Source organism: Salvelinus fontinalis, chromosome 13 (assembly GCF_029448725.1).
Source record: "Salvelinus fontinalis isolate EN_2023a chromosome 13, ASM2944872v1, whole genome shotgun sequence".
Lineage (NCBI taxonomy): Eukaryota > Metazoa > Chordata > Actinopteri > Salmoniformes > Salmonidae > Salvelinus > Salvelinus fontinalis.
The window spans coordinates 11777639-11839429 of NC_074677.1; the positions used below are offsets into that span (position 1 = coordinate 11777639).

At 43.4% G+C, this 61791-nt stretch overlaps 5 protein-coding genes across 9 annotated transcripts in view; 1 reads left to right on the plus strand and 4 right to left on the minus strand.

Moving 5' to 3' along the window:
- Window positions 1-3667, minus strand: part of LOC129868079 (protein phosphatase 1 regulatory subunit 14A-like) — a 5884-nt gene extending 2217 nt beyond the window's left edge. The window contains exons 1-3 of the mRNA XM_055941695.1: window positions 3334-3667; window positions 862-942; window positions 705-737 (exon numbers count right to left, since the gene is read on the minus strand). Coding sequence (XP_055797670.1) covers window positions 705-737; window positions 862-942; window positions 3334-3531 — 312 coding nt within the window. The 5' untranslated portion in view covers window positions 3532-3667. The remainder of the gene's footprint in view (window positions 1-704; window positions 738-861; window positions 943-3333) is intronic.
- Window positions 3668-6699: 3032 nt separating this feature from the next.
- On the minus strand, window positions 6700-13287 carry dlb (deltaB). Its single transcript, XM_055941696.1, has 7 exons — window positions 13018-13287; window positions 12690-12929; window positions 12529-12586; window positions 12159-12416; window positions 10611-10972; window positions 10044-10260; window positions 6700-8491 (listed from the first exon to the last, which is right to left on the minus strand). Exons 1-7 carry the CDS (start codon window positions 13066-13068, stop codon window positions 7770-7772), a joined length of 1908 nt encoding a protein of 635 aa, XP_055797671.1. The 5' UTR covers window positions 13069-13287; the 3' UTR covers window positions 6700-7769.
- Window positions 13288-26221: 12934 nt separating this feature from the next.
- adad2 (adenosine deaminase domain containing 2) lies at window positions 26222-33876 on the plus strand. 4 transcript variants are annotated; one of them, XM_055941697.1, is made up of 9 exons: window positions 26222-26320; window positions 26762-27241; window positions 27722-27862; window positions 28045-28195; window positions 28442-28609; window positions 32361-32575; window positions 32676-32913; window positions 33153-33287; window positions 33494-33876. In XM_055941697.1, exons 2-9 carry the CDS (start codon window positions 26782-26784, stop codon window positions 33639-33641), a joined length of 1656 nt encoding a protein of 551 aa, XP_055797672.1. In that variant the 5' UTR covers window positions 26222-26320; window positions 26762-26781; the 3' UTR covers window positions 33642-33876. The 4 variants fall into 4 exon arrangements, with proteins under 4 accessions (XP_055797672.1, XP_055797674.1, XP_055797675.1 ...); XM_055941699.1 differs by having other exon boundaries at window positions 33186-33287; XM_055941700.1 differs by having other exon boundaries at window positions 33189-33287.
- Window positions 33877-50903: 17027 nt separating this feature from the next.
- Window positions 50904-56171, minus strand: zgc:153990 (uncharacterized protein LOC768125 homolog). The gene is made up of 5 exons (XM_055941722.1): window positions 55347-56171; window positions 54261-54473; window positions 53458-53985; window positions 53285-53338; window positions 50904-51972 (listed from the first exon to the last, which is right to left on the minus strand). Exons 2-5 carry the CDS (start codon window positions 54385-54387, stop codon window positions 51530-51532), a joined length of 1152 nt encoding a protein of 383 aa, XP_055797697.1. The 5' UTR covers window positions 54388-54473; window positions 55347-56171; the 3' UTR covers window positions 50904-51529.
- A 93-nt stretch (window positions 56172-56264) lies between these two features.
- On the minus strand, window positions 56265-60516 carry LOC129868096 (calpain small subunit 1-like). 2 transcript variants are annotated; one of them, XM_055941732.1, is made up of 11 exons: window positions 60365-60513; window positions 59608-59683; window positions 59113-59149; window positions 58913-59005; window positions 58596-58653; window positions 58306-58370; window positions 58094-58162; window positions 57839-57917; window positions 57482-57598; window positions 57002-57060; window positions 56265-56822 (listed from the first exon to the last, which is right to left on the minus strand). In XM_055941732.1, exons 2-11 carry the CDS (start codon window positions 59652-59654, stop codon window positions 56796-56798), a joined length of 651 nt encoding a protein of 216 aa, XP_055797707.1. In that variant the 5' UTR covers window positions 59655-59683; window positions 60365-60513; the 3' UTR covers window positions 56265-56795. The 2 variants fall into 2 exon arrangements, with proteins under 2 accessions (XP_055797707.1, XP_055797706.1); XM_055941731.1 differs by having other exon boundaries at window positions 56265-57060; window positions 60365-60516.
- Between the last annotated feature and the right edge of the window lie 1275 nt (window positions 60517-61791).

Here is a 61791-nt window from a genome sequence, read left to right on the forward strand (position 1 = left end):
GACTCTGAAGCCTCAACCCCAGTCGCTCTAGGTTTGGTCTCTAGAACACCTGGATTTAAGCCCAGTCGTAGACTAAAAAGCATGTTCATTGGGACATTTCGGCTTAATCCGTGTCCAGGAAACCAGCACTTAGTGTTCTTCAATCTTTTGTGATATTGATTTGAAACCAACATGTGTCCAACATGTGTGTGTATGTGTGTCTCAGTGGAGGCTGGTGGGAGGAGTTATAGGAGGATAGGTTCATTGTAATGGCATAAAGGAACAGAGTCAATCATGTGGTTTCCATATGTGTGTTGTGTTTAATAGCATTCCCTCAATTCCATTCCAGGCATTACAATGAGCCCGTCCTCCTATAGCTCCTCCCACTAGCCTCCTCGTTCGTTCTTTCGTTCGTTCGTTCGTTCGTTCCTGTGTGTGTGTGTGTGTGTGTGTCTAAGCAAGCCACTGTGGGCCCTGTCCTTTGTCAAAAGAGGTCCTGCAGCAGGGAACAGAAGGAAAGAGAAGAGAAAGAAGAGGGAGGAGAGAAGAGCGAGAGAAGGCCAGGACAGACGGCCATTGTAGGGCATGTGGCGTGACAATGGAAGGTGTCAGACACCGCTGCCTCCTATTGGAGGCCAATACAGTGTGTGTGTGTGTGTGTGTACAGCGACTAAATAAAAATGTATAACTTAATATGCATCATTATAAATTATGGTAAAACATACCTCAGTGTTGTTGCTGCATGTCTGAAGGATCTCCTGATGATGAACAGAGTTTAGAGAAGAGAAATCATTGTATCAAAATTCCAGTAGTTAAATTCTCTGGCAAAGTCAGGTTGGTCTGAGTACATGATCAGAACAACTTTGGGTGGGCGAGGCCTACCTGTAACTTTTTCACTCGCTCCCCATTGCTAGGGAGATCTATCAGGTCATCAATGTTTACCTCCTCTGGCACGTCTTCCTCCTGAAAAACACAAACACATTAAAAACACACACGTATACTGTATATTATTAGAGTGGAAAAGCTTGTGCAAATCTCAATACATGACTTATGCAAAAGTTTGAGTTATGTCTGTACATATTAAGTTGAGCTTTGAGTCCTAATACATGTCATTTCCAAATGGAACAGTTGACAGGATTCATTCAGAGGGCTTATGGTTGGATAATAACAACACTGGCCATGTATTCAACTGGATCAGTTGCCTGGCAAGTCAGAACCGAGCTCCAGACCAGTAGAAGATCAGCCTCCTCCTCTCTCTGTCGTCTGAAGAAACACACTGCCTGCCTGGCACACATTCAACTTCTGGTGGGTTGGATTTTGAAGACAGTTCCTAAAATGATCGGACTGGTTCCCCTGTCGTTGGTGACGGTTATTGATCTTCTGATCAAATGCTCAGCTGAGATCCGGCACAGGTGGCACAGGCCACCATGGTGCATTTGTCGCCCTATAGGGTTGAGTCTCCTGCTTTACACTGGTACTTTACTACAGTATATCAATGCAGTATTGTTACAAAGGTGTATCCAAAATGGCACTCTTTTCCCTACATAGTGCACTACTTTTGACCACAGGGCTCTGGTCAAAAGTAGTGCACTACATACAGACTAGGGTGTCATTTCAGATGCAGACAAGAATTGGAAGCAGTATGTGTTCCCAAAGATCCCGGGAGAGCAGAACATCTAGCTAGTGATGTCACATGGACAGCTGCAGTATGTTTACCCCCCTCAGGGAGTATTAACCCCATCACCCATTAGCCCCACCCTTGGCCCTGGAGTACTCTCCCTTCTCTGCACACGTCACCCATTAGCCCCACCCTTGGCCCTGGAGTACTCTCCCTTCTCTGCACATCTTCCTTCTTGTTTCTCATCCTTCATTCTTGTTCCATTCCCTTTTTCCAAGTGGCCATGTAAGGCAGTGAGTTAGCATTCCCCAGCCACCATGTCTCTGTCAGGAGGTTGCTGCAGTGGCTAAAGACTTAGGCTACATCCGGAATGGCACGTTATTCCCTAGTGCACTACCCATAGAGCCCTGGTCAAAAGTAGTGCACTATATAGGGAATAGGGTGTCATTTCGGATGGAGCCTAAGTCCACAGTGTACCTCACACCTTCTCCAGTCCTTTAACGGACACTGTGCACTCTCATAACATCCATATTGTATACACCTTTTATATAAATCTCATCACACACTGTCTGTTTAGTCCTGTTAAGGAGGACTACGCAGAAGAGTTGGTTTAGAAATCCCTCTGTAATTTCGACAGAGTGCAAGTTATTGTGTTAATGTAGAATAAATACTGTAGTGTATATCGTTTGTGTCTCACAGGTGTTCGTCTGTAATGTTAAGATCCATGTACAGTGTCTTAACAGGCCTTTTCTACATGAATATCCAACTCAAAGCTTAAGCCTCTTTTTTTATTTTTTACATAGAGTTAAGCCTTTCCCCAATTCTATTGATTCAGGCAAAGGTTAAAGAGCAAAGTTCTCATTCTTAAAGGAAGGGAAACTTTCAGATAGTATTGCCTGATTAAAAAGTTAAGAACTTGCCATATACCTAAAATCTCTTTACTATCTGAAGCCTATTGCCTGAGCACATGCACAACACTTTAGCCTTGTTTACACTTTGCGCTAACATGCGAGTTTCATGATCTGATCGATATGATCCAATCAGTATCTGATCAAGGTATGTCACGTCTACACATTGTATTAAAAAGTCTCTTTTACCCATCCACATTGTGTCCAGATTAGCTAGTGTCTCCCTGTATGCAATTTATTTAACAGATACTCCTTCAAAATAATATGAATTAATTTATTTTAGTACAATTACTGATGCCATAATTTAATGGTGCTACCTGGGGCCGTTATGAGTGTGATTAAATGGTTTGACCATCCAGATCTGTTTGATATCCAGACAATGTGTGCCTGACTACCTCGGGATGTGTTCAGGAAGATCTAATAATACTAATAATTAATTATTAAAAACGTTTATAGCGCATTTCATTAGACATAATCTCAAAGCACTTGTTAAGCAAAATAAAAATGAATTTAAAGATAAATTGAGCCTACAACAATAGATAGATCAGATAGATCAAGTATGTTTGAGTGCTTCATGAGTGTATTCTTCAGTGTATTTTAATTGTCTAGACCGGTTTAATAAAAATGTGGGCACAATCGGAATACGGAAAAGTACAGGACACAGGTATAAACGGGGCTTTTGTGTGGCCCTCGTTATGGTCCAAGAGGATACGACGGCACTTACCTTGCCCAAGTACAGCTCGTTCAAACAGTCATCTATCCATTTCTCCACGTCTAGTCGTCTCTGCAGCTCTTTTCTGTTGTATTTCTCAGTAAGACGGCACTTACCTTGCCCAAGTACAGCTCGTTCAAACAGTCATCTATCCATTTCTCCACGTCTAGTCGTCTCTGCAGCTCTTTTCTGTTGTATTTCACAGTAACTTGAGCTTGTCTCTTCTGAAGGTTGCCTCCGTGTTCCGGAGACGTTCCCAAATCTGACGAGTGGACTTCATCTGTGTGCGTCCTTCCGACCCTGTTGGCAGCCATGTCTGGTCTGACTGGTTCACAAGCTAAATGGAGTCCGACTCACTATGTAAATCCCAGCTCGCTCAGAGCGCCCTCCGTTGTCACGTGTTGCTGACTAAACTCGGAGGGTGACTTCCAGAGATCGACTTCCCACCCAACACATGACAATATGTGATTGTCTGTAAACAATCCAATGAGGTGCAGACGTTTGTATGCGATGGGACAAGACTGTAACAACCAATTGGATATCACGAAATTGGGGTGAAAAGGGGGGTAAAAAGTACCCCAAAAATTATTTGTTAAATGAACGTTGGTATGATGTATTAATTGGGTCGGGGGCCTTCTTTCAGGAAGCAGAGCAACTTGAGCACATGATAAGAGCATGGTGTGAGTTTAGGGTGAGATACATGTCATTATTTTGCATGTTTAAATATATAACTTTTTATATATACTACATGACCAAAAGTATGTTGGATGCCTGCTCATTGAACATCTCATTCCAAAATCATGGGCATTAATATGGAGTTGGTCCCCCCTTTTGCTGCCATCACAGCCCCCACTCTTCTGGGAAGGCTTTCCACTTATGGAACGCAGGCTTTCCACTTATGGAACGCAGGCTTTCCACTTATGGAACGCCGTTTGGGTCTTTGCGTGTCAAAAGATACACGTCAAATAACACTATTTGACACGTCAAATAAGCTTCTTTACGATCAGGACCTGAATATGACTCCACGTCACACAATAATTTAACACGTTCATTAATTTTGTACGTAGTTATTACACATTGATTACACTCTGACTCGTATTTCATATGTCACAACGATTCACCGATACGTATGCTAGTGGAGGAATTTGATGGTCGTGGTGTCCTCAAACCCAAGGGGTGGCACCATCGTTGCCCCAGTAGCAAACTCCAACACCATCGCCACTGTTAGAGGACATTCTCTGTCTGAGGAGTACACAGTAAAACATTTAAAATACATATTTAAATCACAAAATGGAATAATATGCAGTTACTGATAAACTTGAACATTTACTATTTTACCTTGCACCTCAGCCAGCCAGTTGAACCAGTTAATGGTTCAGTTATAAAAAAAAGTATTTTAATACTAAAATCAGTTCTTTAAAATCCATTTTCAAATGTTCCGAGCTAGCCCTTCTGATGTCGTTTGACCCCAAATGGACTACGACAGTGTCAGCTCCCGGCATCTGTGGTAGAACACTCGGAAGCAGCCTTGTTATGTCCTGAACTCTTACTCCTGGGTAGCACAGGGTTTTTGCCTTGGGGACCGAGATGTTTCTCACCATAGAGCTGCCTATAATGACAGCTGGTGATGTTGAATGGGCCGGTCTCTCAGGCAGCCTCACGGTCTGGTGAGGCTGGGAGCTCCGAGGATCTGAACCCGAGGTAGAAGCCACTGGAGAGGGAGACAGAGCCAAGGACGAAGACGCAGGTACCTCCGGATCCGATCTTGATTGGGAAGCCACAAAGGACGAAGGCGCCGGAACCTCTGGATCCAGGGCGGCAAAGCTGTTTCTGGTCTGTGTCAGTTCCGGGCTCAACATCTCCATGGAGACCCCTGTTGCCAGAGGACGACTGCTTTGACTTCCACGGCAGGTGACGTACCTCCATGGCTGGTTGGTTGGGTCGAGATCAGCTCTGTTCTCCAGGGAAGTGGGAGACCCTGTCGGGGTAGGAACCCTGCCTAGCACTGGCCAGTCACACGGCGGTTCAACTTCCACCAGACCAGAGCGGCATCCGGCTACTGGAGTGGAAGAAAAAGGAAAAGTAGGTGGGCGTGGGTTCCCCAGTAGCTTATGTAGGTTTTCTTCTTGCTTGCTAAGAGTAGCTACTTCGCTCCTGTAGTCCTCCGCCTAGCAAGCAGTTGCTACATTGAAAGTCAACATGGTCCACATTGTCCCAGAACAAAGCAAAGTAAACACAGCTCCTGCAACGCTGGAAACATTCAATAGCGGCCTCCATTTGAGTCTAGGCTAGCTGGGCTTTCGCATCTCTTCCCCTATACGGAATCTGGCAGGATCCCAGGACAGATAGCAGCGCTCACAGTAATTTAGCCCAACAGAGCCGCAGGATTCAAAATAAAATAAAAAGTATATTAAAACACTCAGCTTTTAAACCGAGGTCTTTAGTTCAGGTTTCAGCTTTCGACAGGTTTCAGTTTCGGCATTCAACAGCTTTCAACAACAAACATACGTCGCGCTCTGATTCATCACTCCAGAGAGAGCGTTTCCACTGCTCCAGAGTCCAATGGCAGCGAGCTTTACACCACTGTGTGTGGCTGCTTGGCCATGGAAACCATTTCATAAAGCTCCCGAACAGTTCTTGTGCTGATGTTGCCTCCAGAGGCAGTTTGGAACACGATTTTTACGCGCTTCAGCACTGGGTGGTCCCGTTCTGTGAGGTTGTGTGGCCTACCCCTTCGCGACTGAGCTGTTGTTGCTCCTAGATGTTTCCACTTCACAATAACAGCACTTACAGTTGACCAGGGCAGCTCTAGCAAGGCAGAAATTTAACAAACTGACTTGTTGGAAAGGTGGCATCCTATGATGGTGCCACGTTGAAAGTCACTGAGCTCTTCAGTAAGGCAATTATACTGCCAATGTTTTTTCATGGAGATTGCATGGCTGTGTGTTTGATTTTATACACTTGTCAGCAACGGGTGTGACTGAAATAGCCAAATCCACTAATTTGAAGGGGTGTCCACATACTTTTGTATATGGTAGTGTATACAAAAAAAATGATATATTTTTGTTGCCTCAGGGCAACGTTGTGCAGTTAGGTTACTTTACAGGGCAATATCATGCTAAATGGAAGACATGTAAAATGATGGCCATGATCAATGTTTTTGCCAACATATCCACTAACATTCTCAGGCAAATGGACACAGGGACATTCTATGGTTGAAAGTAGCCTAATGTGGCAGTTAGGATCATACCCTCTGATAGTGAGGACAGCAAGGAAGAATGGGGCCACAGATTCAGGTTTGAGAGGCGGTGAAATACTAGTTCATGCCCAATTTGTATTTTCTTATGAAAATAGTGCTCGTTTCTACTATATTGTCTTACGTAAACCCCTATGAAAACAACCATTTTAACTGAATAACATTTAATCCTATATCATATGGCCAACGTACTGTATGTATATAATCGATAGGCTAGAAAAGCTGATGATTTTATAGTCTTTATTCAACACATTACAAACACAACATTTTTATGAGAGCAAATGCCAGACTAAACACAAACTTTGGCATGAACATAAAATTACACTGGCTGTTCTTCAGAAACAGCAATACTTATGTCATGATCTATGTATCAAAGTTACATGTTCATTGATTTCAGGTCATAAATCAATTTTGTGTTTCTTCCTGGAGTATTCATGGGCTATTTAGAATACACAGAAACACACAAAGATGCAGAACATCCATTACAGGTTGTTCATTTAGGATCACATAAATATATCTCTGGATTTGTGGCAAAAAAGGTGAAGATTTGACAAACATTTTACACATAATAAATAAATAACAAATAAAATGATGGTATACCGACTGATGTATGTACTACTGTATGTTAGAAGAAATCCCAGTACATTTTTCAATGAAAAAAATATATGTTTTATCTTTTGGAATTGCTAAAATTTGAGTTCTGGTGAAATGTGCAAACAAACAAAAACACAGTGAAGTCAATCCAGAAAATATATCCTCTCCTTGAAGGTCATTGATAAGTCTTTATTGTGCGCTGGTCTTCCAAAAACATACAGGTCAGAGAATTAGGTCTTCCTGTATTTGGTTTAAATGGTTCTTCGAGTCATTTGGTGAATATGACTTTGTTGAAGCAAGGGCAATGATAGATCAGTGTCAGTGTCAGTGTCCAACGCAAGTGGTCATGTGGTATTGGTAGTCGTCTCTTTGGGTTATTTGACGTTGAAGACCTTTCTCTGAGGAGATTTCCTAAAGTTCCTGAACTTCATGAGGTCACTTACTGTTGTTCTTCATGATGAGAGGTTGTTTTCCAACATGGTTTTTTCTTTGTTTGTTTAAATTTGCAACATAAAAATGATGACAGGAATCCAACCATTCATAGCATTTGTCCTTTTCTTCATTCACTTATCATTTCATAAAAAGAGAAAAAAGAAGTGTTAACGATCCCCTGTTCTTCCTCCCCATTTCTGTCCCGCCCTCCCTTCTCAGGTGCGTGGCTGTCCTGTATCCTCTTTCTGTCCTTGAGTCCAGACCAGTGGCTCATCTTAGCCCAGCCCCACTCTCCCCCCTCCAGAGGTAGTCCTGTCCAGGGGAGAGAGAATGGTGCTCCCCCCCAAGTCCCCGGCCTGTCCTGTCATCTGGGGGCCTCAACGATACAAGCGATGCCAAGCTGAGGCGCGGGTCGCTATTGCTGATCTTGAACAGGCCACTGGGCCCCAGGAAAGCCTCTCTCTCGCTGGGGAAATGGTTGATCACCGTCTCCAGGTCGTTAAACACCGCTGTGTCGCTCAGTTGCTTCCTACTACACAGCCGGTGCCGCCGCAGCACCACGATGCCCGCCGCTAGGCCAAGGGCAAGTAACGCCAGGATGCAAGAGGCGGTGAGGGTGGCGGAGGAAGGCTTATTTGTCAGTCGGGATGCAGGCTGGAAGCTGAGCTGCAGCGTGAACTCACAGCTAGGTCCCATGAAACCTGTCGGACACTGACACACAGGACCCGTGAAGTGGGTGAAGCAGGTGCCGCCATTCTGGCAGGGCTGGGCGCTGGCACCGCGGCCACAGGCGTCCGAACGCACACTGCAGTTCTTGCCGGCGTAGCCCAATGTGCACGAGCATGTGTAGTCGTCCACGCTGTCCTGGCAGGTGCCAGCATTCTGGCAGGGTACTGAGGCACAGTCGTCGATGTTGATCTGGCAGTTGGCACCGGTAAACCCGGAGCGGCAGCGGCATAGCACGCTCTGACCCAGGTCTAGACACTCACCACCTATAAGACAACATATGACATGGCTCCACTTAGTACAGTGCAGCCTACCACATTCTGAAGTAGTACAAGATGGGGTACATGGGATATCGCGCTGTTGCCACTTCTTAAGTCTTCATGACTTCTGTCTTTATCAAAATAACATGATTCTGTCAACAGATTGGGATGCGATGACTAACGAGGAACTTTTGTTCCCATGTCACTAATAATTTGGACAAATCACAATTTCGCAGGTGCTCGCATCTTTCAAATTTCAGAAGGGGAGAGAACATTTGGCCTATAGACTTTCCCCGAACATGTAGAGAGCGAGTGGAGCTTACGCTCCTCGCTCTAGTAACACATCTCCCCCCAGAACTTAATCAACCATCTGATGCAATTACACAAGATTTTAGTTCTGTGTTTCCGAGAATAACATTTTATTGACTTTCTCTAGGAAGATGTGCTTAGGTTGTGTGCATTGATATACTTTGAAAACATGTATTCATTCATTGTTCAACCAGCCAAGTCCAGTACTTCATTAGCAAGTACTACCAGCAGGTGCATACTTGAACCAATAGAGGTCATCAGAACCAAGACAAGCTCCTCTCCATCCACTTTCACCTGCTTCCACATTTTTTTGGAGCAGGTGAACTGTTTTAAGTTCCTGAGCCTAATCATCTCGTCCGATCTGACATAGTCAGCCAACACAAATGCCTCTCTTTCCTGAGGCGCCTGAGGAAGTTTGGCATGAGCACACGCACTCTAGTTAACTTCTACAGAGTCACGGTAGAGAGCATCCTGGCTGGATCCATCACCGTGTGGTATGGTAAAACCAACACACAAGACCACAAAAGGCTTCAGAGGGTAGTGTTCAATGCAGAGACTCATTGGCACTACCCTCCCCTCCATCGAGGCCATCTATGCTGACAGATTCCGCACTAGAGCCCAAAAGACAGTATGGTACCCCAGCCACCCAGCCAAGTGCACTGTTCTCCCAGCTACCATCTATTCTAGGCGGAGATATGAGCATCAAGACCTCCACTACCAGGTTCAAGAATAGATTTTATCCCGGTGCAATCCGCCTGTTAAAACAAGGAACCTGCCTGCTGTTTTTATCCTACTTTTGGCACTTGAGCACATATGACTGGACTGTTTATGATCTTACCACGTTTAAAAAATGTGTGACGTTTTGTTTTATGTAAACAAAGTCAGATCCGCTGCGTTGATAGGCAGGTCTGTCTCACCGTCTGTGTTCTGCTGTAGAATTGAATAGAGCGCAATCACCGCTGCTTTGTATCCTTTGTTAGTGGTCAAGAGAGCATTGTCGAAATCAAAACCCAACCCTCAAGTGAGTCATGACGAACTCACTTACAAAACTCTGTTTTAGACAAGACTGACTTTATGAACAAAATTATACTATTTACACTTTGTAGTCAATTTAGACACTGGAATAAATGTTTCTGAATAACATCGATGCCACAGGCTTTTTTTCAGATAAGTTGTTTATTGCCTTCAGTTGCACTTTAATACTTGCAAATGTAAAAAAATACTTGAACTTGATACACTACAGACTCACCATTCAGACATGGGCTGTTGCTGCAGCGGTCCAGTTTCTTCTCGCAGTTGGAGCCGGTGTATGTGGGAGGGCAACGGCAGGTATAGCCCCCCGTTAGCGTCTCAATGCAGGTACCCCCGTTGAAGCAAGGCCCGTCGGCACACGTCATGGCAATGATCTCACAGTTCTTCCCATAGAAGCCCTGGGGGCAGGTGCACGAGTAGTCGTTCTCCAGGTCCTAAAGAGAGAGAGTATTGTCATTAGAGTATTTTCGAGTACTGTCGAGAGTATTGTTGTTAGAGAGACACCTAGACTGGGCGTTTGGCTTTTTACAATCCATAGATGATCCATGATTACTGATCATGTTTCTGACATTGTCTTATTTTAACATATTTATTACTAGAATGTGTTTGTTACACTGTGTTTGTGTCAAGGATACATTTCCATTTTACCCTCAAATGGACAATTAAGTTAAGTAAAAAAATTAAACATGGCATTCCAAGTTAATTAAAATAAAAGTTTGTTTAACACACAATTAAACATTCAATTGAACAACCCCTATTTCCTGCAAGCAGAAATATTACTCACATTGCAGCTGCCTCCGTTCTTGCAGGGGTTGCTGTCACACTCATTGGTCTCCAGCTCACAGTTGGTGCCGCTGTAGCCCGAGCGGCAGGTACAGGTGTAGCTGCCCTGGCCTGTGTTGGTGCAGGTGGCATCGTTGGCACATGGCCGGTGGTTGGTGCAGTAGTTGAGGTCCTGGTCACAGAAGAGGCCGCCCCAACCCTCCTTGCAGTCACACTGCCATGGCTGGCCGCAGGTGCCATGGAGGCAGCCTGGGTAACGCACACACTCATTGCATGAGGGCCCCTGCCAGCCCATCCTGCACTTGCAGTCCCCAGGGGCCTCGCAGTAGCCGTGCCTCTCGCTGCAGTCCACCGAGCAGATGGCTGGAGGGAGGAGGGGAGAGATGGGAGGGTGATTACAATGAATGGGCAGATTGGGCACCCCCCCTGCGCTTTACATCACAGAACATACACACACACAACCCTGTCTGCCCCCCCCCCCCCCCCCCAGCCCCGTCTCAGACTTCAACTGTTTAAGTATTAAACCAAGCAGCTGGTGAGCACACAACCGCAGGAACAGAAGCCAGTTCTTTATTTTCTCCCTCTGACTCACGCACACCCGCAACACACAGACACACAGCATCTCCAACATGTGTCCCTGGCAGTCACGGTTCTTTCTCCCTTTGTTAAAGGGGAACAAAAGGCAGATTGAACTCCACAAGCAGTCAGCAGTTAAAACAATAACAAAGCCACTCCCTGCCACTGTTTCACCAAAATGGAGCACTCTCAAATCCATAGACAGAGCTATAAATGCAAGGACTGACCATCCATGGTATTAAAATTATAGGTTACATTTTTTTAGGCTATACAGTGTTTGTTTACATTTACTTTGTTTGCAAACATTGGAGTAAAACAAAGGTGATATTTTGGTTTCTGATGGGACACAATAGTTGATCTAAGCTCATGGGGCATTTATAAGTTATATTCTTCAAGAATCAATGGGTACAAAATGGATGTAGTTACTGCAGATTGCCCCTTTAAGACTCCTGCAATTATGCCTGTCTAAAATAATAGAATGGCTGGTTAAAGGATTAAAGTGAAATTCTTTAGGGAGACGTAATCTTAATTTAGAAATAACTTGACACAAACATTTTCATAAAACAAGGGTGAATTAATGTGTTGCATATGCTTCATTGTTGGTGTGATTGTGTAGGCCTGTATGTAATAATTATTGTGATTAGGCCTGTATGTAATCATTATTGTGATTAGGTCTGTATGTAATCATTATTGTGATTAGGTCTGTATGTAATAATTATTGTCACCAATCATTCAGGTCTAAATGCTGCCTAAATGCTGTCCTTGTGATACCTTTAAAAAGTATTAATTGTGTTTTCACCAAGGAGAATGCCAATTATAACATCAACCTCATTGATCAATTAATAATTGCGTGCACTGTGCAGTCTATCCACAATAGGCCTATACAGTGCAGTCCGTCCAAACTGGTTGACAACATCTGAGTCTGGACAGTAACGTAGCCTAAAGTCATTGACGTTAACTCGATTGTACTTACGATCAGAACAGTAGTTGCCCTTCCAGCCCTCCAGACAGTGTTTGTTCCCCTCCTCGTCACAGGTGTAGTGGCCCAAAGTGTCGTCGCGGGGTCTGCAGTACTCCGCGCAGCTATCGCCAAAGTAGTACTCGTCACAGAATACGTGGTAGGAGTAGCGCAGCTCGCTCTGCTCTCCGAAGTGGACGTCTTGAGACCAGTCCTCGCCGATGGCCAGTCTTCTTCTGGTTGCCAAGCGGCTGACAAGGTTGTTTTGGTTGTCTGAAATATACAATAACATGTGTATTTTAGTAGCCCATTGACATACTGAATGTTTGAACTTAGGTAGGCTGTTAAGAAAGGCTATACTATGTCTACTGCAACAACACCTTACCTGTGTATTCTGTAGGGGTTTCTGCGTTCCATGCTTCAAGTATCAGCGAAAATGTTCCCTGGAATAGAGGTAAATCCTGGGTTAAAGTTTACGCAATAATGATATACAGTAACATAATTTATATTTCCATGTGTAACATTTATGTATAAACGGTTATTTACCGGCCACTTGAAATGGAACGGTATTCTAATTGGAGCGCTGCTGGAAATCGAGGTCTGATCTGCGCGGATGACGTTGGTGTGTCCGGTTCCAAACGTGCATGGTGGCTCCGCATGGATAACGTCCTCCGAGTGTTTTAGACAAATTCGGAAAAATATGTGGCAGTCTCTATGCCTTCTGCATATGCGGTGGGCAGTGTTGAACGAATGGACTTTCAGCTCGAACACACCAGAGGACGATACCTACCAAGAGAAGAACGAAATCATATTTAAGCTGTGTGTAAAGCAAGGCAATATTGAATGGTTCCTTATTGTTACGTTTCGTACTTACCACTTGCATTACAACCAAAGCCAAGACACATCTAAAAGGTAGTGAGGCCATTTATGGCAGTTGTTTGGTTGGTAGCTATACAACAATCCGCAGGTGTATGCATTCGTTGTGTCCAATAGAAGTGACACGCGCTTATTCCCAAAAAATCAAATAGCTAAAGCTGTAGAAACATATCCTTGCAGTCACACCATAAAATAAGTGTGAAAAGGCATTAAAAAGTCCTCACTCGTTCCTTTTCCCTGGTCTTCACTTGTTTTGTTTCTGGTGCTTAATGAGATTGATTGGGTTTTATACCCCCGATGCGCCCCCTTCACGCGTTAGGAGGCGGGACAGGGAAAACCCAAGGGACAACCAGTAGATGTGGGATGCGTGTGGATTTGGTGCTAATTAAATGTCAGCGAAATTTTTTAAATTGTATGAAACCTGCATCTAAAACGGCATGTTTAAACCTACATATTTAATTATTCAACTCCTATCAGACATAAAAAATAAATACAAAATTGGAAACATGTAAAGAGAAAGTTGTTAATTTAAGAACTTTAGCCTACCGGTATTAAATTGTTTATTAATTGATAGACAGTATCACCTGACGGACTAGGCTACATTTGTGGTTATAGGTGGTTATAACCTATTATTTGATACAGCCTATATACTTAGGCTTATAATTTATATTCCAAATTATTTTTTTTCACAAAACGTTGGCATAATAATTAATTGCCCTTATTGTTTTTTTGGGAGGCTAAATATCGATCTGAAGGCAGTAGGGAAGAATTGCATGGTCTGTCCTTTCTTCAGTCCAAAAATAATTGCTCAGACGCGTGCTAGCCGACAAAAGCAGACAGGTTACGGATAAGACCTTTCATTGTGCGCCTCGGGGATATTCGGGGGTCTATTGTTAAGTGGTTGAATTGGAGTTTTGGATATCATGGCAGTTGCCTTTGTGTGAACTCCATTCGAACAGCTGTATGGTAATCAATGGCACATGGTCTACGGTGCGGTGTCCCCACACACTATTGTTTCCTCGAACCATCCTTCCCAACTGCGCGCTACTTTCTTAATGCATATTGATTTAGGGGGCACCAACAGTGGTATTTCCAGCATCTGTCGTGCATGGGCCTTTTGCCAGTATAGCCTATAGGCCTACATCATTATTTCATAAACTGTATTAGGGGGGTGAATGAATCAAATGCATACCACAGGCTATCAATAATGATCATCTGCCCAATAGCGTCTATTAACATTGGACATTTGCAAAGTATTGAGTGGCAGTAGCCTGCCACTGGGCAAAAACAGTAAACCTAAAACCTAAATCCAATGACAGGGTGACATTTTTGGTTGATTTCACGTTGTTTGACAACTCAACCAAATAAAAAAAAACTGTGCCCAGTGGGCTAGTTAAGCTATACGATACTTTAGACCATGCACTTCAATAACCTTAATATTCAAACAGTTACTATGGGATGTTGTACTATATAGTCCATGTAACTGTTAGCCTACTATATAATCTCCTACCAATAATATGGGTAGCCGAGTGCGTTTTATACAGAGAATAGATTCATTATTTGTTCTTATAAATTGCGCAGAGATGTTGAAGTAACCAGTTTATTGAGAACAAACCCTTCTTTCAAGCAGTCATAAAAATTGCTTCACTCCAAAGTGTGTGATTTAGAGGGGGAAGGGCCACTGCTGTTCGCTCGTACATTCATATTCTAACGAGCGAGAGGCGCGTGGCATCAATGAACCACACATTAGCCCTGGCACACTTCTATGCTACAACACTAATTCACGTCAATCCGTGAAGTTGGGCATAGATCAGTCAACAGATGTAGCATAATGAAAGGAGTTCTCACCGCATAGAAATATAAAGAAATGTTCAACAGAAATAAATATGAAAAGCTTAAAAAGGCCCTTTGTCGCTCAGTTGGTAGAGCATGGCATTTGCAACGCCAGGATAGTGGGTTCGATTCCCGGGCCGTAAAATGTATGCACGCATGACTAAGTCGCTTTGAATAAAAGCGTCTGCTAAATGGTATACACTGAGTGTACAAAACTTTAGGAAGACACATTTCAGTTGAAGGCGTTCAGTTGTACAACTTACTAGGTATCCTCCTTTCAAATCAATCAAATAAAATGTTATTGATCACATACACATGGTTAGCAGATAATATTGCGAGTGTAGCGAAATGCTTATGCTTCTAGATCTGACAGTGCAGCAGTATCTAACAGGTAATATCTAACAATTCCACAACAAAACCTAATATCTAACAAATTCCACAACAAAACTTAATAGCCACAATCTAGTAAAGGAATGCAGCAAAGCACCCCCACAATATGATTCTGCCACCCCCGTGCTTCACGGTTGGGATGGTGTTCTTCGGCGTGTTCTTCGGCTTGCAAGCCTCCCCCTTTTTCCTCCAAACATAACGATGGTCATTATGGCCAAACAGTTCTATTTTTGTTTCATCAGACCAGAGGACATTTCTCCAAAAAGTACGATCTTTGTCCCCATGTGCAGTTGCAAACCGTAGTCTGGCTTTTTTATGGCGGTTTTGGAGCAGTGGCTTCTTCATTGCTGTGCAGCCTATCAGGTTATGTCGATATAGGACTTGTTTTACTGTGGATATACAGTGGGGCAAAAAAAGTATTTAGGCAGCCACCAATTGTGCAAGTTCTCCCACTTAAAAAGATGAGAGAGGCCTGTAATTTTCATCATAGGTACACTTCAACTATGACAGACAAAATGAGAAAAAAAATCCAGAAAATCATATTGTAGGATTTTTAATGAATTTATTTGCAAATTATGGTGGAAAATAAGTATTTGGTCAATAACAAAAGTTTATCTCAATACTTTGTTATATACCCTTTGTTGGCAATAACAGAGGTCAAACGTTTTCAGTAAGTCTTCACAAGGTTTTCACACACTGTCACACACTGTTTCACACACTTTTTTCTGAGGTCTTGGCTGATTTCTTTTGACTTTCCCATGATGTCAAGCAAAGAGGCACTGAGTTTGAAGGTAGGCCTTGAAATACATCCACAGGTGCACCTCCAATTGACTCAAATGATGTCAATTAGCCTATCAGAAGCTTCTCAAGCCATGACATCATTTTCTGGAATTTTCCAAGCTGTTTAAAGTCAATTTAGTGTATGTAAACTTCTGACCCACTGGAATTGTGATACAGTGAATTATAAGTGAAATAATCTGTCTGTAAACAATTGTTGGAAAAATTACTTGTGTCATGCACAAAGTAGATGTCCTAACCGACTTGCCAAAACTATAGTTTGTGAACAAGAAATTTGTGGAGTGGTTGAAAAACTAGTTTTAATGACTCCAACCTAAGTGTATGTAAAACTTCCAACTTCAACTGTACATACCCCAACCAGAAGCCATGGATTACGGGCAACATCCGCTAAAGGGTAGAGCTGCCACTTTCAAGAAGTGGGACTCTAACCCGGAAGCTTATAAGAAACCCGCTATGCCCTCCAACGAACCATCAAACAGTCAAAGCATCAATACAGGACTAAGATCGAATCGTACTACAACAGCACCAACGCTCGTTGGATGTGGCAGGGCTTGCAAACTATTACAGACTGCTAAGGGAAGCACAGCCAAGAGCTGCCCAGTGACACAAGCCTACCAGACGACCTAAATTACTTCTATGCTCGCTTTGAGGCAAGTAACACTGAAATATGCATGAGAGCATCAGCTGTTCCGGACAACTGTGTGATCACTCTCTCTGCAGCCAATGTTTTTTTATTTTACCGTTATTTAACTAGGCAAGTCGGTTAAGAACAAATTCTTATTTTCAATGATGGCCTAGGAACTGCCTTGTTCAGGGGCAGAATGACAGAGTTTTACCTTGTCAGCTTTAAACAGGTCAACATTCACAAGGCCGCAGGGCCAGACGGATTACCAGGACGTATACTCCGAGCATGCGCTGATCAACTGGCAAGTGTCTTCACTAACATTTTCAACCTTTCCCTATCGGAGTGTAATACCAACATGTTTCAAGCAGACCACCATAGTCCCTGTGCCCAAGAACACTAAGGTAACCTGCCTAAATGACTATCGACCCATAACACTCACGTCTGTAGCCATGAAGTGCTTTGAAAGGCTGCTCATGGCTCACATCAACACCATTATCCCAGAAACCCTAGACCCACTCCAATTTGCATACCGCCCCAACAGATCCACAGATGATGCAATCTCTATTGCACTCCATACTGCCCTTTCCCACCTGGACAAAAGGAACACTTATGTGAGAATGCTATTCATTGACTACAGCTCAAGCTCAACACCATAGTGCCCTCAAAGCTCATCACTAAGCTAAGGACCATGGGACTAAACACCTCCCTCTGCAACTGGATCCTGGACTTCCTGACGGGCCACCCCCCAGGTGGTAAGGGTAGGTAACAACACATCCTCCATGCTGATCCTCGCCCTTCAGGGCTGCATGCTCAAACCTCTCCTGTACTCCCTGTTCACTCCTGACTGCATGGCCAGGCACGACTCCAACACCATCATTAAGTTTGCCAATGACACAACAGTGGTAGGCCTGATCCCCGACAATGACGAGACAGCCTATAGGAAGCAGGTCACAGACCTGACCGTGTGGTGCAAGAAAAAAAACCTCTCCCTCAAATGATGAAGACAAAGGAGATAATTGTGGACTACAGGAAAAGGAGTACCGAGCACACCCCCATTCTTGGCATCCACATAACCAACAAACTAGTGTAGCAGTGTGATGTTGTTCCCCTAGATTATGCACCAAGTTGCACACAAGGACCAATTCAAATAGGCCAGGTCAAGAGGGGATGTTAATAATTTGATAATAAAAATAATAATAATTCAGTGTATTTTTTTATTTAATTACAGCTGCATAGCTAATGTTTTTATTTGGTGTACAAACACTTTTTCATATCAATATTGTACATACATGTGATTGTAAAAGTTTTGTATATTTTGGTTTGGCCCATCGCGGGTTATCTGTATTTCCGTACCCCCTTATTGTTTTCTTTTGCCTGACCTTCGGCTAGCAAGGTATGTTGTCCTTGGCTCCGAAATTGTTTAATATAAAACCGTCATAATGTTACACAATGTACTGTTATGCAACCATAAGTTGGTTACAATGTGGATAATATAAAGATTTATGTTAACAAGTTTCACAAAGCTCGCTAACTAGGGTATCTATTGTAACTTGTCAGTACTTGGGACAGTGTTTGAGTGAGTGTCCATGTGCTTGCGCAGGTGCCTGAGAGCTAGGACTGCACCAAGGGTTAACATAATGTGTGTTGTCTCTTCGTGTGCAGGTATGTTTTTTATTTTGTCCAAATTATGTTCTGTGTCATTTTACTTGTATTGAATGGTGTGCTGTTGTGCATTGAATGTGTGCACGCAGCACCTGTTATTTCCTTTTGGTTCTCTTTTGCCTGACCTTCGGCTAGAAAGGTGCCTGAGAGATGTGACTGCGCCAAGGGTTAACATAATGTGTGTTGTCTCTTCGTGTGCAGGGCAAATAAAAAGATTTCAACTAGCAGACCGTCAGTTGTGGCAGCGTCCTAATTAAAAGTACACAACGCAGAATGAACCACGCTATACTAGCATGGTCCAAGCACACTAAGACAGTCGTGAAGAGGGTACGACAAAACCTATTCCCCCTCAGGAGACTGAAAATATTTGGCATGGATCCTCAGATCCTCAAAAGGTTGTACAACTGCACCATCGAGAGCATCCTGACGGGTTGCATCACTGCCTGGTATGGCAACTACTCGCCCTCCGACCGCAAGTTGCGTACGGCCCAGTACATCACTGGGGCCAAGCTTCCTGCCATCCAGGATCTCTATACCAGGTGGTGTCAGAGGAAGGCCCTAAATTGTCAAAAAGACTCCAGCCACCCTATTACATAGTCCTATTCTCTTCACATACAGTAATGATGGTTCTATTTTACTCTTTCTCATACCATGTTTTATAGCTACCTTTTCATCATATACAGTAGTAGTAGGTCAAAGCATCTTATCTCAATATCGCACTCTGTTCCTCAGTAAGTTAGCATACCTGTTGTCTTTGTATGCGGACCAATGCTGTGCATATCTATAGGTATATCTGAGAGGTCTTTGTGTCAAGGAGCAGATGGACTGTGTGCCTGGTCTCGCTCCCTCTCTGGTGCCGTTTCATTTGTATCCCCTCGAGGGATGTGACACAAGCCTGCCATGGGGCATGGGAACCTGGGAAGAGGATTCACAGAGTTACCCCTGCCCTCCCATCAAAAGGACAAGCATCTGCCTGGTTCACAATACAGCTGCCCAGAGACCCTTTCCCTAAAGGGAGAGTTGGGGGAGAATCAGGCCAAGTTCCCCAGACCCTCAGGGGAAAAGCCAGGCTGTTCTGGCCACTACTCCTACCTCCCTACCCCAGACTGCAGTCTGACTGTGGGACGGGACAGAAGGAGGGTTGGGGGTTGTGCTGGAGCATGTGGCTGGGTGTGGTAGGTTGTGTTCATTGATATGCTGCTCATGTGCAAGCATGTGGGATAAGTGTATGTAGGGTAAGTATGTGTGTGTCTATGTGATGTTATAGCTATTTTTCATGTGTGTGTAATACAAGGTCCCTTGCGGGCCACAAACTCTTATTGCTTGGCCCAAAGACGAACACCCCAACCACAAACCAAATAAGAATATCTCTATTGTCAGATATTGTAAGGTGTGTATCAACAAGGGTAATTTGTGTGTTTGAGGCAGGGATGTGCAAGTCTCTCGTCTTTTCATTTTGCATCTGCCATGTCCAAGAAAACAATGGCTAAATACATTGATATCCCTCCCCGTCTTTAAATATTTTTATCCTAAACTATCCGTTTCCAAAAAGTCTAAACTTCCACAAACAAATCACTTCCTGGATATAATTGTTATCATAAACAAATGAGGTGAAATACATAACATTAAATGGTTTATCAGCTTGAGGAAGAGACGTAAATTTTACAATGTGACTCACAATTCTCTTTGCCTCATGTGGTAGCATGATGATAATTCAATACAGGATAAGCCTATAGCAAGATCTGCCTGTCTTCACTCCTACCTCTCCTCCTGTCCCTCGCTCCCCATATCCCTCACTCTCTCCTCCTGTCCCTCGCTCTCCCCATATCCCTCCCTCTCTCCTCCTGTCCCTCGCTCCCCATATCCCTCCCTCGCTCCCTATATCCCTGCCTCTATCCTCCTGTCCATCACTCTTCCCATATCCCTCCCTCTCTCCTCCTGTCCCTCGCTCCCCATATCCCTCCCTCTCTCCTCCTGTCCCTCGCTCCCCATATCCCTCCCTCGCCCCTCCTGTCCCTCGCTCCCCATATCCCTGCATCTATCCTCCTGTCCCTCGCTCCCCATATCCCTGCCGCTATCCTCCTGTCTCTCGCTCCCCATATCCCTGCCTCTATCCTCCTGTCCCTCGCTACGCATATCCCTCCCTCTATCCACCTGTCCCTCGCTCCCTATATCCCTGACTCTATCCTCCTGTCCCTCCCTCCCTCCTCCTGTCCTTCGCTCCCCATATCCCTCCCTCCTCCTGTCCCTCGCTCCCCATATCCCTCCCTCGCTCCCCATATCCCTGCCTCTATCCTCCTGTCCCTCGCTCCCCATATCCCTGCCTCTATCCTCCTTTCTCTCGCTCCCTATATCCCTGCCTCTATCCTCCTGTCCCTCGCTCCCATATCCCTCCCTCTCCTCCTGTCCCTCACTCCCCATATCCCTCCTTCGCTCCTCATATCCCTCGCTTTCCCCATATCCATTCCTCTATCCTCCTGTCCCTCGCTCCCCATATCCCTGCCTCTATCCTCCTGTCTCTCGCTCCCTATATCCCTGCCTCTATCCTCTTGTCCCTCGCTCCCATATCCCTCCCTCTCCTCCTGTCCCTCACTCCTCAAATCTCTCCCTCTCGCCTCATATCCTTCCCTCTCCTGTCCCTCGCTCCTCATATCCCTGCCTCTATCCTCCTGTCCCTCACTCCCCATATCCCTCCTTCGCTCCTCATATCCCTCTCTTTCCCCATATCCCTCCCTCTCTCCTCCTGTCCCTCGCTCCCCATATCTCTCCCTCGCTCCTCCTGTCCCTCGCTCTCCCCATATCCCTCCCTCTCTCCATATCCCTCCCCTCACTCCCCATATCCCTCCCTCGCTCTTCCTGCCCCTCGCTCCCCATATCCCTGCCTCTATCCTCCTGTCCCTCACTCCCCATATCCCTCCCTCTCTCCTCCTGTCCCTCCCTCTCTCCTCCTGTCCCTCGCTCCTCATATCCCTCCCTCTCCTCCTGTTCCTCACTCCTCATATCCCTCCCTCTCTCCTCATATCCTTCCCTCTCCTCCTGTCCCTCGCTCCTCATATCCCTCTCTCTCTCCTCATATCCTTCCCTCTCCTCCTGTCCCTCGCTCCTCATATCCTTCCCTCCCCATATCCCTCGCTCTCCTCCTGGAGCTACTCTGGCAGATGGGAGATGAAAGGCAGGGCAGGAGGGACGAGGGAACAGGAACAGGTGGGGGTGAAATGAGAAGAGAGAAAAGGGCAGAGGTCAACAGGGGCTAAAAGAAACGGGGGAGGGTACTTGCGGAGGAGGAGAGATCGATCAATTTTACTTTTCTTTTGGCCTCTCTAAATCCACAACTCTTTTCACCAGATGTCAGTTAAGTCTATAGCCCAGTGGCGACCTTCTTTTGAGAGGTCAACTGGAAATCTACGAGCACACACACAACGTTGTCTTGGAATGGTAAAGTTATTGTAACATATCTTAGGTTCAGGTTGCAATGGCCCTCACCAATGTTTTTTGATTCTTCCTGTGACTATAAAGGTTGTACATTTGTTATGCCAGTGCAGACATTACCTCCTGCTGCATGTTTGACTTGGCTGAATAGGGACATCATTTAATCCCTTCATTTGAATGAGGTTCGGCCCCATAATGCTATCAGCAAGACCAGAGTAGTGATCTTTTTCAGGGAAATTGGAAGGAATTTAACATTTAGTATAATTTCTTGGCAGGAAGGAAGCATCCATTTGGAACCCATAAAATGTTCAAAGTAAATAAGTATTGAACATATTTTCTCAATCCAGTTTAGGAGAACAAGTCATGAATCTCCGTTTCACTACTCTGATCGGATGTCTAAACAAATAGCCAGGAGGAGAGATGTAAAAAGGCTAGAATACCGATGCCAAGGTTGACAAGCTGTATTTCATCAGTGTATTGCTTTATAAACATGCCATCCAGGGACAGACATGTTTACCACTCTGGCTTGAGTTATCTTACTAAAATTAAAGGAGAAGGGATCCAACAACAGTGATGAATACAGCTGCACATTCAGAGGCCCCTGTCAGCCCCCCAGCAGACTCCCCCTCCCCTCAGCTATTAGAAATAGAAACCCCCACCACCACATCCTCCAGACCGGACCATCCATACTATACTACTCCTCCCTACCCCCCATAAGCCAGCCCCAGCAGCTGTTTACTAGCCCACTGAGACAGACAAGAGCTGTAGAACAAGGCAATGCTGTGTTAACTGCCGCTGTGTGTGTGTGTGGGGGGGGCTCCTATTTCTAATAGTTAAAACTAATTGACTGACTTGAAGTTGATAACTTAAAGAACAAATTACAAAAATGATTTCCAGGAATTTAGCATGAGGCCTGGTTGTTCGACACAAAGGCAAGCTGTGAGCTAGAGTTGGATATAACAGTGAACCTGTTTATGTAGGTTGCATTTTTTTGGGGGGGGGGGGGGGGGGGGGCAGGCAATGTGTGTTAAAATGCTCGTGTACAGGCTGCAACATTCAGCACCATTTTCTAATTGTTTATATAGTTTCTTAATCTTTTGATGGGGTGATTGCTGAAATGAAAACCTACACTCTTGCAGAAGAGCCTACACTGCAGCTCAGGCCGCTAATTTACGTAGTATCTTTGCTGCCCTCTAGTGTGCAGACGGTGTTATGTCATCTTCACCCCTGCCTTGACAGCAGTATGGCAGTGGGCCACAAAATCACATGCTCCCTCTAAACAAACAATGTATCTACTGCTTAAATACAAATCTTAAGACACATTCACAACGTAGAATAAGAGGTTAACTGTCTGGGTGATTAAAATATTGACTGGCCTACATCAGTCGGCCCACTCAAGATAAAGCTTCAAACTAACTAGTGCCTGCAACCTGGTTCAGGTTATCAATCAACCTACCAGGATAGTTACAAACAGTAGAGGAATGGAATCATCAACATGTATTTATCATATATTTCTAATGCTGCAGAGATTTGTTTGAAAGCAGTATCCAAATCCATCAGATGTAGTGATCACAATATAGTAGCCATATCTAGGAAAACCAAAGTTCCAAAGGCTGGGCCTAATATAGTTTATAAGAGGTCATACAATAAGTTTTGTAGTGATTTCTATGTTGTTTATGTAAAGAATATTTGTTGGTCCGTGGTGTGTAAAGAGGAGCAAACAGACACTGCACTTGACCCATTTATCAAATTGCTTATTCCAGTTACTAATAAGCATGTACCCATTAAGAAAATGACTTTAAAAACTTAAATCCCCATGGATTTATGAGGAATTAAAAAAAAAAGTATGGTTGAGAGGGATGAGGCAAAAGGAATGGCAAATAAGTCTTGCTGCACAACCGATTGGCAAACGTACTACAAATTGAGAAATCATGTGACTAAACTGAATAAAAAGAAGAAAATACACTATGAAACAAAGGTAAATTACAAAGAATGATAGTAAAAAGCTTGAGCACCTTAAATGAAATTTTGGGAAAAAAGGCAAACTCATTGAATCAGATGGCTCATTCATCACAAAACCCACTGATATTGCAAACTACTTTCATGATTTTTTCATTGGCAAGATTAGCAAACTGAGCCATGCCATGCCAGCAACAAATGCTGACACTACACATCCATGTATATCTGACCGAATTATGAAAGACAAGCATTGTAATTTTGCATTCCGTAAACTGAGTGTGGAAGAGGTGAGAAAATTATTAGTGTCTATCAACAATGACAAGCAACCGAGGTCTAACAACTTGGATGGAAAATTACTGAGGATAATTGCGGATGATATTGCCACTCCTATTTGCCATATTTTAAATTTAAGCCTACTAGAATGTGTGAGCCCTCAGGCTTGGAGGGAAGCAAAAGTAATTCCGCTACCCGAGAATAGTAAAGCCTACTTTACTGGCTCATATAGCCGACCAATCAGCCTGTTACCAACTCTTAGTACACTTCTGGGAAAAAATGGTGTTTGACCAGATACAATGCTATTTCAAGAAAATAAATTGACAACAGAATTTCAGCATGCTTATAGGGAAGGACACTCAACAAGCACAGCACTTACACAAATGACTGACATTTGGCTTAGAGAAGTTGATGATAAAAAGATTGTGGGGGCTGTTTTGCTCGAATTTAGTGCAGCTTTTGACATTATCGATCATAGTCTGCTGCTGGAAAAACTTGTGTGTTATGGCTTTAAACTCCTGCTATATTGTGAATAAAGAGTTACCGGTCTAACAGAACACAGAGGGTGTTCTTTAATGGAAGCCTTTCCAACATAATCCAGGTAGAATCAGGAATTTCCCAGGGCAGCTGTCTAGGCCCATTAATTTTTCAATCTTTACTAATGACATGCCACACTGGTTGAGTAAAGCCAGAGATTCTTTATATGTGTATGACTCAACTCTATACATGTCAGCTACTACAGCGACTGAAATGACTGCAACACCTAACAAAGAGTTGCACTTAGTTTCAGAGTGGGTGGCAAGGAATAAGTTAGTACTAAATATTTATACAACTAAAAGCATTGTATTTTGGACAAATCATTGACTAAACCCTAAACCTCAACTAAATCCTGTAATAAATAATGTGGAAATTGAGCAAGTTGAGATGACTAAACTGCTTGGAGTAACCCTGGATTTTAAACTGTCATGGTCAAAACATATTGATACAACAGTAGCTAAGATGGGGGGAAGTATATCAATAATAAAATGCTGCTCTACCTTCTTAACAGCACTATCAACAAGGCAGGTCCTACAGACCCTAGTTTCGTTGCACCTGGACTACTGTTCAGTCGTGTGGTCAGGTGCCACAAAAAAGGACTTAGGAAAGTTGCAATTGGCTCAGAACAGGGCAGCACGGCTGGCCCTTGGATGTACACAGAGAGCTAATATTAATCATATGCATTTCAATCTCTCCTGGCTCAAAGTGGAGGAGATATTGACTTCATCACTACTTGTATTTATGAGAGGTATTGACATGTTGAATGCACCGAGCTGTCTGTTTGAACTGCTGGCGCACAGCTCGGACACCCATGCATACCCCACAAGAGGTCTACACAGTCCCCAAGTCCAGAACAGACTATGGAGCCATGACTACATGGAACTCCATTCATATCAAGTAACTGATGCAAGCAGTAAAATTAGATTTAAAAAAACATAAAAATACACCTTATGAAACAGCAGGGACTATGAAGCAACACAAACATAGGCACAGACACATGCATACACACACAATAACATGCCCACTATACACACACATACATACACATGGATTTAGTACTGTAGATATGTGGTAGTGATGGAGTAGGGGCCTGAAGGCACACAGTGTGTTGTGAAATCTGTGAATGTATTGTGATGTGCCTTCATTTTGCTGGACCCCAGGAAAAGTAGTTGCTGAATGGGGATCCATAATAAATACAAATATAACCATAATCAATAAATGAACTAATCAATGTATTTGCATCGGCATGCATTTAGATTTTGTACACCACTTGCCTGCAAATTCAAACACATGCCAGAGATGCCACTCCCTGCAGGCCAGCCTCAATGATGGGCATGGGATACATCTTATGTCAGAATTCACAACTCGTAGCAGGTTAGGAGAATTAACGTAATAGGTGAGGGGAATTAGGTTAATGTTAGGAAAATAGTTGAGGTTAGCTAAAATGCAAAACAATTCAACTTGACAAGATGTACGCCATCTAGCAATAGCCCAGCTCCAACGCATGCAGGAGCCTACATTTCTAGACAAACACAAAACGAGAAAAAATAAAAGTTATTGTATTGAACATAGAAACGCGCAATTTTCATATGTTGATGGGGTGGAGATTATGAATATGAAATAGAACATTTCTGACATTGCCCTTTCAACGACGACTCACCATCAAGATTGTAGATGTGTGTAACGTTAGCTAAACAGCAACACTATTGGTTTATCCCAAACACGTCATAAGCTTCTGCTCGTGTCCAAATCCATTGAGGGAACGTCAACCTTCAATTGACATTTCGGGGTGACGGTAACAATTAAATTTTTATGTTCACAGCTAGAACCTTTAATGTGAAAGTAACGCTATGTGACTAAATAATTGAAATATTCACGATTGCTATGTATTAGGAAGCCAAACGAGGCTTGTTACAACTTGTCATTGCAAAACTCTTGTGCATATAACGAAAGTGAGTTTATCCTGCTGGATAAGGACAGGTAAATGGTTTAGCTTGCAAATTCAGTATAGAGAACATTTCGACCTATCTTGCTTCACAAACTTAACTGAGTTACTAGTTAGTTTTTTTGCTGTGGTTCCTGTAATGTCCAAGGACGATTAATAACAGTTCCGAGCTAGCTCACTTTCGTTATATGGGCATTCATCATGCATTGATCATACATGGTAGGGCTGTAGTCAGAGAAATCCTACCCTAACTTGGCTGATGTGTTAAGTATTTTTGGCGTTACCTTTCAGTCTACAGCAGGTCTCATACAATGGTGGACCATAACGTTGTGAACAAGCGGCTGCCGAGAATGGCGGCATCTCTGCTGAAGCGTTTTCCCTCAGAGAGCGAGCCCGGGATGGAGATGCACCACCGGATCAGCAGCAGTGGTGGGGCCATGGGGCGACATTTCGACTGTGATGTCGGTGACCCTCTGGGCTTCGACAAAACCCTATGTATTGATGGTGGTGGTTCCAGGACCCCAAACCTGCTGGGGCCGTTGCTGACAGAAGACTGCATGCATGTCCAGAGGTCATCTTCCCCCAGGCTCCCTCTGCAGAGCCACATGCTGATGCCAGCTGACCTGGAGGATTTTAGCGATGACTGTGACGGGTACTCTCTACCAGGCACACCGCCCCGGTCTGAGGGGGACATCAGCTTCCTCAAACAAGGGGTCCTGGACCAGTTGGACAACCTGGAGAGCAGCCCCAAGAGAGGCAAGCGGGTTGGAGGTGGGTGAGGGGCCAGGTGTCCCTTGTAAAAAAGGTCTTCTGACCTCAATGGGACTTGATAAATAAAATTGAGGGAACAGGCTACTTTCCCTGTAAAGGCACACATAATTAAAGAGATACTTCAGGATTTTGGAAATGAGGCCCTTTATCTACTTCCCCATAGTCAGATGAAATTGTGGATACCGTTTTTATGTATCTGTGTCCAGTATGAAGGATGTTAGAGGTAGTTGCGCTAACACTGGAAGTCTATGGGTATCTGTATATCAGATACCCATAGACTTCCAGCGATTGTGCTAACGCTAGTTAGCATTGGCTCGCGAAATCTCTAACTTCCTTCATACTGGACACAGAGACATAAAAATGGTATCCACGAGTTCATCTAACTCTAGGTAAGTAGCAAGATAAAGGGCCTCATTGCCAAAATCCAGAAGTATTCCTTTAAGCACACTTTAGAAAGATCTTAATGAACATCTCCTCTAGCTGTGTTTCCAGTGGGTTACACAGACTGGCATAAACATCGAATGGCAGCAGTATGCAGCGAGAGGTTTGAGCGCCTCCTGAGGGAGTGTCCAGAGTTCCATAACTGCAAAAGCCACCTGGCTGCCTTTGTCTTAGAGAGAGGTTAGTTCTCCCATACTGCTCACTATAGGTCTCATTCCAGACCCAACATAAGAATTCACCCCAAAATAGGACCCACTGCATTTTTCACATTGGGTAAACGTATGCTCAGTGTGAAACACTGTTCAGCCTAATCTTACATTGACAGTGTGTGTCTATGGGGTGTATTGTTGGTGTATCCTCAGAGGTGATTGACACCGGGGGCCAGTCCTGTGAGCGCTATGAGGTGGTGGCATTGGGCACAGGCCAGTCGAGCTACAGCGGCTGGCTTTGCTTCAGTGGCACCGTGGTGCATGACTGTCATGCCATCGTCATCGCCAGACGGGCTCTCCAAAGGTAGACTACATCCTGGTCGTGTTCATTAGGCACCAAATGGAATAAACAAACTGAAACAGGGAGGGATTACCTGGACTTGTCCAATTCGAAATGCTAATTTTTATTTTCTGTTTTCCATTGTGCCCTAATGAACACAACCCTAATAGGATCCCTCTGATAATCCATTGTCTTCTCTTTTTGAGTTCAGCGTTGCCATTATTACTGGATATCAGAAAATAATGTGTAATATTCCTTTTTTATGTACAGGTATTTGTTCAAGCAGCTGCTGCTGTTCTTCAGCCACGACCCCAAGCACAAGGAACGCTCCATCTACCAGAGCACCTCCGACAGCCACCTGCTCCAGCTCAAGCCCCAGATTTACCTGCACCTCTACACCAACCAGACCCCGAAAGGCGCCGCTCAGTGCATCCTCATGTAAGTGTGTTGTTCACGTCAAAGTGCGTGTATACATTTTTGGGTACTGTATGTGGGTCTTTTTATAAGCTAGGGTACCAGTGACAATTTCCTACACAGTACAACTTTACAGCTGCTGATAAGTCATTGATAATAATCTGCCAATTTTTTCATGTCATTACATTAAGATATAAAGGGGATCATAGCTATATTCAATCAAATTCACAAGTTTAACCTGTTATCATGGTTGGTGTCTTGAAGGATTTGTTCAAAATTGTGACATAAAACAAAATTTCTGTCCTTGCGTTTAATCATTAATCAGCTAAATTAGACATTGAACTTGAACCTTGTAAGAATCCTGGATCTAGCTGTCAGACAGTTTTTTTTGTATGGAGATCTCAGAAATGCAGTGTAACTACCTAACACAGGGGTAGGCAACCCTGGCCCTGATGTTTTTGGTTTAACAGACCTGGAAGACCAGGTGTGTTGAATTTAAGGCAATCACTGAACTGATCAATTATCTCAGTTGGTCGGGTTTGGTACCTAGTTGGAACAAAATCCTGCGGCTATCCAGGAACAGGGTTTCCTTCCCACTGACCTAACATTTTGTGTCTCCTTATGTTACGGGGTGAAAACAGTTTTCATGGGCACACAAATACAAAATTATAAATGTGATTACAAAATCGAATGCTTCTAACCGAAAGAGTCACCGTACCTTGATACTTAAATTGATACTGTCATTATTAACGTGGCTCTTAAATAATTATGCATAATACTTGTTGGATGTGCAGGCACTTGATTCCAGCTGGTTAGTTACGCCTTGATATTTTCACACATCATCTGCTCCAGGAAGGAATTTTCTTAATGACAGTCAAGTGACGAACAGCTGTTGTGATAGCGCATGCGATGCAACAACAGCCAATGTGCTGGAAAAAAGGTATTCACCAGGAATGTCCAGAATATTTGTGTATCATTCGTTACTCCGGTGAAGACAGTTGTGATTGGATCCACGTTGATCTATATACCTAGCGAATTGATGTTGATCATCTGTAGTCTGCTTGATTTACAGCAGGATCTCATTAGATTTAACAGGAAAGCATTAAGGTAACAAATTCATATTTTCATATGTATTTGTGCCTCGGATTGGACAGTCTGCATTGCTTAATTTTGTAGGATAGGCTATCGCGCAACACCCAATGCTATTCCTATACATTATTCAGGATATAATGACAAATTACATGGCCTAGTGGGCTTATTCACAATATGAATAAGCCCACTAGGCCATGTAATTTGTTGTCATTATATATGATCAATATGATCTTATTCACAATACAAGGGCCTTAAAGTAGCCTACTTGAATTTGGAGCTCAGAAAATCAAGTACTGGAATAGGCTGACCTTGAAAATCAGACATTTCCTCAATTTGGTGCTTGAAAAGTCCTTGTAGTTATTGTAGCCAATTTATAAGTTCTCCTGCTCCCTTCATTTTTTTAAATCAGATTTTGTGAGAGATGTGGCCCCTTCACATCAGTTGAAGGGCGGTGTGGTTATTTTGAGGACGACAACTTCTAATGTTGGCGTCAACTTGGCTTTCCAATACAAATCCTTCTATTAAAAAATTTACCTGGGTTTTGGTCACTTTCCCATTATAAAAACAACGATGGTGAGATTAATGCTACCGCTATTCTTGGCTTTATTACTTGTGCCTGCGTTGGCCACATAGGCTAGAGAAAAATCTATTTAGTCAGGCAATGTCCACATTATTCTCATATTTTAGAATGTAATAATAAGTTGAATATCAATGTTTTGGCAAAAAAAAGTGGTAATGGCCTACTTTTTTTTTACACTTTGGGGGCGGGTTCTATATTAGGCCCTATATGTACAATTATATAAATGACACAATTGTATAATCTTGAGGTCTTTGAAAATTACAATTTAAGTTCTTGAAAAAGTACCCATTGACATATTCCCCATGTTGTTACAGCCTGAACTCAATGTATTAAATGTTTTTTTCTCACCCTTCTACACACAATACTCCATAATGACAAAGTGAACATGTTTTTAGACATTTTTGCAAATGTATTGAAGTGAAATACAGAAATATATAATTTGCATAAGTATTCCCACCCCTGATTCAATACATGTTACAATCACCTTTGGCAGCGATTACAGCTGTGAGTCTTTCTGGGTAAGTGTCACGTTCGTTATAGCGATGAGACCAAAGCGCAGCGTGATTTGAATGCATCTTCTTTTAATAAAGAAAGAACACGGAATGAACTATACAAAAACAACAAAACGAACGTGAAGCTATATAATCATAGTGCTGACACAAGCAACTAAACATAGACATAGATAATCACCCACAAAATACTCAAGGAATATGGCTGCCTAAATATGGTTCCCAATCAGAGACAACGATAAACAGCTGCCTCTAATTGAGAACCAATCTAGGCAACCATAAACATACAAAAACCCTAGACAGGACATAAACATATTATCACCCATGTCACACCCTGACCGAACCAAAATAATAAAGAAAACAAAGAATACTAAGGTCAGGGCGTGACAGTAAGTCTCTTAGAGCTTTGTACACCTGGATTTTACAATATTCACACATTATTCTTAAAAAAAATATTCAAGCTCTGTCAAGTTTGTTGATCATTGCTAGACAGCCATTTTCAAGACTTGCCATTGATTTTTCAATCTGATTTAAATCAAAACTGTAACTAGGCCACTCAAAAACATTCAATGTTGGTAAGCAACTCCAGTGTATATTTGGCCTGGTGTCAATGTCTGCTTTTTATTTTTACCCATCTACCAATAGGTGACCTTTGCGTGGGATTGGGAAGCCTCTGGTTGAATCTGTGTTTGAAATTCACTGCTTGACGAAGGAACCGTACAAATAATTGTATATGCGGGGTACAGAGATGAGATAGTCATTCAAAAATCATGTTAAACACTATTATTGCACACAGAGTGAGTCCATGCAACTTATGTTACTTGTTAAGCAAATTTTTACTCCTGAATTTATTTAGGCTTACCATAACAAAGGGTTTGAATAATTATTGACTCAAGACATTTCAGCTTTTCATTTTTAATTAATTTGTAAACATTTCTAAAAACATATTTCCGCTATGACATTAGGGATATTGTTTGTAAGCAAGTGACACACAATCTACATTTAATCCATTTTAAATTCAAGCGGTAGCACAACAAAATGTGGAAAAAGTCAAGGGGTGTGAATACTTTCTGAAGGATCTGTATAGTCCTAGGCCTATATTGTTGTATAGGTGGAGTCCTGGGTCAATTTGCATACGGTATTCACTTTTATTTCTCCAAGTATACATGTGGAACTGCATGAAAATATTTTTTTGTTTCAAACCATTTAGAATTTTTAATCCAAATGTCACATGTCGGCCCCATTATTTATAGGAAGACATAAGATGATCGTTACATGGAGTAATATTATTTGACTATATCAATACTCTCTTGATACTCTAATGCAGGGGTGTCAAACTCATTCCACGGAGGTTCTAGTGTCTGCAGGTTTTTGGTTTTTCCTTTCAATAAAGCCCTAGACAACCAGGTGTGGGGAGTTCCTAACTAATTAGTGATGTTAATTCATCAATCAAGTACAAGGGAGGAGCGAAAACCCGCAGACACTCGGCCCCCCGTGGAATGAGTTTGACACCTGTGCTCTAATGTATCGATTCCCCCCCACCCCGATCTCTATTAACTATGTCCTGTACATACTCCTATCTGTCTCTCCACAGGAAGTCTCTGAGCAGCAGCTACTCCTCTCTGAAGCTACAGTGCCACGCCAAGGGCTCCCTGATTCCTGTGGCCTTCCTCCACCCCAGTGTGTGGGGCGCCCGCGTGTGCTGCATGTCCGACAGCGACAAGCTGTGCCGCTGGACTGTCACTGGGATTCAGGGCGCGCTGCTTAGCCACTTCGTCCAGCCACTGTACATCACCAGTGTGGTGCTGGGTAAACATTTTGCTACTGAACAAAGCCAATGGCTTTAAAATTGAAAAAAGAAAGACCCACAGAAATGAAAAACTTAGATATACTGGTCTCTATTATTCAGGTGACTCCAGCCAGTACTCTGAGAAGGTGTCGGAGACCATCAACAAGCGCCTGGGCGAGGGGGGCTGGGAGGAGCTGCTGGCCCCGCCATTCAGCAAGAAGAGTATTTTCTTCCTCAGCAGTGAGGGGGTGGGGCCTCCACTCAGCACTGCCCACTGCACAGACCTCAGCATCAACTGGTGCCTCGGGGACGCCAGCATCGAGGTCCTAGACAGCACCAAAGGCTTCACTGTGGACGGGTAAGTAAGAGCAGAGCAGGTCCTGTGGCCTAGGATGTTGGTTATATCAGGGCAAAGGACACAGAACTGGGGCCTGTTCAGTAGGGTGCAATCTTACATAATACATCCCCTTGGCTTGTATATTTACATTCTACTACTTACTAGATATAGATTAGTACTTTAGACATCGGCATTGTGGTGAGAGTTTTCTTTGGTGCCTCAGGGATGGTAATGTTTTTAGACTTCTCTCTGTCCCTCAGTTCCCCATTTGTGAGTGGCTCTGGCTTCTCCAGCAGGCTGTGCAAGAGGGCCCTCTACAGCAACTTCCGCAAAATTGCAACTCTGGGAGGATACCGCTGCCTACAGGATCTCCCCACGTACCACAGTGCCAAAGTGTGTGTGTGTTAATTGCTAATCATTGAAAATGTAACCTGAATTGTGTAAGCTACTCTGTCAGTTTGAATGAACAGATTTATAATTGGCAGGGATGTGTCATTTATCATGTAATGCTGGATTATTTGAGTTTTTCTTTTGAAGGTATGAATGTGAGCCATTGATATGTAGTCTGTGGTGAATGATTTGTGTAACCTTGTTGTTGCAGGTGGAGGCTCACTCCTACCAGAATGCCAAGACCGTGGTCAACCAGCAGTTCCTGTCCAACAACGCAGGTCCATGGAACTCTAAACACCTCGTGGACAGCTTCAGTCCCTGAGCCGCTCAGAGTGGAGGGTGGCACAGTGGTTCATTAGTAAGGGTTTCTTTTGAAGGACAGAAGCGGTTGGAGTCTGTTACTTTCTGCATTAAAGGTATTCCCCCTGAGTTTTCCTGTGTTCAAATAAGCAGTATTGCACGCTCTGTGTGCCAAGTTTGACAGGTATGTCTACCCGTTCTGTTTTCATCAAGTATTCAATAATGTGCAAAATAAAGAGAACTCTGAAGTTAATCAGATTTAAATCTTGAATTAAAGGTGAGCATGAACTAAAACTAGGCCCTGTGATTGACTAAAGTCCTGTCCAGGGTGTGTACTTGTGCATTAAGCTGCTTCATGCTACAGAATCAGGGAAATCGCAACTGCTCTATGAGCCGTTCTGGCTCGGACAAGACTTACTTGCAGGTCCCATGAATTTAAGACCTTTTTAATGCCTCTTTGAGTGCAATTGAATACCAATTTTGGGTCTCCGCGCACCACACACCTGCTAATATTCCTCTCCAAGAATGAGCCCGTGTTGGCAAAAAGTTGGATTTTTAGGGCTATAGCCTAGATGGCTCATATTATCAGGCAGGTGTGCTATTTTAGCAATGAGCATAATCCTGTAGCTTTACGGATGTTGTAGCATAGTGGCTAGGCTATAGATGGCTGAAGCATGGGGTTGCTCATCTTCATTTGTTTAGGTTACCCCAATGGGCTGATCAATAGCTAGATCAAACTCAAGTGTGCAGAATTTTGGCTTCGATACCAATACCAGCTTAGTGTAATGATACTCCATACCATATCAGTACCACTGTCGGAAAAATGCCTTAGTAAAATATACAGCAGTGTTCCTGTATAAAACATGTGGTCAACTCTTTGGAGAGCTAGGCCACTGGGTATGCAGCCTTTTGATCCAGCACTACTCAAACACATCGGAGTCCGCTTAACAAAGTCCTGTTGAGTTGTAGAATCTGGTGTGTTGGCGTAGGGCTAGAACAAAAGTCTGCACACCCAGTAGCTCTCCTGGAGTTATTATGCTGTAACATTTGAACATTAGCATACAACAAACAAGTCTAATAAAATAATTCCCTCATTCAATGAATCAGGTATAAAATGGCTATACTTCAAAGCAAGGTAGTGAAACTGGAGGGCTCGACTGACTTTATCCAGTCCAAAGTAAGACATTAAAATACACAAAACAAAAATATAAACACTATGTAAAGTGTTGGTTTCATGAGCTGAAATAAAATGTTCCATATGCACAAAAGGCTTATTTGTCAAATTCTGTGCACAAATTTGTTTACATCCCTGTTGGTGAGCATTTCTCATTTGCTAAAATAATCCATCCACCTAACAGGTGTGGCATATCAAGAAGCTGATTAAATAGCATGATCATTACACTGGTGCGCGTTGTGCTGGGTAAAATAAAAGGCCACTTTGACATGTTGTCACACAATGCCACAAAATTACTTCGGTAAGAGGATGGCAAAGTCACTGTCGGGAATTTTCTGTTTATCGACCCAGCTCTAGTTAGTGTTGTCGTCAATCAAAATGTATAGGCAGGGTTGGGTAGGTTTCTTTCTAAATGTAATCCGTTAGTTACCTGTCCAAAATTGTAATCAGTAATGTAACTTTTGGATTACCCAAACTCATTAACGTAATCAGATTACATTCCATTACTTTTAGATTACTTTCCCCTTAAGAGGCATTAGAAAAAGACAAAACTGTATGCTATCAATTGAATGACATCTATTGCAGGATAAATCAATGTTAAAGTGTACATAGCTGGCCATACACTACCGTTCAAAAGTTTGGGGTCACTTAGAAATGTCCATGTTTTTGAAATGAAGCACATTTTTTGTCCATTTTAAAATAACATCAAATTGATCAGAAATACAGTGTAGACATTGTTAATGTTGTAAATGACTATTGTAGCTGGAAATGGCTTTTTTAATGTAATATCTACATAGGAGTACAGAGGCCCATTATCAGCAACCATCACTACTGTGGCACGCTGTGGCAAGTCTATCCAATGGCACGTTGTGGTAGCTAATCCAAGTTTATCGTTTTAAAAAGCTAATTGATCATTAGAAAACCCTTTTGCAATTATGTTAACACAGCTGAAAACTGTTGTCCTGATTAAAGAAGCAATAAAACTGGCCTTCAGACTAGTTGAGTATCTGGAGCATCAGCATTTGTGGGTTTGATTACAGGCTCAAAATGGCTCTTCGTTTCTGGCAAAATAGCCAGAAGCTAAGTGACCCCAAACTTTTGAACAGTAGTGTTTATGGATGTAAAATTTTACGTCATGGGGTGGTTTTTATTTATTTAACCTTTATTTAACTAGGCAAGTCAGTTAATAACAAATTCTTATTTACAATGACAGCCTACCAAAAGGCAAAAGACCTCCTGCGGGGATGGGATACATTTTTTTTATTTTTATAAAACGCATTACAACAAGAGAGACCTAAGACAACAACACAGCATGGCAGCAACACATGACAACACAGCATGGTAGCAACACATGGCAGCAACACAAAACATGGTACAAACATTATTGGGCACAGACAACAGCAAAAAGGTAGACAACAATGCATCATGCAAAGCAGCCACCGGTCAGTAAGAGTGTCAATGATTGAGTCTTTGAATGAAGAGATTGAGATAACTGTTCAGTTTGAGTGTTTGTTGCAGATCGTTCCAGTCGCTAGCTGCAGCGAACTGAAAAGAGGAGCGACCCAGGGATGTGTGTGATTTGGGGACCTTTAACTGAATGTGACTTGCAGAACGGGTGTTATATGTGGAGGATGAAGGCTGCAGTTGATATCTCAGGTAGGGGGGAGTGAGGTCTTGCGACAGGTATACAGAGATGGCCAGTTTATAGAGGAGTATAGCGTGCAGTGATGTGTCCTATAAGGAGTATTGGTGGCAAATCTGATGGCCAAATGGTAGAGAACATCTAGCTTCTCGAGAGCATACCTGCCAATCTATAAATTATGTCTCCGTAATCTAGCATGGGTAGGATGGTTATTTGAATCAGCTTTGATATGTGCTTAGAGAAGGACAGTGTACCGTCTAGCCATACTCCCATGTACTTGTATGAGGTGACTACCTCAAGCTCTAAACCCTCAGAGGTAGTAATCACACCTGTAGGGAGAGTGAGTAATGTTTGGTCTAATGCTGTTTTGAAAGTCAAGAAGCAGAAAAATAAAGTACATTACAATGATATATTTTACTTTATGGGAACTGAATGCTAAATTAAGGCTGCCAAGCTTCTTCTAACCCATCGCTTTCTACATATAATAATACGATTAAATTATACCTTTACATTAAAAACCGAAGTCTATCAGAATTCCAGTCATTCCAATACACGTTATACCCCTTTATTTTCAAGAATAGGACTTGGAAATATGGAAGTATAGATTAGCAAAATTGTTTTACCTGAGCATGACTGCAAAACTAAGGACTTATTAGCCACTGTTGTTTATGATTTTGGAGGACTGATTGGGCTCATTGATTCGAGTTGAAAAATAAATGATGCGCTCATGGAATGGCATGCTTTGAGCACTACTGAAAAGTGCTATTTACATGTGAAAAATGAATGTCATATGCTGCATTTGCTATAGGCCTATTATTTACTTTTTTGTTGGTGATACTTTATCTTGATGATATGCAGCTGTTTAAAGGGCACATTTTACAGATGAAACAATAAAACGGTCGCCCCGCCTCTGTTTTGGTAAAAAGCTGAGGGATGTAACCACTCTCAGATTAATAGACAGAGCAATGGATGCAAGGACTGACCATCCATGATATTGACATTATTGTTTTAACCATGTTATGAGGCTATAAAGTGTTTGTTTACATTTACAATGTTTATAAACATTGAAGAAAAACAAGCTTATATTTTGGGTTCTCATGGTGTGTGACTGACAGTTGAACTAAACTCATGAGGCATTTAAGTTATATTCTTCAAGAATCAATGGAGATAAGTCCAATGGATGTAGCAACTACAGATTGCCCCTTTAACTCTATCAAAAGTGTGCAAGTTTGAGCATGTATCCATTAGGCCTATGGAATAAAAAAAATTATCAGCATGAATTAAATTGAGCAATAAAAGCCCCACTTTTATTCCATAGGCTTGGATCCGCAATATGCAGCTGTTGCAAGAGCACGTTTTTCACTGGCTGTCCACTGGTTTCAAAAACAATGATTGATAGGCAGCTTAAATTTATTGAATTCAACCATTATTGGTTTGAAATGCATATTTAGATTTGTGAACAGCCATCCACAACAACCACAATCCGTAAAGAGAAAATAGCTAAATGAGAGAGTAGCAGTGTGATTCACATCAATGCGCAATGTAGAAAACAATTATAAGTGATATCCGTATCGCCGTAGACTACACGACTACTGTCATTTTTACCAAGCGTTTATTCAAATTGGATAATCTTTGGATGCCGACAGCAATAGCACAATTGGAAGACATAGCTTGGACTGTAGCCTAAAAAAGTATATTCCTGCTCTTTTCCTGCTGTCCATCAAACACATGTGGTGTATCATCATAGTGGTCCCTGTATATAGTCTATTTTGCGCTCTCCTCTCCCAGTGTAGCTAATTTCTCAGTAAGGAAAGTAGCTATTGGCTGTCCTAAAAGTCGCTAGAATCGCTAAATGACGTCATCGCCTAATTTGCATAATTGGCCATGTGCAGGTAATTGTGATGGACACTGTAGGAGAGAGGAATAAGTAGTGGGAGAGACAAAAAGTGAGTAAAAAAAACACCCTAAATATGTTTAGAACTACAAATGAACTTTCTTCTGTCGATTCTTGTTTTTTTTTTTATGTCACAATTCCAACCCTCCTCCTTTATCCGGGCTTGGAACTGGCAAAAGTGACCCAAAAGAGACACTGGCGGAGTTACTTCGTTTTTATTGTAATTATTATTATTTTTATTAGTTTCGTTTTCTTAATTTGGTTTGGTTTTTAACCAAATGTATCCATCTATTGGCCCTTTGAGTACATCAACATTTGCTAGTGGATTCAGCACCTTGCTGCTCACAGACTTGATCAGGCTAGCCAAGCTGTCAAGTAGCTTAAGAGGATCTACTTGCTCTCCCTCAAAAGCCTTGATGGCCAACTGTACCTCACCCAGCACTGACTTCAAAAAAGTCAGATACAATATGTTTTGAGGATTACATTTTACATTTAACATTTAAGTCATTTAGCAGACGCTCTTATCCAGAGCGACTTACAAATTGGTGCATTCACCTTATGACATCCAGTGGAACAACCACTTTACAATAGTGCATCAGATCTTTTAAGGGGGGGGGGGGGGGGGGGGGGGGGGGGGCGCAGAAGGATTGCTTTATCCTAGGTATTCCTTGAAGAGGTGGGGTTTCAGGTGTCTCCGGAAGGTGGTGATTGACTCCGCTGTCCTGGCGTCGTGAGGGAGTTTGTTCCACCATTGGGGGGCCAGAGCAGCGAACAGTTTTGACTGGGCTGAGCGGGAACTGTACTTCCTCAGTGGTAGGGAGGCGAGCAGGCCAGAGGTGGATGAACGCAGTGCCCTTGTTTGGGTGTAGGGCCTGATCAGAGCCTGAAGGTACTGAGGTGCCGTTCCCCTCACAGCTCCGTAGGCAAGCACCATGGTCTTGTAGCGGATGCGAGCTTCAACTGGAAGCCAGTGGAGAGAGCGGAGGAGCGGGGTGACGTGAGAGAACTTGGGAAGGTTGAACACCAGACGGGCTGCGGCGTTCTGGATGAGTTGTAGGGGTTTGATGGCACAGGCAGGGAGCCCAGCCAGCAGCGAGTTGCAGTAATCCAGACGGGAGATGACAAGTGCCTGGATTAGGACCTGCGCCGCTTCCTGTGTGAGGCAGGGTCGTACTCTGCGGATGTTGTAGAGCATGAACCTACAGGAACGGGCCACCGCCTTGATGTTGGTGGAGAACGACAGGGTGTTGTCCAGGATCACGCCAAGGTTCTTAGCGCTCTGGGAGGAGGACACAATGGAGTTGTCAACCGTGATGGCGAGATCATGGAACGGACAGTCCTTCCCCGGGAGGAAGAGCAGCTCCGTCTTGCCGAGGTTCAGCTTGAGGTGGTGATCCGTCATCCACACTGATATGTCTGCCAGACATGCAGAGATGCGATTCGCCACCTGGTCATCAGAAGGGGGAAAGGAGAAGATTAATTGTGTGTCGTCTGCATAGCAATGATAGGAGAGACCATGTGAGGTTATGACAGAGCCAAGTGACTTGGTGTATAGCGAGAATAGGAGAGGGCCTAGAACAGAGCCCTGGGGGACACCAGTGGTGAGGAGACAGATTCTCGCCACGCCACCTGGTAGGAGCGACCTGTCAGGTAGGACGCAATCCAAGCGTGGGCCGCGCCGGAGATGCCCAACTCGGAGAGGGTGGAGAGGAGGATCTGATGGTTCACAGTATCGAAGGCAGCCGATAGGTCTAGAAGGATGAGAGCAGAGGAGAGAGAGTTAGCTTTAGCAGTGCGGAGCGCCTCCGTGATACAGAGAAGAGCAGTCTCAGTTGAGTGACTAGTCTTGAAACCTGACTGATTTGGATCAAGAAGGTCATTCTGAGAGAGATAGCAGGAGAGCTGGCCAAGGACGGCACGTTCAAGAGTTTTGGAGAGAAAAGAAAGAAGGGATACTGGTCTGTAGTTGTTGACATCGGAGGGATCGAGTGTAGGTTTTTTCAGAAGGGGTGCAACTCTCGCTCTCTTGAAGACGGAAGGGACGTAGCCAGCGGTCAAGGATGAGTTGATGAGCGAGGTGAGGTAAGGTAGAAGGTCTCCGGAAATGGTCTGGAGAAGAGAGGAGGGGATAGGGTCAAGCGGGCAGGTTGTTGGGCGGCCGGCCGTCACAAGACGCGAGATTTCATCTGGAGAGAGAGGGGAGAAAGAGGTCAAAGCACAGGGTTGGGCAGTGTGAGCAGAACCAGCGGTGTCGTTTGACTTAGCGAACGAGGATCGGATGTCGTCGACCTTCTTTTCAAAATGGTTGACGAAGTCGTCTGCAGAGAGGGAGGAGGGGGGGGGAGGGGGAGGAGGATTCAGGAGGGAGGAGAAGGTGGCAAAGAGCTTCCTAGGGTTAGAGGCAGATGCTTGGAATTTAGAGTGGTAGAAAGTGGCTTTAGCAGCAGAGACAGAAGAGGAAAATGTAGAGAGGAGGGAGTGAAAGGATGCCAGGTCCGCAGGGAGGCGAGTTTTCCTCCATTTCCGCTCGGCTGCCCGGAGCCCTGTTCTGTGAGCTCGCAATGAGTCGTCGAGCCACGGAGCGGGAGGGGAGGACCGAGCCGGCCTGGAGGATAGGGGACATAGAGAGTCAAAGGATGCAGAAAGGGAGGAGAGGAGGGTTGAGGAGGCAGAATCAGGAGATAGGTTGGAGAAGGTTTGGGCAGAGGGAAGAGATGATAGGATGGAAGAGGAGAGAGTAGCGGGGGAGAGAGAGCGGAGGTTGGGACGGCGCGATACCATCCGAGTAGGGGCAGTGTGGGAAGTGTTGGATGAGAGCGAGAGGGAGAAGGATACAAGGTAGTGGTCGGAGACTTGGAGGGGAGTTGCAATGAGGTTAGTGGAAGAACAGCATCTAGTAAAGATGAGGTCAAGCGTATTGCCTGCCTTGTGAGTAGGGGGGGAAGGTGAGAGGGTGAGGTCAAAAGAGGAGAGGAGTGGAAAGAAGGAGGCAGAGAGGAATGAGTCAAAGGTAGACATGGGGAGGTTAAAGTCACCCAGAACTGTGAGAGGTGAGCCGTCCTCAGGAAAGGAGCTTATCAAGGCATCAAGCTCATTGATGAACTCTCCAAGGGAACCTGGAGGGCGATAAATGATAAGGATGTTAAGCTTGAAAGGGCTGGTAACTGTGACAGCATGGAATTCAAAGGAGGCGATAGACAGATGGGTAAGGGGAGAAAGAGAGAATGACCACTTGGGAGAGATGAGGATCCCGGTGCCACCACCCCGCTGACCAGAAGGTCTCGGGGTGTGCGAGAACACGTGGGCAGACGAAGAGAGAGCAGTAGGAGTAGCAGTGTTATCTGTGGTGAGCCATGTTTCCGTCAGTGCCAGGAAGTCGAGGGACTGGAGGGACGCATAGGCTGAGATGAGCTCTGCCTTGTTGGCCGCAGATCGGCAGTTCCAGAGGCTACCGGAGACCTGGAACTCCACGTGGGTCGTGCGGGCTGGGACCACCAGGTTAGGGTGGGCGCGGCCACGCGGTGTGAAGCGTTTGTATGGTCTGTGCAGAGAGGAGAGAACAGGGATAGACAGACACATGGTTGACAGGCTACAGAAGAGGCTACGCTAATGCAAAGGAGATTAGAATGACAAGTGGGCTACACGTCTCGAATGTTCAGAAAGTTAAGCTTACGTTGCAAAAAATAAGAATAAAATACAAGATCTTATTGACTAAAATGATATAGTACTGCTGGCTGGTGAAGTAGCCTGGCTAGCAGTGGCTACGTTGTTGAAAGTGAAGCTGGCTAGGTAACCTCGACAATTTCACTAAATTTCTCTAAACTACACAATTATCATGGATACAAGGACAGGAAAGACAACTAGCTAACACTACGCTAATCAAGTCGTTCCGTTGTAATGTAAGTTTCTACAGTGCTGCTATTCGGTAGAGGTTGGCTAGCTAGCAGTGTTGGCTAGGTAGGAGGACGGCAGCGCGGCAGGCGAAAAATAGCTGGCTAGCTAACCGATAATTACTCAAAGCTACGCAATTATCTTAGATAAAAAGATAGCAAAGAAAACGATGTAGCTAGCTAACACTACACAAGTCAAGTCGTTCCGTTGTAATGTAATCGTTTCTACAGTGCTGCTAATCGGTGGCTAGCTGGCTAGCTAGCAGGGTTGACTACGTTACGTTAGGGCGAGAATACCTGGCTAGCGAACCTCAGCGAACCTTGATAACTACACAATTATCACCGATACAAAGACGGCTATGTAGCCAGCTAAGTAGCTAGCTAAGATCGAACAAATACAAATCAAAGATAGCAAAGACAACTGTGTAGTCAGCCAACACTACACTGATCAAGTCGTTCCGTTGTAATGCACTCGTTTCTACAATGCTGCTATTCGGTGGCAAGCTGGCTAGCTAGCAGTGTTTGGCTACGTTGCGTTACGTTAGGGCGAAAATAGCTGGCTGGCGAACCTCAATAACTACACAATTATGTTTGATGCAAAGACGGCTATGTAGCTAGCTAAGATCAAACAAATCAAACCGTTGTACTGTAGTGAAAATGAAAATCAGACCGTTGTACTATAATGAAATGTAATGAAAAGTTTATACTACTATTCGGTAGACGGTGGACGTTTGCTAGCTGCTGGGCAGATAGCAGTGTGGACTACGATAGACGACGGAATACGATAATTACGCAATTATCTTTTATACACAGACGGCTAAGTAGCTAGCTAAGAAGAAATTGCTAAGGTTAGACAAATTAAACCGTTGTACTATAATGAAATGTAATGAAAATGAAATGAAAATTTATACTACCTGCAGAGCGAATGCAGAGCGAATGCAAATGCGACCGCTCGCTCCAAACCGGATGTCATGACGATCACTGTACATGGAGTATAAAACCTCAGCCATGTAGCAGTGTTCACTGGACTTGGTGACTTCGAAATGCAGCCTCCCACTGGTCCAAAATGCATGAACCACTGGTTCAATGGAGAGCCAACGTGCGGCACACATCTTGGTTATCTGTAAAGGTTTCTCCCCACAGTTGATGGTCTCATATATGGCCTTGTAGGCCCCCCTGCGCTTTGGAGACACTGAAAACCAGTTATAAGTCTCTCGTACCAAGTACTCCACACTACGGGGGATGGTGTCATTGGAAGCATGACTTATTGCAAGCTGCAGAGAGTGGCACACACAGCGAATAAGAACCAGATATTTGAGGCCATACTCCTCCTTCAGCACTTTATGGACCCCATTGTTAATCCCCGTCATAACAGAGGCATTGTCAGTCCCTATCCCCAGGAGTTTCTCTTTTTTCAAGACAACATTTCTCGACGAAAGCCACAATAGCACGGGCTATAGATTTGGCATCTCCTCCCTCCAACTCAACAAGCCCCAGAAATGTTGATACAATTGTCTGCTTGGTGTCACTAAAGTACCTTATCACAACCCCCAGGTACTTAACACTTACATCCATGGACTCATTGAGGAGGGGGCTGAAACGCTGGTCACCCACATCTGCGACCAACTTTTTCAGAAAGTATGGTGCTAGAACACCATTAATCATTCTCTCCAAGGTGGCTTAGCAGTTCAGACGTCTTTTCCGTATTGTCTTGTCGTGTCCTGTATATATATATATATATTTACACCTTTTCTTCACATATCTTTTATTTATTTTATTATCCAAGAACTCAACTACAAAAGCTTTCCTGCAAAAGCTTTCCTGCAACCAACTTCACCAATTACAATAAGTAATATTTACCTCAATCTGAAAATCCATCGTGGAAGATAGCCAGGGGCTAATTCAGAAGCTAGCCTGATAGCTAACCAGAAGCTACTCCGATAGCTAGCCAGAAGCTAATCTGTAGCTGCCCCGAAATTAGCCGGTTTGCTAGCTAGCGTTGGTGTTTCAGCTGCCCACGTTTTGCGGTCATCAGCTATTCCTTTAGCTCGATAATCTACCGGCACTTTTGTGCAACGCGACTCGGACCGGAGCATTCCGGGACTTTTTTTCTCCCAGTTTCCCCGGATTCCAACCGCAGGCTCTGGACACTTGCACCTTGATTTCGCAGCTAGCTAGCTGCATACCGTGTGACTATTGGCTTACGTCGACCCCGGAGCAAACTCAAATCATGCTGGAGCTAGCCAGCTGAGGAGTTCCATCACCATCCGGACCCGTTTCTTTTGTTGCTGCTGCAGATACGGAACCCCACCGGGCCTTCACGACTGACTGCCGACGTTATCTGCCCGAGGGATTTATCCAACCGGCAAATCCGTCCCGACGTTACCTGAACGCTCACCTGAGGCCCGCTAATCGTTAGCTGTCCTATCGGCTGCTATCTGAACAAAACCCCACTACACGGAACCTACCGACGGAAACGCACGAGGTATCTACAAACAGACCTCCATCCTATGCTGCTACCGATAGCCATATACCCGGCCAGCTGTCTGGATCGCCACGACCCCAACCAACCTCTACTCACTGGACCCTTACTGATCACTCGATTAAGCATGCCTCTCCTTAATGTAAATATGCCTTGTCCATTGCTGTTCTGGTTAGTGTTTATTGGCTTATTTCACTGTAGAGATTCTAGCCCTGCTCTCTATACCATATCCAACCTATCAGTTCCACCACCCACATATGCGATGACATCACCTGGTTTCAATGATGTTTCTAGAGACAAGATCTCTCTCATCATCACTCAATACCTAGGTTTACCTCCACTGTATTCACATCCTACCATACCTTTGTCTGTACATTATTCCTTTAAACTATTTTATCGCCCCCAGAAACTTCCTTTTACTCTCTGCTCTAGTAGCTCTAGGCGACCAATTCTCATAGCTTTTAGCCGTACCATTATCCTACTTCTCCTCTGTTCCTCTGGTGATGTAGAGGTGAATCCAGGCCCTGCAGTACCTGGCTCCACTCCTATTCCCCAGGCGCTCTCTTTTGATGACTTCTGTAACCGTAATAGCCTTGGCTTCATGCATGTTAACATTAGAAGCCTCCTCCCTAAGTTTGTTTTGTTCACTGCTTTAGCACACTCTACCAACCCGGATGTTTTAGCCGTGTCTGAATCCTGGCTTAGAAAGACCACCAAAAATTCAGACATTTTTATCCCCAATTACAATATTTTCAGACAAGATAGAACGGCCAAAGGGGGCGGTGTTGCAATCTACTGCAAAGACTGCCTGCAGAGTTCTGTTATACTATCCAGGTCTGTTCCCAAACAATTTGAACTTCTACTTTTAAAAATCCACCTCTCTAAAAACAAGTCTCTCACCGTTGCCGCCTGCTATAGACCACCCTCTGCCCCCAGCTGTGCTCTGGACACTATATGTGAACTGATTGCCCGCCATCTATCTTCAGAGCTCGTGCTGCTAGGCGACCTAAATTTGAACATGCTCAACACCCCAGCCACCCTACAATCTAAGCTTGATGCCCTCAATCTCACACAAATTATCAATGAACCTACCAGGTACCACCCCAATTCCGTAAACACGGGTACCCTCATAGATATCATCCTAACAAACTTGCCCTCCAAATACACCTCTGCTGTTTTCAACCAAGATCTCAGCGATCACTGCCTCATTGCCTGCATCCGTAATGGGTCAGCGGTCAAACGACCTCCACTCATCACTGTCAAACGCTCCCTGAAACACTTCAGCGAGCAGGCCTTCCTAATCGACCTGGCCGGGATATCCTGGAAGGATATTGATCTCATCCCGTCAGTAGAGGATGCCTGGTCATTTTTTTAAAATGCCTTCCTCACCATCTTGAATAAGCATGCCCCATTCAAGAAATTTAGAACCAGGAACAGATATAGCCCTTGGTTCTCTCCTGACCTGACTGCCCTTAACCATCAGAAAAACATCCTATGGCGTTCTGCATTAGCATCGAACAGCCCCCGTGATATGCAACTTTTCAGGGAAGCCAGAAACCAATATACACAGGCAGTTAGAACAGCCAAGGCTAGCTTTTTCAAGCAGAAATTTGCTTCCTGCAACACAAATTCAAAAAAGTTCTGGGACACCGTAAAGTCCATGGAGAATAAGAACACCTCCTCCCAGCTTCCAACCGCTCTGAAGATAGGAAACACTGTCACCACTGACAAATCCACTATAATTGAGAATTTCAATAAGCATTTTTCTACGGCTGGCCATGCTTTCCACCTGGCTGCCCCTACCCCGGACAACAGCACTGCCCTCCCCTCTGCTACTCGCCCAAGCCTTCCCCATTTCTCTTTCTCCCAAATACAGTCAGCTGATGTTCTTAATGAGCTGGAAAATCTGGACCCTTACAAATCAGCCGGGCTAGATAATCTGGACCCTTTCTTTCTAAAACTATCTGCTGAAATTGTTGCCACCCCTATTACTAGCCTCTTCAACCTCTCTTTCGTGTCGTCTGAGATCCCCAAAGATTGGAAAGCAGCTGCGGTTATCCCCCTCTTCAAAGGGGGGGACACCCTTGACCCTAACTGCTACAGACCTATATCTATCCTACCCTGCCTTTCTAAGGTCTTCGAAAGCCAAGTCAACAAACAGATTACCGACCATTTCGAATCACACCACACCTTCTCCGCTATGCAATCTGGTTTCAGAGCTGGTCATGGGTGCACCTCAGCCACGCTCAAGGTCATAAACGATATCGTAACCGCCATCGATAGGAAACAATACTGTGCAGCCGTATTCATTGACCTGGCCAAGGCTTTTGACTCTGTCAATCACCACATCCTCATTGGCAGACTCGACAGCCTTGGTTTCTCTAATGATTGCCTCGCCTGGTTCACCAACTACTTCTGTGATAGAGTTCAGTGTGTCAAATCGGAGGGTCTGTTGTCCGGGCCTCTGGCAGTCTCAATGGGGGTGCCACAGGGTTCAATTCTTGGACCGACCCTCTTCTCTGTTTACATCAATGATGTCGCTCTTGCTGCTGGTGATTCTCTGATCCACCTCTACGCAGACGACACTATTCTGTATACTTCTGGCCCTTCTTTTGACACTGTGTTAACAACCCTCCAGGCGAGCTTCAATGCCATACAACTCTCCTTCCGTGGCCTCCAACTGCTCTTAAATACAAGTAAAACCAAATGCATGCTCTTCAACCGATCGCTGCCTGCTCCTGCCCGCCTGTCCAACATCACTACTTTGGACGGCTCTGACTTAGAATATGTGGACAACTACAAATACCTAGGTGTCTGGTTAGACTGTAAACTCTCCTTCCAGACCCACATCAAACATCTCCAATCCAAAGTCAAATCTAGAATTGGCTTCCTATTCCGCAACAAAGCATCCTTTACTCATGCTGCCAAACATACCCTTGTAAAACTGACCATCCTACCAATCCTCGACTTCGGTGATGTCATTTACAAAATTGCCTCCAAAACCCTACTCAATAAATTGGATGCAGCCTATCACAGTGCCATCCGTTTTGTCACCAAAGCCCCATATACTACCCACCACTGCGACCTGTACACTCTCGTTGGCTGGCCCTCGCTTCATACTCGTCGCCAAACCCACTGGTTCCAGGTCATCTACAAGACCCTGCTAGGTAAAGTCCCCCCTTATCTCAGCTCGCTGGTCACCATAGCAGCACCTACCTGTAGCACGCGCTCCAGCAGGTATATCTCTCTAGTCACCCCCAAAACCAATTCTTCCTTTGGACGCCTCTCCTTCCAGTTCTCTGCTGCCAATGACTGGAACGAACTACAAAAATCTCTGAAACTGGAAACACCTATCTCCCTCACTAGCTTTAAGCACCAGCTGTCAGAGCAGCTCATAGATTACTGCACCTGTACATAACCCATCTACAATTTAGCCCAAACAACTACCTCTTTACCTACTGTATTTATTTATTAATTTATTTTGCTCCTTTGCACCCCATTATTTCTGTCTCTACTTTGCACTTTCTTCCAATGCAAACCAACCATTCCAGTGTTTTTTAGTTTTTATTTTACTTGCTGTGTTGTACTCACTTCGCCTCCATGGCCTTTTTATATTTTATTTATTTATACATATCTGTTTGCCTTCACCTCCCTTATCTCACCTCACTTGCTCACATTGTATATAGACTTATTTTTTTTTCACTGTATTATTGACTATATGTTTGTTTTTACTCCATGTGTAACTATGTGTTGTTGTATGTGTCGAACTGCTTTGCTTTATCTTGGCCAGGTCGCAATTGTAAATGAGAACGTGTTCTTAATTTGCCTACCTGGTTAAATAAAGGTTAAAAAAATAAAAATAAAATTCTGTGCATTTTGAAGTGGGTAGCAGCAGTGGAGTCTGAGAAAGCAGCTCTACATGCTTCTCCAATGTGATCACATGTCAGCATGGAACAGTGTTCAGCGATAGCTAATGCCATGGTGGCCTCAGCCTTTTTTGCGGAGTAAATTTTTTTACCCATAAATTTTAGGCTTGTTTTGGCTGGAACTGTTATAAGGCTTTGCCTTTTGAGTATGTTTTTGAGTTGTCATGTGTTTTTTTACATCACTAAGTTTGGCATAGAAATCAGCCTTACAATACAGGCAGTATGCCCGAGTATTATCTCCAATAAACAGCTTCAACCAGCCTTTGAATTCAGGGTTTGATTCCCACTCCTTTCTGTATTTTTGAGTGTACAGTTTAGACTGAGACATGAGCTAGCCAGCTAGATGTTTAGCTTATGTCACAGAGAGAAACACACACACAATGGACAATGTGAGTAAGTGACTGAGGCTGTGTGAGTCAAATGCAGTGAATTATTTTAGACAAAGAACATTTTAAATTTACATCAGGGCGGGATCAGCCAGCGGTGGCTTCCCGCATGTGCGATTCATTTGCAGTCTGGACGCAGAGGGGTGAACATCTCCTGCTCTGACTGCAGCTGGGAGGGACTGTGAGTGCTTTGGGACATGGGACATGGCTGCTCGCTGAAAAGAGTAAGAACGATACATGCTTTCACGTCAGTCTCCAAAAGTCTCCAATAACACCAGAAAAAGTCGCTAGATTTGTCGCTAGTCGATTTTTTGAAAATGTGTCGCAAGAGGGGTCTGCTAAATATAGCAACAAAGTCGCTAAGTTGGCAACACTGCTCGCTCCCTTGGCAACGGTCCGACTCGCACTGGCACATGACGTGTACACACAAAGGCGCACGTGGTTGGATTTTATGTACAGTAGAATGTCAAAGATACGAACCTAAGAGTTAGACTGACCGGAGTTACGGACTGACCGTTCAACCGAACGGGCAATATCAAACCAGGATATGCAATAACAAAGTAAATGAATTTTGCCTTTTAAACATTGCCTACATGTGCTAAAGGATCAAAAATCAAATATGCAATCGAAATTGTTCATATGGATTTTAAGTGAATGGCAAAGGTGCATAAAGATACTTTTGTATATAGTTTGTGTACACCTCTTCTGCTATTTCAGCCACACCCTTTGCTGACAGGTATATAAAATTGAGCACACAGCCATGCAATCTCCATAGACAAACATTGGTAATAGAATGGCCTTACTGAAGAACTCAGTGACTTTCAACGTAGCACACCGACATAGGATAGCTACCTTTCCAACAAGTCAGTTTGTCAAATTTCAGTCCGGCTAGAGCTGCCCCGGTCAACTGTAAGTGCTGTTATTGTGAAGTGGAAACGTCTAGAAGCAGGCCACAAAAGCGCACAGAATGGGACCGCAGAAGCACGTAGCTACGAGTTCTAAACTACCTCTGGAAGCAACGTCAGCACAAGAACTGAATGCAGTGCCAACTATAAAGTTTGGTGGAGGAATAATGGTCTGGGGCTGTTCATGGTTCGGGCAAGACCAGACCACTTAGTTCAAGTGAAGGGAAATGTTAACACTACAGCATACAATGACATTCTAGACAATTCTGTGTTTCCAACTTTGTGGCACCAGTTTGGGGAAGGCCCTTTCTTGTTTTAGCTTAATACCCTGTGCACAAAGCAAGGTCCATACAGAAATGGTTTGTCGAGATCGGTGTGGAAGAACTTGACTGGCCTGCACAGAGCCCTGACCTCAACCCCATCGTTCACCTTTGGGATGAATTGGAACGCCGACTGTGAGCCAGGCCTAATCGCCCAACAATATTCCCTGACCTCACTAATGCTCTTGTGGCTGAATGGAAGCAAGTCCCCACAGCAATGTTCCAACATCTACTGGAAAGCCTTCCCAGAAGAGTAGAGGCTGTTATAGCAGCAAAGGGGGACCAACTCCATATTAATGCCCATGATTTTGGAATGAGATGTTCAGGTGTCCACATCATTTTGGTCATGTAGTGTATGATGTCTCAATATGTCATGGTTTTACTACAATCCATCGAGTTATCTACAGCGTGCGACATGGTTCCATGTGCCAATAAATCGGCACCATTTACTTTTTGGTTTTTCAAATTGCCTACGTCTTGAAGCCAAAATTGGCATCATGTATACTGTGCTAATGACTTCACAAAAAATGTGTAACAGAGCAATGTACAATACATAAATTTGGGTAAACAAGGCATTTGCCGGCACCTTTATGAACCTCCACTATTGGAAAGTTAGACATTTAAGGCTTCTGAATGACCTGCATTCCCAATAAGTTTGTGTCTCCGAAGTCCTACTGTATAATAAGAGCAATTTAAAGTCAGTTTACAGCAGTTATCAATGATATTTATTTACATGTTCTACAATATCTCCGTACAATAGTACATAAGGAGACTACATCAACATAGTAGACAAAATGAGAATTTGTTTAAAACTGTCTCACATAAAAAAGACATACAGAAATCAGTCCATAATCTCAAGAAGTATGCACGCCTTTACAAATGACGGGGCCTTATCGCTCTAACATGTTAATCAGATAGAACCTGTTTTCAACATGATACAACAGGACACTTTAGAAAACATTTCACATTATTACCCCACTCTAAAATTAGGCAAGTTTTAGAATCTTTCTGAGCCTTAAACTAGACTCCATTTTAATGATCTGAGAAATGGGTGAAGAAACAAATAGGCTCTTAATTTTTGCAAGAAACCCCTAATTCTGCTTTGAGTTTCTGTATTTCCCTTGGAGGGATAACACACAGTTCATAATTTAAACATTTACGCAGACAGTATTGTTACTCTTATAAAATACAGTAACTCGGAACACAACCCACTAAAAATGTCTGGAGTAAATGACTCAATGAAAGAAATGGAACAACCTTGTACCCAGTGTAAAGGAACACACCCGTCCAGCTCCACAGGAGGGGCAGATAGTGCAGCAACGTCTGGGCTATAGGGCCGGGCGTCCATTGAGCTTGTCATGCATGAGGGCCAGGGCCCCACTGGTGAAGTCTCGGAGTATGTGCATCGTCTCCCGCTGCAGCTGCAGCGACTCACGCACAAACTCCTGCTGTGTCTCGGCCAGCTGCTGCACTGACTCGGACAGCAGTTCCAGGGAGCGCGAGACCGTCTCTAGCGCGGTGTTGGTGGCGTGCTGCTCCTGAATGCTCAGCGAGGCGCTCTGCAACATGCTATCCCTGGCGTTCCGAGGTGGCTGGCCTGCTGTAGGTGGTGCGGCGGAGAACGATGAGGGCGAGGGCTGGGTGCCTGTGGAGGGGTGTGGGCCGCTGCCGCTCCCCTGGTTGTCCTCCGTGAGGCTGGACGTCTGTGAGGTGGAAGGGGGCAGCTCGTCCTGACGCTCATCGTCTGTCTGCCCAAACTGGTTCTCAGTGTCTGGGGAAAGGCAAGAGGTGACACTGAACTTGTGCGTGTGTTTGAGGTTACACATACCACATAATGATGGGGGGGAAATCGATAGTTACACATCAGGATATACATTTTTACGATATCGTATTGACACTATCGCAATATTTTTGCGCTAGTTGGCTGTAACTGCACCAAAACTCCGGTATTTTTTATTCATAGCTTGTTATCCATCTTTTGAAATAGGTTTTCAGCACTTATTTCCATGACTGATAAAAGTAGTTTTCTCATGGCTCTTGTCCCTCCGCAGCAGACATACAGTGCCTTCAGAAAATATTCATACCCCTCTACTTATTCCACTTGATTATAGCCTGAATTCAAAATGGATAAAATAGTTTTTTTGTCCTCACCCATCTATACACAATACCCCATGACAAAATGAAAATATTTAGAATTTTTTGTAAATGTATTAAATACAGAAATAACTCTTAAAAAGTATTCACACCCAGAGTCAATACATGTTAAAAATCACTTTTGGCAGTGATTACAGCCGAGTCTTTCTGGGTAAGTAACAGAGCTTTGCACACCTGAATTGTACAACATTTGCACATTCTTTTAAATTCTTCAAGCTCTGTCAAGGTGGATGTTGATCATTGCTACAAAGCCATTTAAGTATTGCTATAGATTTAAGCCGATTTAAGTAAACTGTAACTAGGCCACTCAGGAAGATTCAATGTCGTCTTGGTAAGCAACTCCAGTGTATATTTGGCCTTGTGCTTTAGGTTGTCCTTTTGAAAGGTGAATTTGTCTCCCAGTGTCTGTTGGGAAGCAGACAAAGCACACAGGTTTTCCTCTAGGATTTTGCCTGTGCTTAGCTCTATTCCCCTTTTTTTTGTGTTATCCAAAATTAGAATTAAAAAAAAATCCCTAGTCCTTGCCTATGTCAAGCATACCCTTAATATGATGGTGCCACCACCATGCTTTAAAATATGAAGTGGTACTCAGTGATGTGTTGTGTCTCAATTTAATCCAACTAAAATGCAGGCTGTAAATACAATGTGGAAAAAGTCAAGGGGGTGTGAGTACTTTCTGAAGGCACTGTATGGTGAGCAGTATGTTTGGAACATCGAATCTCAATACATATCGTATCAGCACATAAGTATCGTGATATCGTATCGTGAGGTCCCTGGCAATTCCCAGCCCTTATACCACACATCCGGCAGTATTTCACAAGCGTATTTCTAGTACTGCAATACCAGACAAATCAGACCCTGTAGACAAATAAACAGAGTTGAATGTTGGGTCAACGCGCCACACTGCATGCATGCAAATACACTCTTACCTTCACCAGTGGGTATCTCGTACTGCATTTCATAAGAGGGATGTGACGAATCTCCTGCAACAGAAAATCTAATAAGTGAATATGCACCCTTGATAACCCCTCACCTTGAAAGGTGTGTGTGGTGTATAAATTGAACAACCCAGACCGTTCCAGTTTCAAAGTAGATAACTCACTGGACGAGCCACTGTAGGTTGGCATAGAATGGTCATCTTTGGCTTGAACCGGGGGTATGGGTGTGTGGCCAGGGCCCGGCATCCCCATGGAAAAGGACATGGGCATGGCCGAGGAAAGCGTGGAGGGTGGTGGCATCGAGACGTCTATTCCTTCATTGGGGTAACTGTGTATCCCCGCCATGTCCTCTTCCTCGTCCTCCTCCTCTGGTCCTTCATCATCATCTCCCTCCTTGAAAGCCCCATAATGGAGACCTGGCACCCGGCTTCGCTTCCCATCCAGCTCCAAGATCTGATGCACAATGTTCTCTGTGGGGCTGAGGTCGCGGGACAGCCGCGAGTTGATCCCCTTGAAATTGGCCCCCGACCGCATGGCGGCCACCTTACGCTTGGTGTCGCACTTAAGGTCGGACCACTTCTTGATGATCTCGATGACCTCACGCTGGCTCTCCCCGATCTCATTCACACTGGCCGTGATCTCCGCCCACACGCGCTTCTTCACATCCGTTGGTACACCGCGGTTAAACTTCCCTGTAAGAGTCAGAGGGACAATTAATAAGAAAAGGATCAGATGCTGGTGTTTGGTTGGCCATACATACGAGTGTCTAAGAGGAGCTGGTACTTGAGCATAAGACAAGAGTTACTGTGCATCTGCAAAATTAAAGCCTGACCACGTGTCTAAATTCTGAAAAGAAACACAGGCATGAGCCTGGGATGACACCCAAATTGGGACAAGGTTTTAAACAACAACAAAAAATGTTATCATCACATCAACATGAAGTGCTGCAGGGTACAGAGGTACATACCGACAACGATGTGCCGATTCTTCTTCACTTCATCCAGGAGGATGTGGACCTCACTGAAGGTAAAGCGAGCTTTTCTCTTTTTGAACCGCGTGACACTGTCCTCATTGAAGAAGTGCGAGGCAGACATCTTCCACAATACCTCTTATCTCTGGTCTGCTTCTTTCTCTCTGGTCTCTGCCTTCAGTCCTCCTAGTAGGGATACTACTAGCTCTTCTGGAGCCAAAAATGTAACTCATAATAATACATCACTGGACCTCTATCTAATACCCAACAGCGTACAACTAAAAGGAAACATTTGATACTGAATACAAATATCAGATTACAAAATAACATACTTTGAGTAACTGTTGATTGATAATATAATAAGGTGGATAAGGTGAAGATCAGCAAGTGCATCTAAATTCAGCTACAGTAAAGTGTGTCCGCGAATGAGCGTCTGTATTCATTAGCTAGTTAATTGAATTCAATTTGGTTCCCCCAATCACAACATTGCATGACAGAATCATGAATACAAACCTTGCACCCTAGAAATTACTTGCACAGCTGTCTGAAAGTCTAGCGCAATCCCTTTGTTGACCAGTCATCAGCCTGTCTTGCCAAGAAGACAGACGCAACCCGATTATCATCGTCAGACAGCAGTCAGTGCTCTCTTGATTTAGCTCGGTTTACGGGCTAGACTGCTAGCTAGCTACATTAGTTCACGTTAACTTACCCGTACCCCCAAAAAAATGTACTTGTTAGTTAACTAGCTATAGCTAGCTATAGCTAACTAGGATGTTATCTATGCGATAGCGGTGAAACCGGTTAGTAACTGCGATATGGTAACAAATATTTGCACTTTTTAAAAACACAATGCCTTAACATCGAAAATGCCGTTACTGCTCATTGTTCACATTTTGGGCGTTTTTTTTTCGTGAACAAGTAAGCTAGCTAGCTAATGTTAGCTAGTCACGTCTTAACAAGATTGTAGCTAGCAAACGTTTGCGCACGCATTGTCGCCTCTTCATTCATTTTACGAGACTGAAAAATAAAATACCACCAAAATAGGCTAGATATTTGTAATATTGCTATGCAGTATAGTTTTACCTTTGAGGGAAAGAAAGGTTGTGATTTCTGCGATTAGTCCGAAAACTTCGTAGTTAGCTAGCCACAGTCCGATGTCTCGCGCTAGTTTGTACGCAAGCTCAGTACGTGTTTTTTCTGGTATGAGAAAGAAGTCCTGCGACTGACCACAATGCGCGAGGTATGGCGCTGTTGCAATCATACGTTGAAAGGACAAAAGCACGGAATCACTTAACTTTCCCAAGCACCTAAAAAAAAATATGAATATAAAAGTAGCTAATATGCTTTTCATCATAATGAAGAAACAGTGGTCAAGTTAACCACGACGGGTGATACACATGTATTAATCCAGCCATCAGGTAAACGCATCAACCCTTATTCCCAGAGCATGGGTGAAACAAAATGATGAAATGTTAGCCATCCAGGGCATCGAACGTAACTCAAACGAAAGCCCGCAGCATCATCAAGGACCCCACACACCCCAGCCATGAGCTGTTCACTCCCTTACTGTTGGGCATATGTTATCAGAGGATGAAGTCCGATATCAACTGGTTCAGACTGCCGAACACTTGAACTGGTTGACCACCTGCACTTTGGCACATACATTCACGCAACTGCTGCTACCAGATATGTTATTGCTAAATACCGCACAATTTTTAAACACTTAAATATTGGACTATAAATTGTGCCTTCCTGTATTATGGTAAAATGCTTATTCTATTTAACCATTTACTTTATGTTCGTATTTTGTTATTGTTGAAGGAACCCGTAAGTAAGCATTTCATTGGACAGGGTATACCATGTTTATCCTGTACATATGACTAATAAAACTTTGTAGATGAGTAGGCTTGAGGTGTTGAAATAACACACGCACTACATTGTTAGGACTACTTAATTCCATACAAAATGACACTGGTCATTTCAAAGACAGTAACAGTTCAGTGACTTATGGCAACAGTTACCAAATCCTTTAATGGCATCTGTTGGTTTCATGAAGCAATGGCACAAACCACATTTTTCTTGTTAGACATAAAAACTAACATTGTGCTGGCATTATTATGTGTCACAGTTATAGACTATTTCAGAAATGGCTTGTAAATGATTACCATTTGAGAGCTATTGGAAAGAACCTCTACACAGGCTATGGCTGTCTTTTCTTCAATTCAAAAGGAAAACAAGCAGATACTCTTGGTTGAATGCAAGACCTGCATCGAATGGCCCAGAGGTTCTCAATGTCAGCCCATAGAACCGCTGTGTGTGCAGCTTTTAGTTCCCACGTTAGTCTACAACTCCCCTTTTGTTGTTTGAAAAATACTGTATTCACATTGTGTAGGTTGCAAATAATGTAGAGAAACCTGCATACACTGGGGGACTGGTTGACTGGCACAGGGCGTCCATGGAGTGGTCTAAAACACAGCATGAAGTAGAGAGAAATGGAGTGGTATTGTAAACACCTGTAGGCATGTCCTAAGCTCAGGAGTACATGGTCAACTGGAGCCACTGCAAAGAAACAAATTAAAACAATTGTTTGACATCAACCCTGTACAATGGTGGGTTTTGACCTCTTGTGTGATAGGAACACATTGTACAGTGATGCCGATAACCAAAGTAGCTTTGCTAGGCTAACTACATTCAGAAAACCATCTCATTGGTACAGCTTGTAAGTGTGACATGCTTACCTCTTGAACATTGACCTTGATGGTTCCATTGTTATCCTTGTCTAAGGTGTTGAAGGCACCTGAAATCAGGAAGATACAATGGGGTACATAATCATTGGAATATTTTATTGGCAAAGCTGTTTTCTCTATTCAAAAGGCAGCTCTAATGAAGGCCTTGAGGTCAACACGTAAAGCTTAAGCTTATTAAAGAGCAGTGATACTATCAAGAGCAGTGTGCAGGGTTCTTATCTTATCAACTGTTACCATGTACCTGCAAAAAAAGATAGCTCAGATGTGCGACTGTCTTTTGAATAGAGAAAACTGCCAATAAAATATCCCAATGATTATGTACCCCATTATTTTCAAAAGGAGTACCATTAGTTGTGCTGACACATGTACCAAAAGGTTAATGCATATGGTTTTTATATCTAAACCCTATACAGAGCTAAAAGAACCCCTACCATGACGACGATATGGAAAAGAGCAGGGGATCAGACTTACGACACATAGCATCCAGTCTCACAAGACAGCCAATGTAGTTGTCAAAGTCCAGGTCCCCATTCTCTTCGCTGTATCTCCGGATGATCATCTGGAACAGCTGGTCGTTGAGGCGGAAGCCTGGGTCCAAACCATAGACATACATATTTAGGTTTTATGAATATCCTTGGTCAAAACTGAAATCTAAACCTTTAACCATGAAGCTGGAAACAGAGGATTGCAATCTCAAACACCACTTAAGAAGTTTTGACATTCAAAATGTATTCATATCACAGTGCAATGTTTTAAGAACATATGAGCTGTAACAAGTGTCTGCCAAACAGTGATATAAATCTTTCTGTGCTGTATGATATCTCTAACCTGCAACCCTGAAAGCGTTGGGAAGTTCATCTGCACCAATAATCCCGGAGCCATCAGTGTCATAAGTCTTATACACACCCTGAAAACAAAACAAAAACCTTTATATGTAGTATAATACATATTTGATTCAATTTCCATGGTTACACATGATCATACTTTCTAATAGTGCTAATACTCTCAAACTACTTTATTATTCAAATCAAGAAATAATGAGACAAATAGTTTTTACCAAGCTGGTGGAAATTAAATACTCACCTGCCATTTCTTGATATTGTTCCAGAGGTGTTTGAACTCATGAAATCCAAGCTTTCCAGTGCTGTCACTCTGCAACAGAGTTAAGGTTAACAAAAACCTGACGCTTACAGTGCTTTCGGAAAGTATTCATACACCTTCACTTTTCCACATTTTGTTAAGTCACAGCCTGGACCCTGACCCCCACCACAAACAGGTCATGACAGGAAGGATACATCCATGACTGCCACTATGCTCCTGCAGGACTCTATGCTAAACCCATCTGTCTTCAAGTCACCATCTGAAATTAAAAAGCAGCCAGATCACTCAGCGTATCATCCCCTTACTCACAAATACATATCAGCCTCACTGAGAAATTCATCAAGAATATTACATCTCAAACATGGCTTTCTGGGATAGAAAAGGATTGTCAATAAACAGGCATACGTAGAGACTTGCTTAAAGCACGCAAGCGTGTACATCCAGGCAGAGCCACACAAATAGACAGAATAGAACCCTGACTTACGTTTGGAAATAATTCTATTCAGGATGTTCATCAGTTCGATGGGGCTCACCTCCATGTCCTGAAGGAAAAGTTATTCATTTTAATTATTCCCAACATCGAAGCATAGCATGCATAGTGCATCTATTCACACTATTCAGTAGTGAATTTGAGCCATTAAATGAAGATCATCCTGCACCAAAGGCATTTCAGCAGTCAGTGCCTTTTTAATGGCAATGTGTATGGTTGCCACAAGGTGTTTACTTTTACAGAGGTACTATGAAGTTAAACCAAAATAGGAATATGGTGAGGGAGTAGTAGCAAGGAAATATCGTACTGACATCTCCAGCCAACTGCTGGAAGACTTTGCGAAACTGTCTTTCCTCATCACTCTCACTCTGCTCTGCATATGCAAGTGGCCTTCGTGGTGCGGGCTGCAGGATAACAATGTTCGGAAATTAGGAATTTATTGTTCAGGTTACTATTATCCATAACAACTGTGTATTCTGGTGATAAATTATGAAACAGCAATGCCACTCACTGGGTCAGAGGGCACAAAAGCAGCTGGATCAATATTGCTGAAGGGGACACAGGGGATATTAATAGGTTAGTCGCTGGGTAGCATTCCTAAGAGTGATAGCTATGCAGAGATATAGAGGCATTGATTGACTTGGTCAGTGGTAATAGCTGCAGTGACAACTAGCTGAAGAATCATGCTCCTGTCCAATATAGCTTAAACAATTAACACCTTGTATTCTCTCTTGATTCCAAACTGATTAAAACAGCACAGTGATAATATATTATCCATACCTGAAAGTCTATGCAATGATAGAACCAATTTAAGCAGTGCCAAATTCCTAAGATTAGACAACTTTCATTCCCCTTGCACCCACACAACCTAAAACGCCTCAACCCCTTTCCCATTTGGCAAAGCCCAGAAAACACTACTGACTACATTCCTGTGGTCAACATTGTTTATACATAATAAGCGCAAATGATTTAGAAGAGGTCCTTAGTACTATAGCCAGATCCTTACCTTACAACATCAAAAATGCCACCAATGAGTCTTTTAGCCAGAAACATCTTTAATCAATTTAATTTAATTTGTCAACCTGTAGAAGGGAAACAACAGATTAAAAACGTATTAGTTTCTAAAGTAGTTTGAAATAGCACTAATTATTAATTAATAGAGTCATAAATAACCAATGAAAATCGTATGGCAATCTCAAGAATAACGGAAGCCTAACAGTGTAGGCTAATGACTCAGTGTTGACACATAAGGACACACCCACTGCAAATATTTCACCCAACGACGCCTTGCCAATAAAATGCCCTGCAGACAATTTTTACGTTTCCAAATTGGCTGGTCTGCTTAAAAAGTCAAATGATCCTAAATTAGATACCCCAGCGAATTATACTTTATTTTATTTTATGTTAAACCAACGACAGCTAGTTAGATGGCTAATTGGCCGACCATTATACTATAGCCAGCTAAATTAACGTTAGCTTACAAAGTATGACAGCTACTGTAGGTCGGTCAAATGCCTGGTAGCCACACAACATCAATGCTACGAATATATTTTGTAGGATGGATGTCGGTTTAAAGAAATGTATGTCCTTTTTTGCAAGCCTACAAACCAGCTAGCTTGCCTGGACAGGAAGCAGCTAACGTTAACTAGCAGTGCGCTAATCTACTGTTAGTAGATTAAAGGCAAATCTTATATTAGAAAACGAGGATACACTAACACTATAATAACACTGACGTAATAAACATGTTAGGGGTATTTACTTACCAAGACTTCGTGGTGCCAGTGAGTGAACTTGTAAATAGAAAGAAGGATGTTACCCAAATTAACCAAGTTAGTAAAAGCGCCCACTGACGCTGTCAATCAAACGCGCTAGACGTGTCCCCCCGACCATGAGTGGATAATGAAAAGAAAAGGGATGTCTTTACCGCCAAGCATAACTTGACCACAAGAAGAAAATCTTTGCCACAAGCCTGATAAAACCACAAATTAAATACTATCATCTCTAACATATCTATATGGTTATCTGTACAAAAATATGAAAAACAAAAAATTATGAAGAACAATGGAACATTTATCTTGAAACATGTCAAATACTTATCTACACAACATGTGAGCAAGTTTCTAGCAAAACCTGAAAGGATGATTTGACATGGGAAATTGTCAGCAACATTTCACACAACGTTGACAATGTGAGAGCTGGTGATTGATTATAACTGCAAAGTGTGGACCAAAACGTCACTATATTGACAGGCTGGCTAAAGATTAGTACATTAGTACATTCAACAGCATCCCTTGCTCAATAAGACATATTCCTCATGTGAAAGTGAGGAATTATATTTTTTTAAGACAAAGAGAGCTAGAAGTGCAGAAAATGTGGCCTTGCCGCATGAAGCCTTGGATAACACTTCGCCTGATCAAACACACTGTACTGTACATACAATAGGTTACCATGAATCAAGGTAACCAAGGTTAATCAGATCTTAGGGTTCTGTATTTTGTAGTGCCTTTTGGCATTATAATTCATACATTTTATAAAGGATCCAGGCAATGAATAACATAATCAAATCAGTGAAATCAGTCGGTATCATGGTGTAAATTTTTTCCCAAGTGCAGAATTCCAAGTCCTCAAATGTTACTTCCTTAGGTTGGCCCTCATGACTTTGGGCACTGGCACATGGTGAGGGTCACCCTGGTGTTTAGGGTTAGTGTGGCCACTGTCAAGGCCCCAGCAGCGAGACTAAAATCACCAGGAATTTAGCAACAAAAATGTTTTATTTAGGAAATCTGTTGCCAAGTATTCCCACAAATAGAAATAGACATCCCACCGGGAATACACTGGATGAATCAACGTTGTTTCCACGTCATTTCAATGAAATTACATTAAACTAACGTAGAATAAACTTTATATATTCAAAGAGTATTTGTTAGCGTTTAAGCATTTTTCTGATATCAGATTCTTCTTCTGAAGATTGAATATCTGACTGGAATCCATATGTAGCGAAATAGTGCACCTTACGCCACTGGAGTATATTGCAAAAGAGACGGGCTCATGCACTCGACAGTCAGTTGTTCAATCAGAGATGGGGTCGTTCCTATCTTTTGCTATGAAGTCTATATTTTTATTTGCTCAAGCTCAGTGGTTCAGTACAGTACATCTAGCGCATCTATCTGTTACCTCCTAGAACTAGGCT

Excerpts from the sequence above, each read along its gene's own strand:
- dlb (XM_055941696.1), bottom strand. The coding sequence starts at position 13,068 with ATGGCCTCACTACCTTTTAGATGTGTCTTGGCTTTGGTTGTAATGCAA. Across the intron at positions 10,973-12,158 it reads GGGCAACTACTGTTCTGATC|CCATCTGCTCGGTGGACTGC; the intron begins GTAAGTACAATC and ends TCCTCCCTCCAG. Across the intron at positions 10,261-10,610 it reads AGAACGGAGGCAGCTGCAAT|GACCTGGAGAACGACTACTC; the intron begins GTGAGTAATATT and ends CTCTCTCTTTAG.
- adad2 (XM_055941697.1), top strand. The coding sequence starts at position 26,782 with ATGGTGGACCATAACGTTGTGAACAAGCGGCTGCCGAGAATGGCGGCA. Across the intron at positions 27,242-27,721 it reads GAGAGGCAAGCGGGTTGGAG|CTGTGTTTCCAGTGGGTTAC; the intron begins GTGGGTGAGGGG and ends CATCTCCTCTAG. Across the intron at positions 28,610-32,360 it reads GCCGCTCAGTGCATCCTCAT|GAAGTCTCTGAGCAGCAGCT; the intron begins GTAAGTGTGTTG and ends GTCTCTCCACAG.
- zgc:153990 (XM_055941722.1), bottom strand. The coding sequence starts at position 54,387 with ATGTCTGCCTCGCACTTCTTCAATGAGGACAGTGTCACGCGGTTCAAA. Across the intron at positions 53,339-53,457 it reads AACCTACAGTGGCTCGTCCA|GAGATTCGTCACATCCCTCT; the intron begins GTGAGTTATCTA and ends TTTCTGTTGCAG. Across the intron at positions 51,973-53,284 it reads CGAGATACCCACTGGTGAAG|ACACTGAGAACCAGTTTGGG; the intron begins GTAAGAGTGTAT and ends GCCTTTCCCCAG.
- LOC129868096 (XM_055941731.1), bottom strand. The coding sequence starts at position 59,654 with ATGTTTCTGGCTAAAAGACTCATTGGTGGCATTTTTGATGTTGTAAG. Across the intron at positions 57,599-57,838 it reads CAACGCTTTCAGGGTTGCAG|GCTTCCGCCTCAACGACCAG; the intron begins GTTAGAGATATC and ends GTTTGGACCCAG. Across the intron at positions 57,061-57,481 it reads GAGACTGGATGCTATGTGTC|GTGCCTTCAACACCTTAGAC; the intron begins GTAAGTCTGATC and ends TCCTGATTTCAG.